Source organism: Mauremys reevesii, linkage group 21 (assembly GCF_016161935.1).
Source record: "Mauremys reevesii isolate NIE-2019 linkage group 21, ASM1616193v1, whole genome shotgun sequence".
NCBI classification, from domain to species: Eukaryota; Metazoa; Chordata; order Testudines; family Geoemydidae; genus Mauremys; species Mauremys reevesii.
Window position 1 is genome coordinate 21,549,551 of NC_052643.1, and position 71,823 is coordinate 21,621,373.

The following is a 71,823-nucleotide window of genomic DNA, read 5'->3' on the forward strand; positions in this document are numbered from 1 at the left end:
TAGGGGTTTGATCTAGAAGTGGATGGGTGAGATTGTGTGGCCTGCATTGTGAAGGAGGTGGGACTAGATGATCATTATGGTCCCTTCTGGCCTTCGAGTCTATGAGTCTATGAGACCATGGGAGGGTGGGGAGGAGCTGTGAGGCCGGCGGGTGTGTGCGGTGCAGGGTATTTGGAGTGTGGGGGCTGCTGGGGGGCCGGTGGGTGCCTGGGCTGCTGCTGCCCCAGCCGGGTCTGTATGGGGGAGAGATCTGCATTAGCCCCCTTTGTGCCCAGCTCTGGGGGGGCAGGGAGGGTTCGGACTCTTTGCGGTGGCTGGAGTCGGCCGCTGAGCCGGAGCCTGCCGGCAAGGGGAGAGACCTGGGGGAAAGAGCGGGGGCTGAGCAGGAAAGTGAGTCTGGAGCTTCAGCTCTCACCGCCCCAGATCTGCCGCTGAGGCCAAAGCAGAGGGTTCTTTTGGTTCAGTTCTTGGGTAACCTGCATTGAGCTGTGCGCTCATTGCTTACAATCCCTTCAAGCCTATCTTTGCGTAGTTAATCAATGTGTGTTCTATTTCCCCCTAAAACTCTGTGTTTTGCTAGATGTGCTTGGGGAACCTGCTCAGGACCAGAGACTGGTGCATGATCCTCTCCACTTGGAGGGAGGAGCAGACTGGGGAATAAACTGATCCCGTCAGGCTTTTGGCCAGGGCAAGACGCTGCAGCACCGGGGACCTAGGCTGGGGAGCTGGGGAGAAGCTTCCTTGTCCCTGCAGCTGGGTGTGTCCCTGCCTATGCAAAGGTTTGTGTGAGTGCAGGGCCAGGAGCGAGCTGCATCTTCTCCCAGCAGCTGTGTGAGAGGGAGCCCAGGCTGGGGAGACAGAGGGCTCAGCGGTACCCCAGCTCCAAGTTGCACCCCTGGGGGCCTTTAAACATTAGGAACCATCAGAGTTAAGGTGACGTGTACAAACTTTGTGCAGTGCTGTTGTGCATGCGTGTTATGATACAGACTCCCAAGCGTGGCCTTGGGGTGAATTCCCTGCCCCCGACAGCATCAATTTCCTACAGACCACCAAGGGAAGTGGTGCTTTCTCCATCCATCCCTTGATGAGGTGCCTTTGTGGAGTCTGCATTGGTCCAAAACTTGCTAGAGTGCCATACAGTAGGCCTGGGCTGTGCAGAGGGGTGAGATGAGATGATCTAAGTGTCTTTTGTGGCCTTAGTCTCCAAATCTCAGCAAAACTGAGTGTGGCACATTGAGAGCCTCTGAGGTTTCCATGTGCTGCCTGCTTGATCCCCAGCACTAACCCTGAGTGCGTGGGGGTGTCAGAGGGAGAGCAGCTGAAACATGAAAGAGGCTGGCCAGGGGCAGGACATTAGCCCTGCAGGGCAGGGGTGGGTGAGGCGGTGACATCACAAGGGCCTTGTGCAGCACCTGAGCTGATTGGTGAAAGGAGGTTGGGAGGCGGTGACCTCACAGAGCGTCCATGACAACAGCCAGGTAGGACAGGCTGCAGGGCTGGGGCCATCTCAGAGACCCCCGGGGCTTTGCTGCGGAGAGTCTCCTTCTTTAGGTCTCCCCAGCCTAGGTCCGTGCTGATTAGGCCTCCACTGGACTCTTGTGTACAGTTCTGGGCATCCCATTTTTGGAAAGATGCAGAGAAATTGGAGAAAGTCCAGAGAAGAGCAACAAGAATGATGAAAGTCTAGAAAACATGACCTAGGAGGGAAGATTGAAAGAATTGGATTTGTTAAGTCTGGAGAAGAGAAGACTGAGAGGGGACATTACAGTTTTCAAGTACCTAAAAGGTTGTTACAAGGAGGCGGGAGAAAAATTATTCTCCTTCACCTCTCATGATAGGACAAGAATCAAGACGCTTAAATTACAGCAAGGGAGGTTTAGGTTAGACATTAGGAAAAACTTGCTAAGAGTCAGGGTGGTTAAGCAGTGGAATAAATTGCCTAGGGAGGTTGTTGAATCTCCATCCTTGGAGATTTTTAAAAGCAGGTTAGACAAAGCCCTGTCAGAGATGATCTATATAATACTTAGTCTTGCCTTGAGTGCAGGCGACTGGACTCGATGACCTCTTGGGGTCCTTCCAGTCCTATGATTCTATGATCCAAAAGTCTCTTCTTGCCTTAACGTTTACAAATCTCTGCAAAACTAACTATGGCCCATTGAGCAGCCTCTGATGTTTTCATGTGTCGCCTGCTTCGTGTCCAGAAGTAACCCTGAGTGAGTGGGGGTGTGGGTGTGACACAGCAGGAGCAGCTCAAAGATGCAAAGGGGCTGTCCAGGGCGGTGACATCACACTAGCCTTTTACAGGAGCTGGGCTGATTGGTCAAAGGAGGTCGGGAAGCGGTGACCTCACAGAGAGTCTATGAGCAGGGGCAGGTAAAGAGGCTGCAGGGTGGGGGAAATGGCTTTGCTGTAGGGAGTCTCCTTCTCAAGGTCTCCCCTTGAGGAGTGAGAGAGAATACAGGGTCACGCCTGTGAGCATGAGGAGGAGCCTCCTTGGGGTTTTCCCCTTTCCCACTGCTAATTGAGTGAGAAGACAGACGTCCCTGTGGAGCAGAGAAGAGCCTCAGAGAGGTTTCATGTTGTTGTTTCATGTTGTCATAGGTTTCCTTCATATGGACTGCATGACCAAGTGGAATTGATGGCAAAACATTGCCATTATGCAGTAAAACATCTTTAAGACTCGTCTTCGATGAATCAACTAACAGTCTCCACTCATGTGGACTGTGAACGATGTTGAGGGCTGCCATCACACCATGGATGTTGTTGCAGGCTACAAGATGGCCTTCCATGAAGAAGAATGGGACAAGATCCTTTTGACGGTCCCGGAGCAGGCTACATGAGGAAATCAGTCCTTTCGTTGGACTTGCTGGTAGAAGAGCCCAGTGATGTTGGAGCTCCCGAGCGTCAGTGACAAGCAGCGCTCCAGCAACTGAGCTCTAGGGCTCGCTGCTGAAAGAAAAGCTTCACGAGTGACAAAGGGAAAAGGGAGGTGCTGGTCTTTAGCCAAGGGCAGGGAGCCCCACCCTCCAACACAGACCATTTCCCTCGTTGTCTGTCTGTGCTGGGGCAGGAGCAATAACACGGCCTCCTGCTTTTGCTATTGCAGAGAGTCGGTGCTGACGGTCTCCTCAAACCCAGGGTGCGAAACAGGCCTCAGAGCTGACTGGGTGTAAACAAGAACTACGCAGCTAGACTGAGTCAGCTGCCTATTCAGATGTGCCCCTTTCCTGGAGAGATGGACTGAGCTGTGAGGGGACTGGAAGCGGAGCTCCCAAGGTTTAACTTGCACTCGTTCAGCATCTTTCCTGCGAGTGCCGTCACTGTAGGTTAAATCCTCCAGCCCAGGACTCCCCACCAGCTGTGGGCCCGACAAGCTTTCCCTGGGATTGGATTCTGTAGAACAGGGGTGCAGGGAACCAGCAGGTGCATCTGACTCCTTGGTGAGGTTTTGCATGCAAGATGTGTGTGTGAGTCTTTGTGTGTCGGAAGCAGTGAGTGTGGCACTCTCAGTGAACCGACAGAGGGCGACGGTGGTCAGAGAGAGACAAAGGAAGAATCAAGAGGCACCGATGGGCATAAGGATGATGATTGTGTTGTTGTAAGGGGACTGTTTCCCCCTTACTAACATTCAGTGCGGGTGTTTTGGCTGCTAGCTCCCAGTACTAAAAGGGGAGGGATCGATTGCAAATCAGGACCCGGAGACTGACAGTCCCCAGGAACAATGGCAAGAGGCCAATGCTCCAGGTCAGCCTGATTGACAGGGCAGGCCGGCTAATCAGGGAGACAGAAGGCCAGTGTGGGTCCCGTCCTACGTGTGTGAGCAGGAATGTGCCGGAGTCAGACAGAGTGGGGCCGAGCTAAGGAGGAAGCAGGGGCCCAAGCTGAGCTGGAGAACAGACCCAGGCCAGATCCAGAGGGGCCAGAGCTGCAGCCAGAGAGCCAGAGGCACAGCGCAGAGAGAGCAGACCCTGTGCTGGGAGCAGAGCTGGAGCCAGAGGCACAGCCCAGAGAGAGCAGACACTGTGCTGGTAGCAGAGCTGCAGCCAGAGGCACAGCGCAGAGAGAGCAGACCCCGTGCTGGGAGCGGAGCTGCAGCCAGAGAGCCAGAGCCACAGCCCAGGGAGAGCAGACCCTGTGCTGGGAGCAGAGCTGGAGCCAGAGGCACATCCCAGGGAGAGCAGACCCTGTGCTGGTAGCAGAGCTGCAGCCAGAGAGCCAGAGGCACAGCCCAGAGAGAGCAGACCCCGTGCTGGGAGCGGAGCTGCAGCCAGAGAGCCAGAGTGTGGTGAGCAACTGGGGCCAGCCAAGGGGGGGAACCTTGGTAAAAGGGCCCAGCGCAGAAAGACGCTCCAGCCAAGGGTCCATGCAGGCCAGGCTGGGAGGGGGATCTTAACCTGACTGGGGGCTGGCACTGGGAAGAAGGATCCCACCACCCAAAGCCCGGAGGTGTGTGGTCACCACCATTTCAAGTGTCCCACCCACAGCATCCCTGCAGCACAGCCAGGGCCTGAGAAGGAGGCCTGGGGCCTACAAGGAACAGACTGCAAAGTGCCTTGATGTCCAGAGACATTGTTTGTAATGTTCCCTGCCACAGAGCAGGGTGATGTGTTTCCCTGTAACCGTTCCCATTTATTCTTATTCTTTTCTTTAAATTGATTGTTAAGTAAACAACTTGTATTTGCTTTAAATTGTATGGAATAATCAGTGGGTCAGGGAGGTGCCCAGTGCAGAGAGGGTACCCCGGAGTGGGGACACCTTAGCCCCTGTCCTAGGTGGCCACAGCAGGGTTGGGGGTTGAGCCCCCCAGGAATCCTGGGCCCAGTCTTGTTGGGGCTACGAGAACTCTGCCAAACAGGAGAGTCCTCAAGGGCAGGGAGGCCTCTGGGTAAAGGAAGTGGGAGCGAGGACTCAGATCCTTTCGCTAGCCCACTTCACCAGGGTAGCACAGAAGCCAGGAAAGTTCCCCACAATAGCGGGACCATTCCCCCGCTTACATAATTGGCGTCACGAACAGGATCCTATCCACAGGGTCCACCCCATTGGTTTACTGGTTGAGTTCTAGTAGCACTGTCCAGGCCTGGTTGAGCACTCTACCATGGCTGGAATTGAAGAACTACGAACCCAGTTTGCTGAACTTCAGCGCAGATTATCAGACCAAGCGGAGGCATTACAACAAGCTAGAACTGAACAGAGAGAAGCCTTATCACTGGCTAAGGCAGTGATAGACCAACAGGCAGCAGAAGCTAAGAAACCCCCTACTATTTATGTCCCACGGGAGCGGAAGGTCACAGAGTTTGGTGGCTTCCCGACAAGACCAGGAGACATTACGGTAGAAGAGTGGGTCAAGTCTGTGAGGGCAGCTCTGCGTGTGCTAAGAGTACCTGTAGAAGACCATGTAGACTTCATAGAGGAACATCTCAAGGGCCAGGCCAAGGCCACAGTAAAGTTCATGGCAGTGGCAGACAAGAAAGATGTGGAAAAGGTATTTGAACTCCTCCTAGAAGTGTATGGAGACAAGGTGCCTATTGGAACCCGACTAAAGGAGTTCTTTGAGAGAAAGCAGGAGCCTGGTGAAACTATCCAGGCATATGCATATGACCTCCAGGAGAGAATGAGCAAAGTGGAGCGGCGAGACCCTCGATGAGTTCCAGACCCAGATACAGTTCTGAAAGAGCAGCTGGTGTTGGGGCTTCGTGATGACTCCCTCCGACGTGAAATGAAAAGGAGGTTTAAGGAAGGGCCCAGTAAGAAGTTCTATGAACTCATGCAGGCTGCCATTATGTGGTCAGAAGAAGAGGAAGTTCCTGTGGCAGAGACAGCCAAGAGTAACCCCTGTACACGAAGTGGGGGCCTAGTGAATGCAGCTGCTGGGGAAAAGCCCTGCCCCAAACACAGCTAACACTGGAAAGCTTAAGTGAAGCTGTCCAAAAACTGGCGGTCCAACAGGGGGAGATGCTGAAAGTAATGACTGAGGTGATGAAAGGGAAAAACCCCACCAATATGCCAAGACATCCGAGGGCCCCAGGACCCCGAAGAAGAGCCCCACTGAAGGATGAGCTGGGAAGATACATTTGTTACACTTGTGAAAGGCCAGGGCATACTAGCAGAGAATGTCCACTGAGAAGGAGAACAGAGTCCCAGGCACTCGAAACCAATGGGGCACCAGGAGCGAGTGGTCCATCTAGAGTAGAAGGCCAAGCAGTGGCAGAAGGATTCCTAGGCCTGTCCTTGGTGGAAAATCCCTCTGCATACAGTGAGAGGAACGTGGTCAGTGCCAGCATATCTAGCGACTTCTGTAAGCGAGCATTTGGAGACTGTCTAACTGCTGAAGTATATATAGCAGGGGTGAAGACCAGATGTTTGTTAGATACTGGCTCCGAAGTCACCACCATTACAGAGTCGCATTTTAAAAAATATTTGAAGGACAAGGACCTGACCATGCACAGCACACGGTTTGTACGTCTAACAGCTGTTAATGGACTGGCAATCCCAGTGGTGGGGTGCCTTGAAGCAGACATAGAGTATATGGGCCAAACGCTGCCAGGAAAATGCATCTTCATCCTGAAAGACAAAGCCTCAAAAGGGAGCCATATGGGAGAAGAAGTTCCAGGGATTCTAGGAATGAACATCATTAGTGAGCTGAAGGAGCTACTCTTACCAGGAGAAGGAACCAGGAGGATGAACTGTCACGAGCACTATACGAAGAATGCTGTGCGGAGTAGAGTACTGGCTCGAGCGGAGAGGCAGAGTCATTCCCTGGGCCCCACAAGGCATATTGGAAATGTTAAAGTGGGCAGAAAACAGAAGACCATTATTCCTCCGTGGAAAGGGAAGATCCTTGATGAACACCGCTGTGTACCAGAAAATGAGCTGCAGATGATGAGGGAGAAGGGAGGACGAGTTACCTTTCTTCAAGAAAGATGTGATGGGAGACTACCAGTTCCTGTTCACGTGGCACGCCAAGGGCTGATTCCTGCACATGTGGCTAACATAAGGGCGTTGCCAGAGAAACATCAAGAAATCTTTTCTAAGGATGAGGTGACCAATTATGATGACCAAGTCAAAGGTCACCATGACAGGCTGAAGATAGCCTGGAAAGTTGCTCTCAGTACAACTAAAGACACTGCCCAAAGTAGGAAAAGGACTTATGATCGCAAGTCCAGTGGGGCTCTCATCAGGCCCGGTGACCGTGTACTAGTTCGTAACCATAGACACCGGGGGCGTAATAAAATATAGGACAAGTGGGAGTCAAAGCCCCACATTGTAGTTGCTCACATTGTAGTTGCCCGAGCTACCAGTTTACACCATTCGGCCTGAACGCGGAGGTCCTGAGAGAGTAGTACACAGGGACCAGTTGAAACATTGCACTCTTAGTCCAGACAGGGACCATAGGAGGCGTAGATCAGTACACTCTGAGGAGGCTGAAACCAGTTGGGAAATGGTTCTAGTCCCACAAACCGAATACAGAGGGGGACAGAGTGGGGCAAACCCAAACCCTAACGAGAATGGCCAGATCCCTCAAACTGACCCAGTATTACCCGAGGATAGGGAAACAGAAAATATGGGTAACGAACCACCAGTCTTAAGGAGGTCCCAGAGGGCTAATAAAGGTGTACTTCCTGTTAGACTTAGAGATACTTATGTTACTGGTTCTATGTAGTGTGTTGATGAATATTGTTATTATAGTATTAAGAAGTAGATGTGGAGTGTTAACTATGTTAAATGTTCTTTTCGTAATTGTTAATGGGTTTTTAATATAATATGATGTGGATATATGTTGTTTTTATGGGGCCCGGATGTACTGGTGTAACTATTGTGGCTGTGGCAGAATTTTAGCAGGGGGGAATGTAAGGGGACTGTTTCCCCCTTACTAACATTCAGTGCGGGTGTTTTGGCTGCTAGCTCCCAGCACTAAAAGGGGAGGGATCGATTGCAAATCAGGACCCTGAGACTGACAGTCCCCAGGAACAATGGCAAGAGGCCAATGCTCCAGGTCAGCCTGATTGACAGGGCAGGCCGGCTAATCAGGGAGACAGAAGGCCAGTGTGGGTCCCATCCTCCGTGTGTGAGCAGGAATGTGCCGGAGTCAGACAGAGTGGGGCCGAGCTAAGGAGGAAGCAGGGGCCCAAGCTGAGCTGGAGAACAGAGCCGGGCCACATCCAGAGGGGCCAGAGCTGCAGCCAGCCAAGAAAGAGCAGACCCTGTGCTGGGAGCAGAGCTGGAGCCAGAGGCAAAGCGCAGAGAGAGCAGACCCTGTGTTGGGAGCAGAGCTGGAGCCAGAGGCACAGACCAGAGAGAGCAGATCCTGTGCTGGGAGCAGAGCTGCAGCCAGAGGCACAGCCCAGAGAGAGCAGATCCTGTGCTGGGAGCGGAGCTGCAGCCAGAGAGCCAGAGGCACAGCCCAGAGAGAGCAGACCCCGTGCTGGGAGCGGAGCTGCAGCCAGAGAGCCAGAGTGTGGTGAGCAACTGGGGCCAGCCAAGGGGGGGAACCTTGGTAAAAGGGCCCAGCGCAGAAAGACGCTCCAGCCAAGGGTCCATGCAGGCCAGGCTGGGAGGGGGATCTTAACCTGACTGGGGGCTGGCACTGGGAAGAAGGATCCCACCACCCAAAGCCCGGAGGTGTGTGGTCACCACCATTTCAAGTGTCCCACCCACAGCATCCCTGCAGCACAGCCAGGGCCTGAGAAGGAGGCCTGGGGCCTACAAGGAACAGACTGCAAAGTGCCTTGATGTCCAGAGACATTGTTTGTAATGTTCCCTGCCACAGAGCAGGGTGATGTGTTTCCCTGTAACCGGTCCCATTTATTCTTATTCTTTTCTTTAAATTGATTGTTAAGTAAACAACTTGTATTTGCTTTAAATTGTATGGAATAATCAGTGGGTCAGGAGGTGCCCAGTGCAGAGAGGGTACCCGGAGTGGGGACACCTTAGCCCCTGTCCTAGGTGGCCACAGCAGGGTTGGGGTTGAGCCCCAGGAATCCTGGGCCCAGTCTTGTTGGGGCTACGAGAACTCTGCCAAACAGGAGAGTCCTCAAGGGCAGGAGGCCTCTGGGTAAAGGAAGTGGGAGCGAGGACTCAGATCCTTCGCTAGCCCACTTCACCGGGTAGCACAGAAGCCAGGAAAGTTCCCACAATAGCGGACCATTCCCGCTTACATTGTGTTTCATTCCTTAGATGTGGTGCCACTGCCCGTCCCTTTAGCCTTGTAGTTTACCAAGAGTAAAACTAAATATCTGTTGAGATACAAGGGAGTGTGTGTATCCATTCCTGCTAGCTGCACAGGGGTTTGATGTGAAAGAGGGAGATGATTTTCTGACAGGGAGGGACGGCTCCTCTTAAAGGTGTTTGGCAGGCAGCCTCCTTCCCAGGTCTGTCCCAACAACACCCAGTTGAAAAGGGACCCTCCCCAGCCCTCCTCAGCCCGATGAAAAGGAGTGAGTGAGTGAGTGTGGGGGAGAGCGAGCGACGGAGGGAGATGGATTGAGCGGGCCGGGACCTCTGAAAGGGGCGGGATGAGGGTGTTCAGTTTTGTTGGGTCAGAAAGTTGGCAACCCAGATCCAGGGGAAACAACTCAAAGACCCAACGAGTCTGGCCAGGGGCAGGACATCAGCTTTGAGGGGAGGGGTGGGTGTGGAGGTGACATCACAAAGGCCTTTTGCAGGACCGCGGCCTATTGGGCAAAGGTGGTGGGGAGGGGGTGACCTCAGAGATAGAGAGAGACCCCGACATCAGCCGGGCAGGACAGAGGTGCAGGGCCAGGTCTGTCTCTGAGAGCCCCCGGCTTTGCTGCCGCAAGTCTCCTTCGGGAGGTCTCTCCTCGAGGGCTGAGAGAGAATTCAGATTCATGGATGTGAGCATGAGGAGGAAACACTGGAGTTTTCTCCTTTCCTACCATGGATTGTGCTGAAAAGAAACTTCCCTTTGAGAAGGTAAGAGGCTCAGAGAGGTTTGGAACCTGTTCAGTCTGATCCACCTGGCGCAGGCAGCATTCTAGGCCCAGGAAACACTGGCTTCAGGTGGCAGAATTTGATTTCCTCCCTAGGTTTTGATGGTTGGAATCCCTGGGGACATTGGGGTTTGTCCTTTTTCGTTTCTCTTTTCCTCTTTCCTCCTCCTTTCCCCTCTTCTCTTGCTTCTTTTTCCCTTTTCCCAGCTTCCTCCTCTACCGAGGAGGGATGTGTGTGGAGTGCGGCAGGGGAGGGGTATTGCTCTCATTGCAGAGGTCCTCACCAAGAGGTGGGGCTGGATCTGAGAGTGATCCCCTGTGATGGTGACCTGGGCCGTCCTTTGGGACATCTGGTGAGACCCCTCAGCCTCCCACCCCTCAGAGTCTCAGTGGTGATTGGCCGAGCAGGGGGCTATCGTGAGCGAGGAGACTCAGGTCCTTTTGGTCTTTTTTCAAATCAGGCAAAGAAGTCACAACCAATCCAATGTACGGGATTCATCTTGCTGCTTCTCTCCATTAATTGTCTCTTAGCAGGTGATGATTTCCTCTAATGTTCTAGGTCTTCTAAAATACTTGCTGAATAATTACTATGAACCACTGTTGGTGTGTAGCTCACTTGAGAGCACTTTCTTCTGATGAGTCAATGTATGAAATTCAAGATCTGAGAGAGAGGTTGAAAGTCAGGAGCAGTGTTTCCTCTAATTTGCTATGTCCGTGTGCGGAATGAATTTTGCTGAGTGCACCAATACGGAGGTGAGGTGTGACACCTCACCTGTCTATTGGTGCTCATTCCAAACTTCATTCTGCAGATGGATGGTGTGTGGCAGGGTGAGGCTGAAGTGTTAGGAGTGTGGAGGGGTCTGAGGTGGGGCAGAGGGTGGGGTGAAAGGGCTCTGTCTGAGGGTGCAGTGTGTGGGGTGGGGTTGGGGATGAGAGGCTGAGAGCTGGAGTAAAGGGTTGGGGTGCAGGGGTGTGAGGGCTCCAGCTAGGAGTGCGGGCTCTGGGTTGGGGCTGGGAATGAGGGGTTTGGGATATTATGCTTCAGTTTTTCCCTTATAAACTTAAGTCCTGTCTAACCTACAGGACGCTATGGGAATAAGACACCATGTTTTGTGGTGACATGACAAGAGGAGAGGGTGTGAGAACTACAGCAACAGAGATGACAGTGGGGTTAGAGTCAGATTGTTTCAAATGCTGCATTCGTCTACTGACATTTAACAGCAACGCTTAGCTAACACAAAGGAGAAAGGAATTCTTTGCTAAAGATTCAACCTTCCCCTTTGGCCAACTCCACCCTTCCCTGACTGGAGTGTGCTCACAACACCCCATCCAACACACACACACACACACACACAAGCCCACAGCTGGGCACCCAGCACAAAGCAAGGGAGGGGGTTGCTTGGCTTACACTGGGCTACAATTTTTCAGAAGTCGTCTGCTTCAGAGATCAAATGTGCTATTTAGAATGTATTTTGATTTGCTCAATTCAAAGATGACAATTAAAACAACTGATTGGCTTCTGTTTCTAAGATATTTAAGTTTTTTACATTTTATGTCTATGTATATTGTGTAGATAGCAGAGTTTTAATCATCAATTTTAAACCTAGGTATTTTTGTGTGTTTATGGTTGCTTTACATGATAATATTTCACATCTCCTGTTTATGTAACAATTTTAAAATCAGCAAAAGGGTTATCTAGCTTAAATGTATTATGAAACAAAAGGCAAAAAACTATTCTGTACATAGTTTAGTCCTATTCAGTGTCTACTCGGCGCTTCTTGGCTTGTCTCTTGTATTCATTAAATGGAGCATCTCTTGTCACTGTCCAGCAATAGTCTGCCAGCATTGATGGGCTCCATTTGCCCTGATAGCGGTTCTCCATTGTTGCAATGTCCTGGTGAAATCGCTTGCCGTGCTCGTCGCTCAGTGCTCCGCAGTTGGGTGGAAAAAAAATCTAGATGAGAGTGCAAAAAATGTCTCTTTAGTGACATGTTGCAACCAAGGCTTTTGTAAGCCTTGTGGAGGTGTTCCACCGACAACCTGTAGTTGTCTGCCTTGTTGTTTCCGAGAAAATGTATTGCCACTAAGTGGAAGGCTTTCCATGCCGTCTTTTCCTTGCCACGCAGTGCATGGTCAAATGCATCATCTCAAAGAAGTTCATGAATCTGAGGACCAATAAAGTCACCTTCCTTTATCTTAGCTTCACTTAACCTTGGGAATTTTCCACAGAGCTGCTTGTGTTTTGTCAATGGCCTTGACAAAGTTCTTCATCAGCCCCAGCTTGATGTGTAAGGGTGGTAACAAAATCTTCTTTGATTCAACAAGTGGTGGATGCTGAACACTTTCCCTCCCAGGCTCCAATGACTGTCGGAGTGGCCAACCTTTCTTGATGTAGTGGGAATCTGTTGCACGACTATCCCATTCGCAGAGAAAACAGCAGTACTTTGTGTATCCAGTCTGCAGACCAAGCAAGAGAGCAACAACCTCCAAATCGCCACAAAGCTGCCACTGATGTTAGTCATAGTTTATGCACCGCAAAAGTTGTTTCATGTTGTCCTAGGTTTCCTTCATATGGACTGCATGACCAAGTGGAATTGATGGCAAAACATTGCCATTATGCAGTAAAACAGCTTTAAGGCTCGTCTTCGATGAATCAATGAACAGTCTCCACTCATGTGGATTGTGAACGATGTTGAGGGCTGCCATCACACCATCGATGTTGTTGCACGCTACAAGATGGCCTTCCATGAAGAAGATGGGACAAGATCCTTTTGACGGTCACGGAGCATGGAAACCCTAACGTCACCTGCCAGGAGAGTCCACTGCTGTAGTGCGGAGCCCAACAGCTCTGCCTTACTCTTGGGTAGTTCCGAATCCCTGACAAGGTCATTCAGTTCACCTTGTGTTTTGAGGTGTGGTTCAGAGGAGGAGGATGGGAGAAAATGTGGGTCCTGTGACATTGATGGTTCAGGACCAGAAGTTTCGTCCTCTTCCTCTTCCTCGTCTGACTCAAGTGAGAATGATTGTGGTGCATCAGGAAGCATCAGTCCTTCTCCATGGGGTACTGGACGTATAGCTGATGGAATGTTTGGATAATGCAGTGTCCACTTTTTCTTCTTTGTCACACCTTTCCCAACTGGAGGCACCATGTAGAAGTAACATTTGCTGATATGATCTGTTGGCTCTCTCCACATCATTGGCACTGCAAAAAGCATAGATTTCCTTTGCTGTTCAACCACTGGCGAAGATTTGTTGCACAAGTGTTGCAGCATATGTGTGGGGCCCACCTCTTGTCCTGATCTCCAATTTTGCAGCCAAAAGAAAAGTGACAGGCTTTCTTAACCATAGTGGTTCTACTGCACTTTTGTGATGCAAAAGTCACTTCACCACAAACATAGCAGAAGTTATCTGCACTGTTCACACAAGTATGAGGCATCTCTGCTCACTTTGGCTAAAGAGAAATGGGTCCCTGTTGCATCGCAGAAGAGCAGGAACAGAGTTCAACATTCAATGTGATCCCAAGCAGAAAAAGAGAGCGTGTGTGTGTATGCATATGCATTTATTCATTCCCAGCATGCTCTTATATACAATATGGTAAGCAATCACAATTGCTAATTAATTAATTAAACCCACACAGCCGCGGCTGTAACCCATAGGGTAATTATCATATCATCCTGTTCACAATTAGCTGGCCAATGAGAACGAGCCCAAGGCCAGCCCTTCACACACAATTCCCAGCCCAAAAGCCTAAACAATCTCAGCATCTCACATTCTATTCCCACAGGTCCCTTTGTAAAATCAAACACTGACAAATAAGAGAGCACGACACTGTATGATTTCTAGAGCTGATCTAGGGCAATTGGTTCAGCTTCATTATGATTGCATCATCCATGACTTCTAGGAATAACATGATGCAATTCATATCATGTATGAGGCAATACCAGCTTCAGATTGCATCCTTCATTGTTTTGCCTAAAAAGCAAGTACTGTCCAAACCCATTCATAGATTTATTCATAGATCCAGTCAAAGATGGATTTTAGTCATTACTGGTTAAACTGAGATCCCGTCCCTTTATAACTCACTTCTCCGCCATTCCCAAGTCAAGGGTCATAAATACTGACCCAATAGCATATCTTGAAAACTAGAGCCAATCAAGAATTTTAAGCATCATTTTCATTCTGAGTGACCCAGAATTAGTAAAGTTGGACTCCATTTATTTCAGAAGCATTTTGGCTGTAGAGCAATGTAACAAGCCTCTGCTAGCTGCCTCCTGGTGCGGGGAGGCTGGGGCGCTGTGGGGACCTGTTTGAGAGGGTCACTAGTAGCAGCGTAGCACAGGAGGTGTCCTATCGGGTTGAGTCATTGCAGATGATGATGTAGTGCAGCAGACCCCCGTTTTGCCAACCTTGCATTAGGCAGCTTTCGATATTAACTGAACCACCAGTGCCCACAGGTGCAGCAGCCGGCGATTTGTCCTGTTGCCGCTAGGTGGCGCTGCATCCTGGCACTTTCCCGTTCCCCTGGGTATGGGAAGGTTTGAGAAGGTGACCTGGCCCCACCCGGCCCCGGTTAGTTGCCGTCAGTGGGGTCTGCTGTGTAAGGGCTGAAAGAGTCAATTTGACTGGCATTTTATGATTTTTCAATCATGAAGGGGAGCAACTGCTTAACCTGACTGAAGCATCTTATCTCGTTTCTAAATTAAAGTGTCTCTTCTTTGTGTGCGAAGAGACAGTTTAAGGGGACGCCACAAACGGGAGATGCTTTTGGTTTGGAAAACGAACTATTTTTGCAAAGATTTTTCATCCACATTGATTTAGGATTAATGGGGTCAAATGACATGCTGCGCCCTGTGGCTTTAAGGCATTGGAGAACTGCTGAAGAGGTTAAAAGCCGCAGAGCTGGGTAGCTGGGGGTGGGGCCTCCAAAGTTATTGTGCTCTGGTGAGACTGAGCAGTTGTGGGGATTGTGCAAGCTGTGGTGTTTACATGCACATAGAAAATGTAATGAAACTCCATTTTTAAAACCACTCATGTCTGGGAATGGAAGAGAAGCTCTTTGAAATAAGTGTCCCCTTCATACTCTTCAAGATCCCTGGCTCCAACACTCAGCTGCCTCAGGGAACTCAGTGGTGGTGCATTTTATGGAGGATCAAGAGGTTTCTGGTTCAAGTCCAGCTGCTCTCTTACATGTCCTCTTTTTTAATTGATCTATATTTTCATATCCATCTCCTGTATGTTCAGGAGTTCCGCTGAACGGGGACGTGAAATGAATTTCATCATTCAACATTTTCCTGTTAAAATGTACAAACACTGAGCAAAGCTGTCCATCAGGTGAAATCCGTTCCGGTCCTCTGAGGCGCTAGTTTGTTTTCATTCTTGAAACAAAGATAGAGTACGACTGTAGATTTGCAGGTCCTTGTTCTCCATGAGCGATGCCGTGCAGGAGAAGAAGAACCAGTTGCTATCAAGTGGACACTAGGGAGTTTAGACTTGCCTTCCAAGGGGAGTAGTGGGGACAAAAGACATATGTGGCTTCAAGACTAAACCTAATACATTTATGGAGGGGATGGTATGATGGGATAGGCTAATTTTGGCAATTAATCTGCCAATTGATCTTTGATGATCAGCAGGTAAGTATGCCCAGTGGTCTGGATGGGATGTTAGATGGGTTGGGATGTGAGTTCCTGCAGAGAATTCTCTCGTGGGTGCTGGCTGGTGAGTCTTGCCCACATGCTCAGGGTTTAAGTGATCAGCATCTTTGGGGTCGGGAAGGAATTTTCCTCCAGGGCAGATTGGCAGAGGCCCTGGAGGTTTCTCGCCTTCCTCTGCAGCATGGGGCACTGGTCACTTGCTGAAGGATTCTCTGCAGCTTGAGGTCTTCAAAGCACAATTTGAGGAGTTCAGTAAGTCAGACATAGGTTAGGGGTTTGATCTAGAAGTGGATGGGTGAGATTGTGTGGCCTGCATTGTGAAGGAGGTGGGACTAGATGATCATTATGGTCCCTTCTGGCCTTCGAGTCTATGAGTCTATGAGACCATGGGAGGGTGGGGAGGAGCTGTGAGGCCGGCGGGTGTGTGCGGTGCAGGGTATTTGGAGTGTGGGGGCTGCTGGGGGGCCGGTGGGTGCCTGGGCTGCTGCTGCCCCAGCCGGGTCTGTATGAGGGAGAGATCTGCATTAGCCCCCTTTGTGCCCAGCTCTGGGGGGCAGGGAGGGTTCGGACTGTTTGCGGTGGCTGGAGTCAGCCGCTGAGCCGGAGCCTGCCGGCAAGGGGAGAGACCTGGGGGAAAGAGCGGGGGCTGAGCAGGAAAGTGAGTCTGGAGCTTCAGCTCTCACCGCCCCAGATCTGACGCTGAGGCCAAAGCAGAGGGTTCTTTTGATTCAGTTCTTGGGTAACCTGCATTGAGCTGTGCGCTCATTGCTTACAACCCCTTCAAGCCTATCTTTGCGTAGTTAATCAATGTGTGTTCTATTTCCCCCTAAAACTCTGTGTTTTCCTAGATGTGCTTGGGGAACCTGCTCAGGACCAGAGACTGGTGCATGATCCTCTCCACTTGGAGGGAGGAGCAGACTGGGGAATAAACTGATCCCGTCAGGCTTTTGGCCAGGGCAAGACGCTGCAGCACCGGGGACCTAAGATGGGGAGCTGGGGAGAAGCTTCCTAGTCCCTGCAGCTGGGTGTGTCCCTGCCTATGCAAAGGTTTGTGTGAGTGCAGGGCCGAGAGCGAGCTGCATCTTCTCCCAGCAGCTGTGTGAGAGGGAGCCCAGGCTGGGGAGACAGAGGGCTCAGCGGTACCCCAGCTCCAAGTTGCACCCCTGGGGGCCTTTAAACATTAGGAACCATCAGAGTTAAGTTGACATGTACAAACTTTGTGCAGTGCTGTTGTGCATGCGTGTTATGATACAGACTCCCAAGCGTGGCCTTGGGGTGAATTCCCTGCCTCCGACAGCATCAATTTCCTCCAGACCACCAAGGGAAGTGGTGCTTTCTCCATCATCCCTTGATGAGGTGCCTTTGTGGAGTCTGCTTTCATCCAAAACTTGCTAGAGTGCCATACAGGAGGCCTGGGCTGTGCAGAGGGGTCAGATGAGATGATCTAAGTGTCTTTTGTGGCCTTAGTCTCCAAATCTCAGCAAAACTGAGTGTGGCACATTGAGAGCCTCTGAGGTTTCCATGTGCTGCCTGCTTGATCCCCAGCACTAACCCTGAGTGCGTGGGGGTGTCACAGGGAGAGCAGCTGAAACATGAAAGAGGCTGGCCAGGGACAGGACATTAGCCCTGCAGGGCAGGGGTGGGTGAGGCGGTGACATCACAAGGGCCTTGTGCAGCACCTCAGCTGATTGGTGAAAGGAGGTTGGGAGGCGGTGACCTCACAGAGCGTCCATGACAACAGCCAGGTAGGACAGGCTGCAGGGCTGGGGCCATCTCAGAGACCCCGGGCTTTGCTGCGGAGAGTCTCCTTCTTTAGGTCTCCCCAGCCTAGGTCCGTGCTGATTAGGCCTCCACTGGATTCTTGTGTACAGTTCTGGGCATCCCATTTTTGGAAAGATGCAGAGAAATTGGAGAAAGTCCAGAGAAGAGCAACAAGAATGATGAAAGTCTAGAAAACATGACCTAGGAGGGAAGATTGAAAGAATTGGATTTGTTAAGTCTGGAGAAGAGAAGACTGAGAGGGGACATTACAGTTTTCAAGTACCTAAAAGGTTGTTACAAGGAGGCGGGAGAAAAATTATTCTCCTTAACCTCTCATGATAGGACAAGAATCAAGAGGCTTAAATTACAGCAAGGGAGGTTTAGGTTAGACATTAGGAAAAACTTGCTAAGAGTCAGGGTGGTTAAGCAGTGCAATAAATTGCCTAGGGAGGTTGTTGAATCTCCATCCTTGGAGATTTTTAAGAGCAGGTTAGACAAAGCCCTGTCAGAGATGATCTATATAATACTTAGTCTTGCCTTGAGTGCAGGCGACTGGACTCGATGACCTCTTGGGGTCCTTCCAGTCCTATGATTCTATGATCCAAAAGTCTCTTCTTGCCTTAACGTCTACAAATCTCTGCAAAACTAAGTATGGCCCATTGAGCAGCCTCTGATGTTTTCATGGGAAGCGGTGACCTCACAGAGAGTCTATGAGCAGGGGCAGGTAAAGAGGCTGCAGGGTGGGGGAAATGGCTTTGCTGTAGGGAGTCTCCTTCTCAAGGTCTCCCCTTGAGGAGTGAGAGAGAATACAGGGTCACGCCTGTGAGCGTGAGGAGGAGCCTCCTTGGGGTTTTCCCCTTTCCCACTGCTAATTGAGTGAGAAGACAGACGTCCCTGTGGAGCAGAGAAGAGCCTCAGAGAGGTTTCATGTTGTTGTTTCATGTTGTCATAGGTTTCCTTCATATGGACTGCATGACCAAGTGGAATTGATGGCAAAACATTGCCATTATGCAGTAAAACATCTTTAAGACTCGTCTTCGATGAATCAACTAACAGTCTCCACTCATGTGGACTGTGAACGATGTTGAGGGCTGCCATCACACCATGGATGTTGTTGCAGACTACAAGATGGCCTTCCATGAAGAAGAATGGGACAAGATCCTTTTGACGGTCCCGGAGCAGGCTACATGAGGAAATCAGTCCTTTCGTTGGACTTGCTGGTAGAAGAGCCCAGTGATGTTGGAGCTCCCCGAGCATCAGTGACAAACGCAGCGCTCCAGCAACTGAGCTCTAGGGCTCGCTGCTGAAAGAAAAGCTTCACGAGTGACAAAGGGAAAAGGGAGGTGCTGGTCTTTAGCCAAGGGCAGGGAGCCCCACCCTCCAACACAGACCATTTCCCTCGTTGTCTGTCTGTGCTGGGGCAGGAGCAATAACACGGCCTCCTGCTTTTGCTATTGCAGAGAGTCGGTTCTGACGGTCTCCTCAAACCCAGGGTGCGAAACAGGCCTCAGAGCTGACTGGGTGTAAACAAGAACTACGCAGCTAGACTGAGTCAGCTGCGAATTCAGATGTGCCCCTTTCCTGGAGAGATGGACTGAGCTGTGAGGGGACTGGAAGCGGAGCTCCCAAGGTTTAACTTGCACTCGTTCAGCATCTTTCCTGCGAGTGCCGTCACTGTAGGTTAAATCCTCCAGCCCAGGACTCCCCACCAGCTGTGGGCCCGACAAGCTTTCCCTGGGATTGGATTCTGTAGAACAGGGGTGCAGGGAACCAGCAGGTGCATCTGACTCCTTGGTGAGGTTTTGCATGCAAGATGTGTGTGTGAGTCTTTGTGTGTCGGAAGCAGTGAGTGTGGCACTCTCAGTGAACCGACAGAGGGCGACGGTGGTCAGAGAGAGACAAAGGAAGAATCAAGAGGCACCGATGGGCATAAGGATGATGATTGTGTTGTTGTAAGGGGACTGTTTCCCCCTTACTAACATTCAGTGGGGGTGTTTTGGCTGCTAGCTCCCAGCACTAAAAGGGGAGGGATCGATTGCAAATCAGGACCCTGAGACTGACAGTCCCCAGGAACAATGGCAAGAGGCCAATGCTCCAGGTCAGCCTGATTGACAGGGAAGGCCGGCTAATCAGGGAGACAGAAGGCCAGTGTGGGTCCCGTCCTACATGTGTGAGCAGGAATGTGCCGGAGTCAGACAGAGTGGGGCCGAGGTAAGGAGGAAGCAGCGGCCCAAGCTGAGCTGGAGAACAGAGCCTGGCCAGATCCAGAGGGGCCAGAGCTGCAGCCAGAGAGCCAGAGGCACAGCGCAGAGAGAGCAGACCCTGTGCTGGGAGCGGAGCTGCAGCCAGAGAGCCAGAGGCACAGCCCAGAGAGAGCAGACCCCGTGCTGGGAGCGGAGCTGCAGCCAGAGAGCGAGAGGCACAGCCCAGGGAGAGCAGACCCTGTGCTGGTAGCAGAGCTGCAGCCAGAGGCACAGCCCAGAGAGAGCAGATCCTGTGCTGGGAGCGGAGCTGCAGCCAGAGAGCCAGAGGCACAGCCCAGAGAGAGCAGACCCTGTGCTGGGAGCAGAGCTGGAGCCAGAGGCACAGCCCAGAGAGAGCAGACCCTGTGCTGGGAGCAGAGCTGGAGCCAGAGAGCCAGAGTGTGGTGAGCAACTGGGGCCAGCCAAGGGGGGGAACCTTGGTAAAAGGGCCCAGCGCAGAAAGACGCTCCAGCCAAGGGTCCATGCAGGCCAGGCTGGGAGGGGGATCTTAACCTGACTGGGGGGCTGGCACTGGGAAGAAGGATCCCACCACCCAAAGCCCGGAGGTGTGTGGTCACCACCATTTCAAGTGTCCCACCCACAGCATCCCTGCAGCACAGCCAGGGCCTGAGAAGGAGGCCTGGGGCCTACAAGGAACAGACTGCAAAGTGCCTTGATGTCCAGAGACATTGTTTGTAATGTTCCCTGCCACAGAGCAGGGTGATGTGTTTCCCTGTAACCGTTCCCATTTATTCTTATTCTTTTCTTTAAATTGATTGTTAAGTAAACAACTTGTATTTGCTTTAAATTATATGGAATAATCAGTGGGTCAGGGAGGTGCCCAGTGCAGAGAGGGTACCCCGGAGTGGGGACACCTTAGCCCCTGTCCTAGGTGGCCACAGCAGGGTTGGGGGTTGAGCCCCCCAGGAATCCTGGGCCCAGTCTTGTTGGGGCTACGAGAACTCTGCCAAACAGGAGAGTCCTCAAGGGCAGGAGGCCTCTGGGTAAAGGAAGTGGAGCGAGGACTCAGATCCTTCGCTAGCCCACTTCACCGGGGTAGCACAGAAGCCAGGAAAGTTCCCCACAATAGCGGGACCATTCCCCCGCTTACATTGTGTTTCATTCCTTAGATGTGGTGCCACTGCCCGTCCCTTTAGCCTTGTAGTTTACCAAGAGTAAAACTAAATATCTGTTGAGATACAAGGGAGTGTGTGTATCCATTCCTGCTAGCTGCACAGGGGTTTGATGTTGCTGCTTTCAATCCTCCGGCTCTGCCGGGATAAGGAACAATTGAAGCCATCACTGAAGTGAAAGAGGGAGATGATTTTCTGACAGGGAGGGACGGCTCCTCTTAAAGGTGTTTGGCAGGCAGCCTCCTTCCCAGGTCTGTCCCAACAACACCCAGTTGAAAAGGGACCCTCCCCAGCCCTCCTCAGCCCGATGAAAAGGAGCGAGTGAGTGAGTGTGGGGGAGAGCGAGCGACGGAGGGAGATGGATTGAGCGGGCCGGGACCTCTGAAAGGGGCGGGATGAGGGTGTTCAGTTTTGTTGGGTCAGAAAGTTGGCAACCCAGATCCAGGGGAAACAACTCAAAGACCCAACGAGTCTGGCCAGGGGCAGGACATCAGCTTTGAGGGGAGGGGTGGGTGTGGAGGTGACATCACAAAGGCCTTTTGCAGGACCGCGGCCTATTGGGCAAAGGTGGTGGGGAGGGGGTGACCTCAGAGAGAGAGAGACCCCGACATCAGCCGGGCAGGACAGAGGTGCAGGGCCAGGTCTGTCTCTGAGAGCCCCCGGCTTTGCTGCCGCAAGTCTCCTTCGGGAGGTCTCTCCTCGAGGGCTGAGAGAGAATTCAGATTCATGGATGTGAGCATGAGGAGGAAACACTGGAGTTTTCTCCTTTCCTACCATGGATTGTGCTGAAAAGAAACTTCCCTTTGAGAAGGTAAGAGGCTCAGAGAGGTTTGGAACCTGTTCAGTCTGATCCACCTGGCGCAGGCAGCATTCTAGGCCCAGGAAACACTGGCTTCAGGTGGCAGAATTTGATTTCCTCCCTAGGTTTTGATGGTTGGAATCCCTGGGGACATTGGGGTTTGTCCTTTTTCGTTTCTCTTTTCCTCTTTCCTCCCTCCTTTCCCCTCTTCTCTTGCTTCTTTTTTCCCTTTTCCCAGCTTCCCTCCCTCTACCGAGGAGGGATGTGTGTGGAGTGCGGCAGGGGAGGGGTATTGCTCTCATTGCAGAGGTCCTCACCAAGAGGTGGGGCTGGATCTGAGAGTGATCCCCTGTGATGGTGACCTGGGCCGTCCTTTGGGACATCTGGTGAGACCCCTCAGCCTCCCACCCCTCAGAGTCTCAGTGGTGATTGGCCGAGCAGGGGGCTATCGTGAGCGAGGAGACTCAGGTCCTTTTGGTCTTTTTTCAAATCAGGCAAAGAAGTCACAACCAATCCAATGTACGGGATTCATCTTGCTGCTTCTCTCCATTAATTGTCTCTTAGCAGGTGATGATTTCCTCTAATGTTCTAGGTCTTCAAAAATACTTGCTGAATAATTACTATGAACCACTGTTGGTGTGTAGCTCACTTGAGAGCACTTTCTGCTGAGGAGTCAATGTATGAAATTCAAGATCTGAGAGAGAGGTTGAAAGTCAGGAGCAGTGTTTCCTCTAATTTGCTATGTCCGTGTGCGGAATGAATTTTGCTGAGTGCACCAATACGGAGGTGAGGTGTGACACCTCACCTGTCTATTGGTGCTCATTACAAACTTCATTCTGCAGATGGATGGTGTGTGGCGGGGTGAGGCTGAAGGGTTAGGAGTGTGGAGGGGTCTGAGGTAGGGCAGAGGGTGGGGTGAAAGGGCTCTGTCTGAGGGTGCAGTGTGTGGGGTGGGGTTGGGGATGAGAGGCTGAGAGCTGGAGTAAAGAGTTGGGGTGCAGGGGTGTGAGGGCTCCGGCTAGGAGTGTGGGCTCTGGGTTGGGGCTGGGAATGAGGGGTTTGGGATGTTATGCTTCAGTTTTTCCCTTATAAACTTAAGTCCTGTCTAACCTACAGGACGCTATGGGAATAAGACACCATGTTTTGTGGTGACATGACAAGAGGAGAGGGTGTGAGAACTACAGCAACAGAGATGGGAGGGGGGTTAGAGTCAGATTGTTTCAAATGCTGCATTCGTCGACTGACATTTAACAGCAACGCTTAGCTAACACAAAGGAGAAAGGAATTCTTTGCTAAAGATTCAACCTTCCCCTTTGGCCAACTCCACCCCTTCCCTGACTGCAGTGTGCTCACAACACCCCCCCATCCAACACACACACACACACACACACACACACAAGGCCACAGCTGGGCACCCAGCACAAAGCAAGGGAGGGGGTTGCTTGGCTTACACTGGGCTACAATTTTTCAGAAGTCGTCTGCTTCAGAGATCAAATGTGCTATTTAGAATGTATTTTGATTTGCTCAATTCAAAGATGACAATTAAAACAACTGATTGGCTTCTGTTTCTAAGATATTTAAGTTTTTTACATTTTATGTCTATGTATATTGTGTAGATAGCAGAGTTTTAATCATCAATTTTAAACCTAGGTATTTTTGTGTGTTTATGGTTGCTTTACATGATAATATTTCACCTCTCCTGTTTATGTAACAATTTAAAAATCAGCAAAAGGGTTATCTAGCTTAAATGTATTATGAAACAAAAGGCAAAAAACTATTCTGTACATAGTTTAGTCCTATTCAGTGTCTACTGGCGCTTCTTGGCTTGTCTCTTGTATTCATTAAATGGAGTATCTCTTGTCACTGTCCAGCAATAGTCTGCCAGCATTGATGGGCTCCATTTGCCCTGATAGCGGTTCTCCATTGTTGCAATATCCTGGTGAAATCGCTCGCCGTGCTCGTCGCTCACTGCTCCGCAGTTGGGTGGAAAAAAAATCTAGATGAGAGTGCAAAAAATGTCTCTTTAGTGACATGTTGCAACCAAGGCTTTGTAAGCCTTGTGGAGGTTTTCCACCAACAACCTGTAGTTGTCTGCCTTGTTGTTTCCGAGAAAATGTATTGCCACTAAGTGGAAGGCTTTCCATGCCGTCTTTTCCTTGCCACGCAGTGCATGGTCAAATGCATCATCTCGAAGAAGTTCATGAATCTGAGGACCAATAAAGTCACCTTCCTTTATCTTAGCTTCACTTAACCTTGGGAATTTTCCACGGAGCTGCTTGTGTTTTGTCAATGGCCTTGACAAAGTTCTTCATCAGCCCCAGCTTGATGTGTAAGGGTGGTAACAAAATCTTCTTTGATTCAACAAGTGGTGGATGCTGAACACTTTCCCTCCCAGGCTCCAATGACTGTCGGAGTGGCCAACCTTTCTTGATGTAGTGGGAATCTGTTGCACGACGATCCCATTCGCAGAGAAAACAGCAGTACTTTGTGTATCCAGTCTGCAGACCAAGCAAGAGAGCAACAACCTTCAAATCGCCACAAAGCTGCCACTGATGTTAGTCATAGTTTATGCACCGCAAAAGTTGTTTCATGTTGTCCTAGGTTTCCTTCATATGGACTGCATGACCAAGTGGAATTGATGGCAAAACATTGCCATTATGCAGTAAAACAGCTTTAAGGCTCGTCTTCGATGAATCAATGAACAGTCTCCACTCATGTGGACTGTGAACGATGTTGAGGGCTGCCATCACACCATCGATGTTGTTGCACGCTACAAGATGGCCTTCCATGAAGAAGATGGGACAAGATCCTTTTGACGGTCACGGAGCATGGAAACCCTAACGTCACCTGCCAGGAGATTCCACTGCTGTAGTGCGGAGCCCAACAGCTCTGCCTTACTCTTGGGTAGTTCCGAATCCCTGACAAGGTCATTCAGTTCACCTTGTGTTTTGAGGTGTGGTTCAGAGGAGGAGGATGGGAGAAAATGTGGGTCCTGTGACATTGATGGTTCAGGACCAGAAGTTTCGTCCTCTTCCTCTTCCTCGTCTGACTCAAGTGAGAATGATAGTGGTGCATCAGGAAGCGTCAGTCCTTCTCCATGGGGTACTGGACGTATAGCTGATGGAATGTTTGTATAATGCAGTGTCCACTTTTTCTTCTTTGTCACACCTTTCCCAACTGGAGGCACCATGTAGAAGTAACATTTGCTGATATGATCTGTTGGCTCTCTCCACATCATTGGCACTGCAAAAGGCATAGATTTCCTTTGCTGTTCAACCACTGGCGAAGATTTGTTGCACAAGTGTTGCAGCATATGTGTGGGGCCCACCTCTTGTCCTGATCTCCAATTTTGCAGCCAAAAGAAAAGTGACAGGCTTTCTTAACCATAGTGGTTCTACTGCAATTTTGTGATGCAAAAGTCACTTCACCACAAACATAGCAGAAGTTATCTGCACTGTTCACACAAGTATGAGGCATCTCTGCTCACTTTGGCTAAAGAGAAATGGGTCCCTGTTGCATCGCAGAAGAGCAGGAACAGAGTTCAACATTCAATGTGATCCCAAGCAGAAAAAGAGAGCGTGTGTGTGTATGCATATGCATTTATTCATTCCCAGCATGCTCTTATATACAATATGGTAAGCAATCACAATTGCTAATTAATTAATTAAACCCACACAGCCGCGGCTGTAACCCATAGGGTAATTATCATATCATCCTGTTCACAATTAGCTGGCCAATGAGAACGAGCCCAAGGCCAGCCCTTCACACACAATTCCCAGCCCAAAAGCCTAAACAATCTCAGCATCTCACATTCTATTCCCACAGGTCCCTTTGTAAAATCAAACACTGACAAATAAGAGAGCACGACACTGTATGATTTCTAGAGCTGATCTAGGGCAATTGGTTCAGCTTCATTATGATTGCATCATCCATGACTTCTAGGAATAACATGATGCAATTCATATCATGTATGAGGCAATACCAGCTTCAGATTGCATCCTTCATTGTTTTGCCTAAAAAGCAAGTACTGTCCAAACCCATTCATAGATTTATTCATAGATCCAGTCAAAGATGGATTTTAGTCATTACTGGTTAAACTGAGATCCCGTCCCTTTATAACTCACTTCTCCGCCATTCCCAAGTCAAGGGTCATAAATACTGACCCAATAGCATATCTTGAAAACTAGAGCCAATCAAGAATTTTAAGCATCATTTTCATTCTGAGTGACCCAGAATTAGTAAAGTTGGACTCCATTTATTTCAGAAGCATTTTGGCTGTAGAGCAATGTAACAAGCCTCTCCTAGCTGCCTCCTGGTGGGGGGAGGCTGGGGAGCTGTGGGGACCTGTTTGAGAGGGTCACTAGTAGCAGCGTAGCACAGGAGGTGTCCTATCGGGTTGAGTCATTGCAGATGATGATGTAGTGCAGCAGACCCCCGTTTTGCCAACCTTGCATTAGGCAGCTTTCGATATTAACTGAACCACCAGTGCCCACAGGTGCAGCAGCCGGCGATTTGTCCTGTGGCCGCTAGGTGGCGCTGCATCCTGGCACTTTCCCGTTCCCCTGGGTATGGGAAGGTTTGAGAAGGTGACCTGGCCCCACCCGGCCCCGGTTAGTTGCCGTCAGTGGGGTCTGCTGTGTAAGGGCTGAAAGAGTCAATTTGACTGGCATTTTATGATTTTCAATCATGAAGGAGCAACTGCTTAACCTGACTGAAGCATCTTATCTCGTTTCTAAATTAAAGTGTCTCCTCTTTGTGTGCGAAGAGACAGTTTAAGGGGACGCCACAAACGGGAGATGCTTTTGGTTTGGAAAACGAACTATTTTTGCAAAGATTTTTCATCCACATTGATTTAGGATTAATGGGGTCAAATGACATGCTGCGCCCTGTGGCTTTAAGGCATTGGAGAACTGCTGAAGAGGTTAAAGGCCGCAGAGCTGGGCGTGGGGCCTCCAAAGTTATTGTGCTTTGGTGAGACTGAGCAGTTGTGGGGATTGTGCAAGCTGTGGTGTTTACATGCACATAGAAAATGTAATGAAACTCCATTTTTAAAACCACCCATGTCTGGGAATGGAAGAGAAGCTCTTTGAAATAAGTGTCCCCTTCATACTCTTCAAGATCCCTGGCTCCAACACTCAGCTGCCTCAGGGAACTCAGTGGTGGTGCATTTGATGGAGGATCAAGAGGTTTCTGGTTCAAGTCCAGCTGCTCTCTTACATGTCCTCTTTTTTAATTGATCTATATTTTCATATCCATCTCCTGTATGTTCAGGAGTTCCGCTGAACGGGACATGAAATGAATTTCATCATTCAACATTTTCCTGTTAAAATGTACAAACACTGAGCAAAGCTGTCCATCAGGTGAAATCCGTTCCGGTCCTCTGAGGCACTAGTTTGTTTTCATTCTTGAAACAAAGATATACTACGACTGTAGATTTGCAGGTCCTTGTTCTCCACGAGCGATGCCATGCAGGAGAAGAAGAACCAGTGGCTATCAAGTGGACACTAGGGAGTTTAGACTTGCCTTCCAAGGGGAGTAGTGGGGACAAAAGACATATGTGGCTTCAAGACTAAGCCTAATACGTTTATGGAGGGGGTGGTATGATGGGATAGGCTAATTTTGGCAATTAATCTGGCAATTGATCTTTGATGATCAGCAGGTAAGTATGCCCAGTGGTCTGGCTGGGATGTTAGATGGGTTGGGATGTGAGTTCCTGCAGAGAATTCTCTCGTGGGTGCTGGCTGGTGAGTCTTGCCCACATGCTCAGGGTTTAAGTGATCAGCATCTTTGGGGTCGGGAAGGAATTTTCCTCCAGGGCAGATTGGCAGAGGCCCTGGAGGTTTCTCGCCTTCCTCTGCAGCATGGGGCACTGGTCACTTGCTAGAGGATTCTCTGCAGCTTGAGGTCTTCAAAGCACAATTTGAGGAGTTCAGTAAGTCAGACATAGGTTAGGGGTTTGATCTAGAAGTGGATGGGTGAGATTGTGTGGCCTGCATTGTGAAGGAGGTGGGACTAGATGATCATTATGGTCCCTTCTGGCCTTCGAGTCTATGAGTCTATGAGCCCATGAGACCATGGGAGGGTGGGGAGGAGCTGTGAGGCCGGCGGGTGTGTGCGGTGCAGGGCATTTGGAGTGTGGGGGCTGCTGGGGGGCCGGTGGGTGCCTGGGTTGCTGCTGCTGCTGCCCCAGCCAGGTCTGTATGGGGGAGAGATCTGCATTAGCCCCCTTTGTGCCCACCTCTGGGGGGCAGGGAGGGTTCGGACTGTTTGCGGTGGCTGGAGTCGGCCGCTGAGCCGGAGCCTGCCGGCAAGGGGAGAGACCTGGGGGAAAGAGCTGGGGCTGAGCAGGAAAGTGAGTCTGGAGCTTCAGCTCTCACCGCCCCAGATCTGACGCTGAGGCCAAAGCAGAGGGTTCTTTTGGTTCAGTTCTTGGGTAACCTGCATTGAGCTGTGCGCTCATTGCTTACAATCCCTTCAAGCCTATCTTTGCATAGTTAATCAATGTGTGTTCTATTTCCCCCTAAAGCCCTGTGTTTTGCTAGATGTGCTTGGGGCACCTGCTCAGGACCGGAGACTGGTGCATGATCCTCTCCACTTGGAGGGAGGAGCAGACTGGGGAATAAACTGATCCCGTCAGGCTTTTGGCCAGGGCAAGACACTGCAGCACCGGGGACCTAGGCTGGGGAGCTGGGGAGAAGCTTCCTAGTCCCTGCAGCTGGGTGTGTCCCTGCCTGTGCAAAGGTTTGTGTGAGTGCAGGGCCGGGAGCGGGCTGCATCTTCTCCCAGCAGCTGTGTGAGAGGGAGCCCAGGCTGGGGAGACAGAGGGCTCAGCGGTACCCCAGCTCCAAGTTGCACCCCTGGGGGCCTTTAAACATTAGGAACCATCAGAGTTAAGGTGACATGTACAAACTTTGTGCAGTGCTGTTGTGCATGCGTGTTATGATACAGACTCCCAAGCGTGGCCTTGGGGTGAATTCCCTGCCTCCGACAGCATCAATTTCCTCCAGACCACCAAGGGAAGTGGTGCTTTCTCCATCATCCCTTGATGAGGTGCCTTTGTGGAGTCTGCTTTCATCCAAAACTTGCTAGAGTGCCATACAGGAGGCCTGGGCTGTGCAGAGGGGTCAGATGAGATGATCTAAGTGTCTTTTGTGGCCTTAGTCTCCAAATCTCAGCAAAACTGAGTGTGGCACATTGAGAGCCTCTGAGGTTTCCATGTGCTGCCTGCTTGATCCCCAGCACTAACCCTGAGTGCGTGGGGGTGTCACAGGGAGAGCAGCTGAAACATGAAAGGGGCTGGCCAGGGACAGGACATTAGCCCTGCAGGGCAGGGGTGGGTGAGGCGGTGACATCACAAGGACCTTGTGCAGCACCTCAGCTGATTGGTGAAAGGAGGTTGGGAGGCGGTGACCTCACAGAGCGTCCATGACAACAGCCAGGTAGGACAGGCTGCAGGGCTGGGGCCATCTCAGAGACCCCCGGGGCTTTGCTGCGGAGAGTCTCCTTCTTTAGGTCTCCCCAGCCTAGGTCCGTGCTGATTAGGCCTCCACTGGATTCTTGTGTACAGTTCTGGGCATCCCATTTTTGGAAAGATGCAGAGAAATTGGAGAAAGTCCAGAGAAGAGCAACAAGAATGATGAAAGTCTAGAAAACATGACCTAGGAGGGAAGATTGAAAGAATTGGATTTGTTAAGTCTGGAGAAGAGAAGACTGAGAGGGGACATTACAGTTTTCAAGTACCTAAAAGGTTGTTACAAGGAGGCGGGAGAAAAATTATTCTCCTTCACCTCTCATGATAGGACAAGAATCAAGACGCTTAAATTACAGCAAGGGAGGTTTAGGTTAGACATTAGGAAAAACTTGCTAAGAGTCAGGGTGGTTAAGCAGTGGAATAAATTGCCTAGGGAGGTTGTTGAATCTCCATCCTTGGAGATTTTTAAGAGCAGGTTAGACAAAGCCCTGCCAGAGATGATCTATATAATACTTGGTCTTGCCTTGAGTGCAGGCGACTGGACTCGATGACCTCTTGGGGTCCTTCCAGTCCTATGATTCTATGATCCAAAGGTCTCTTCTTGCCTTAACGTCTACAAATCTCTGCAAAACTAAGTATGGCCCATTGAGCAGCCTCTGATGTTTTCATGTGTCGCCTGCTTCGTGTCCAGAAGTAACACTGAGTGAGTGGGGGTGTGGGTGTGACACAGCAGGAGCAGCTCAAAGATGCAAAGAGGCTGTCCAGGGCGGTGACATCACAATAGTCTTTTACAGGAGCTGGGCTGATTGGTCAAAGGAGGTTGGGAAGCGGTGACCTCACAGAGAGTCTATGAGCAGGGGCAGGTAAAGAGGCTGCAGGGTGGGGGAAATGGCTTTGCTGCAGGGAGTCTCCTTCTCAAGGTCTCCCCTTGAGGAGTGAGAGAGAATACAGGGTCACGCCTGTGAGCGCGAGGAGGAGCCTCCTTGGGGTTTTCCCCTTTCCCACTGCTAATTGAGTGAGAAGACAGACGTCCCTGTGGAGCAGAGAAGAGCCTCAGAGAGGTTTCATGTTGTTGTTTCATGTTGTCATAGGTTTCCTTCATATGGACTGCATGACCAAGTGGAATTGACGGCAAAACATTGCCATTATGCAGTAAAACATCTTTAAGACTCATCTTCGATGAATCAACGAACAGTCTCCACTCATGTGGACTGTGAACGATGTTGAGGGCTGCCATCACACCATGGATGTTGTTGCAGGCTACAAGATGGCCTTCCATGAAGAAGAATGGGACAAGATCCTTTTGACGGTCCCGGAGCAGGCTACATGAGGAAATCAGTCCTTTCGTTGGACTTGCTGGCAGAAGAGCCCAGTGATGTTGGAGCTCCCCGAGCGTCAGTGACAAACGCAGCGCTCCAGCAACTGAGCTCTAGGGCTCGCTGCTGAAAGAAAAGCTTCACGAGTGACAAAGGGAAAAGGGAGGTGCTGGTCTTTAGCCAAGGGCAGGGAGCCCCACCCTCCAACACAGACCATTTCCCTCGTTGTCTGTCTGTGCTGGGGCAGGAGCAATAACACGGCCTCCTGCTTTTGCTATTGCAGAGAGTCGGTTCTGACGGTCTCCTCAAACCCAGGGTGCGAAACAGGCCTCAGAGCTGACTGGGTGTAAACAAGAACTATGCAGCTAGACTGAGTCAGCTGCGAATTCAGATGTGCCCCTTTCCTGGAGAGATGGACTGAGCTGTGAGGGGACTGGAAGCGGAGCTCCCAATGTTTAACTTGCACTCGTTCAGCATCTTTCCTGCGAGTGCCGTCACTGTAGGTTAAATCCTCCAGCCCGGGACTCCCCACCAGCTGTGGGCCCGACAAGCTTTCCCTGGGATTGGATTCTGTAGAACAGGTGTGCAGGGAACCAGCAGGTGCATCTGACTCTTTGGTGAGGTTTTGCCTGCAAGATGTGTGTGTGAGTCTTTGTGTGTCGGAAGCAGTGAGTGTGGCACTCTCAGTGAACCGACAGAGGGCGACGGTGGTCAGAGAGAGACAAAGGAAGAATCAAGAGGCACCGATGGGCATAAGGATGATGATTGTGTTGTGTTTCATTCCTTAGATGTGGTGCCACTGCCCGTCCCTTTAGCCTTGTAGTTTACCAAGAGTAAAACTAAATATCTGTTGAGATACAAGGGAGTGTGTGTGTCCATTCCTGCTAGCTGCACAGGGGTTGGATGTTGCTGCTTTCAATCCTCCGGCTCTGCCGGGATAAGGAACAATTGAAGCCATCACTGAAGTGAAGGAGGGAGATGATTTTCTGACAGGGAGGGACGGCTCCTCTTAAAGGTGTTTGGCAGGCAGCCTCCTTCCCAGGTCTGTCCCGACAACACCCAGTGGAAAAGGGACCCTCCCCAGCCCTCCTCAGCCCGATGAAAAGGAGAGAGTGAGTGAGTGTGGGGGAGAGCGAGCGACGGAGGGAGATGGATTGAGCGGGCCGGAACCTCTGCGAAGGGGCAGGATGAGGGTGTTCAGTTTTGTTGGGTCAGAAAGTTGGCAACCCCAGATCCAGGGGAAACAACTCAAAGACCCAACGAGTCTGGCCAGGGGCAGGACATCAGCTTTGAAGGGAGGGGTGGGTGTGGCAGTGACATCACAAAGGCCTTTTGCAGGACCGCGGCCTATTGGGCAAAGGTGGTGGGGAGGGGGTGACCTCAGAGAGAGAGAGAGACCCCGACATCAGACGGGCAGGACAGAGGTGCAGGGCCAGGTCTGTCTCTGAGAGCCCCTGGCTTTGCTGCCGCAAGTCTCCTTCGGGAGGTGTCTCTGAGAGCCCCTGGCTTTGCTGCCGCAAGTCTCCTTCGGGAGGTCTCTCCTCGAGGGCTGAGAGAGAATTCAGATTCATGGATGTGAGCATGAGGAGGAAACACTGGAGTTTTCTCCTTTCCTACCATGGATTGTGCTGAAAAGAAACTTCCCTTTGAGAAGGTAAGAGGCTCAGAGACGTTTGGAACCTGTTCAGTCTGATCCACCTGGCGCAGGCAGCATTCTAGGCCCAGGAAACACTGGCTTCAGGTGGCAGAATTTGATTTCCTCCCTAAGTTTTGATGGTTGGAATCCCTGGGGACATTGGGGTTTGTCTCTTTTCCTCTTTCCTCCCTCCTTTCCCCTCTTCTCTTGCTTCTTTTTTCCCTTTTCCCTGGTTTCGATGAGGTTTCTCCCTGGGTTCGGCTGTTCTTCCCAACTTTCTTTGGCAATGTCCAGTATGCCGCGGGGGGTGGCGACCATATAACAGTTCGAATGGAGAAAACTCAGTTGAAGTCTGAGGCACCTCCCTGATCACAAACATTAGGTACGCGAGGTCTCTCCTCGAGGGCTGAGAGAGAATTCAGATTCATGGATGTGAGCATGAGGAGGAAAGACTGTGGAGTTTTCTCCTTTCCTACCATGGATTGTGCTGAAAAGAAACTTCCCTTTGAGAAGGTAAGAGGCTCAGAGAGGTTTGGAACCTGTTCAGTCTGATCCACCTGGCGCAGGCAGCATTCTAGGCCCAGGAAACACTGGCTTCAGGTGGCAGAATTTGATTTCCTCCCTAGGTTTTGATGGTTGGAATCCCTGGGGACATTGGGGTTTGTCCTTTTTCGTTTCTCTTTTCCTCTTTCCTCCCTCCTTTCCCCTCTTCTCTTGCTTCTTTTTTCCCTTTTCCCAGCTTCCCTCCCTCTACCGAGGAGGGACGTGTCTGGAGTGCGGGCAGGGGAGGGGTATTGCTCTCATTGCAGCGGTCCTCACCAAGAGGTGGGGCTGGATCTGAGAGTGATCCCCTGTGATGGTGACCTGGGCCGTCCTTTGGGACATCTGGTGAGACACCTCAGCCTCCCGCCCCTCAGAGTCTCAGTGGTGATTGGCCGAGCAGGGGGCTATCGTGAGCGAGGAGACTCAGGTTCTTTTGGTCTTTTTTCAAATCAGGCAAAGAAGTCACAACCAATCCAATGTACGGGATTAATCTTGCTGCTTCTCTCCATTAATTGTCTCTTAGCAGGTGATGATTTCCTCTAATGTTCTAGGTCTTCTAAAATACTTGCTGAATAATTACTATGAACCACTGTTGGTGTGTAGCTCACTTGAGAGCACTTTCTTCTGATGAGTCAATGTATGAAATTCAAGATCTGAGAGAGAGGTTGAAAGTCAGGAGCAGTGTTTCCTCTAATTTGCTATGTCCGTGTGCGGAATGAATATTGCTGAGTGCATCAATACGGAGGTGAGGTGTGACACCTCACCTGTCTATTGGTGCTCATTCCAAACTTCATTCTGCAGATGGATGGTGTGTGGCGGGGTGAGGCTGAAGTGTTAGGAGTGTGGAGGGGTCTGAGGTAGGGCAGAGGGTGGGGTGAAAGGGCTCTGTCTGGGGGTGCAGTGTGTGGGGTGGGGTTGGGGATGAGAGGCTGAGAGCTGGAGTAAAGGGTTGGGGTGCAGGGGTGTGAGGGCTCCGGCTAGGGATGCGGGCTCTGGGTTGGGGCTGGGAATGAGGGGTTTGGGATGTTATGCTTCAGTTTTTCCCTTATAAACTTAAGTCCTGTCTAACCTACAGGACGCTATGAGAATAAGACACCATGTTTTGTAGTGACATGACAAGAGGCGAGGGTGTGAGAACTACAGCAACAGAGATGGCAGTGGGGTTAGAGTCAGATTGTTTCAAATGCTGCATTCGTCTACTGACATTTAACAGCAACGCTTAGATAACACAATGGAGAAAGGAATTCTTTGCTAAAGATTCAACCTGCCCCTTTGCCAACTCCACCCTTCCTGATTGGAGTGTGCTCACAACACCCCCCCATCCAACACACACACACACACACACACACACACAAGCCCACAGCTGGGCACCCAGCACAAAGCAAGGGAGGGGGTTGCTTGGCTTACACTGGGCTACAATTTTTCAGAAGTCGTCTGCTTCAGAGATCAAATGTGCTATTTAGAATATATTTTGATTTGCTCAATTCAAATATGACAATTAAAACAACTGATTGGCTTCTGTTTCTAAGATATTTAAGTTTTTTACATTTTATGTCTATGTATATTGTGTAGATAGCAGAGTTTTAATCATCAATTTTAAACCTAGGTATTTTGTGTGTTTATGGTTGCTTTACATGATAATATTTCACCTCTCCTGTTTATGTAACAATTTAAAAATCAGCAAAAGGGTTATCTAGCTTAAATGTATTATGAAACAAAAGGCAGAAAACTATTCTGTACATAGTTTAGTCCTATTCAGTGTCTACTCGGCGCTTCTTGGCTTGTCTCTTGTATTCATTAAATGGAGCATCTCTTGTCACTGTCCAGCAATAGTCTGCCAGCATTGATGGGCTCCATTTGCCCTGATAGCGGTTCTCCATTGTTGCAATATCCTGGTGAAATCGCTCGCCGTGCTCGTCGCTCAGTGCTCCGCAGTTGGGTGGAAAAAAAATCTATATGAGAGTGCAAAAAATGTCTCTTTAGTGACATGTTGCAACCAAGGCTTTTGTAAGCCTTGTGGAGCTTTTCCACCAACAACCTGTAGTTTTCTGCCTTGTTGTTTCCGAGAAAATGTATTGCCACTAAGTGGAAGGCTTTCCATGCCGTCTTTTCCTTGCCACGCAGTGCATGGTCAAATGCATCATCTCGAAGAAGTTCATGAATCTGAGGACCAATAAAGACACCTTCCTTTATCTTAGCTTCACTTAACCTTGGGAATTTTCCACGGAGCTGCTTGTGTTTTGTCAATGGCCTTGACAAAGTTCTTCATCAGCCCCAGCTTGATGTGTAAGGGTGGTAACAAAATCTTCTTTGATTCAACAAGTGGTGGATGCTGAACACTTTCCTCCCAGGCTCCAATGACTGTCGGAGTGGCCAACCTTTCTTGACGTAGTGGGAATCTGTTGCACGACTATCCCATTCGCAGAGAAAACAGCAGTACTTTGTGTATCCAGTCTGCAGACCAAGCAAGAGAGCAACAACCTTCAAATCGCCACAAAGCTGCCACTGATGTTGGTCATAGTTTATGCACCTCAAAATTTGTTTCATGTTGTCCTAGGTTTCCTTCATATGGACTGCATGACCAAGTGGAATTGATGGCAAAACATTGCCATTATGCAGTAAAACAGCTTTAAGACTCGTCTTCGAGGAATCAACGAACAGTCTCCACTCATGTGGACTGTGAACGATGTTGAGGGCTGCCATCACACCATGGATGTTGTTGCAGGCTACAAGATGGCCTTCCATGAAGAAGAATGGGACAAGATCCTTTTGACGGTCCCGGAGCAGGCTACATGAGGAAATCAGTCCTTTCGTTGGACTTGCTGGTAGAAGAGCCCAGTGATGTTGGAGCTCCCCGAGCGTCAGTGACAAACGCAGCGCCCAGCAACTGAGCTCTAGGGCTCGCTGCTGAAAGAAAAGCTTCACGAGTGACAAAGGGAAAAGGGAGGTGCTGGTCTTTAGCCAAGGGCAGGAGCCCACCCTCCAACACAGACCATTTCCTCGTTGTCTGTCTGTGCTGGGGCAGGAGCAATAACACGGCCTCCTGCTTTTGCTATTGCAGAGAGTCGGTTCTGACGGTCTCCTCAAACCCAGGGTGCGAAACAGGCCTCAGAGCTGACTGGGTGTAAACAAGAACTACGCAGCTAGACTGAGTCAGCTGCGAATTCAGATGTGCCCCTTTCCTGGATGGACTGAGCTGTGAGGGGACTGGAAGGAGCTCCCAATGTTTAACTTGCACTCGTTCAGCATCTTTCCTGCAGCGCCACACAGGCTCATAATACTCAGACAGAAGTTTCGTAGGGCTCCCTCTCACACTGCTGCTGGGAGAAGATGCAGCTCGCTCCCGGCCCTGCACTCACACAAACGTTTGCACAGGCAGGGACACACCCAGCTGCAGGGACTAGGAAGCTTCTCCCAGCTCCCAGCCTAGGTCCCCAGTGCTGCAGCGTCTTGCCCTGGCCAAAAGCCTGACAGGATCAGTTTATTCCCAGTCTGCTCCTCCTCCAAGTGGAGAGGATCATGCACCAGTCTCTGGTCCTGAGCAGGTGCCCCAAGCACATCTAGCAAAAGACAGGAAATAGAACTGTGACGTTATTGATATAAATGGGAACCATATAGAACATGGGTTGCAACCAAGGTCCTGTGGTGGCACCAAATCCTAAGTAAAGGGGGTCATATAAGGTGTCTAAGACCAGGTTCTGGGTTGCTGGTTATGATTATGCTGTCTGTATGTCTGTGTATCATTTTGTAGTTTAAGTATAAGTATTGGCTCTATACTGTCTATATTTTATATTATGCTCTGCCTCTGGGAAGTGTCCCAGACAAAGCTGATGTTAGCCCGGCATAGCTGGCTTGATGGCCCATTAAAGGGCCATCAGCTACACAATTGACCCATGGAGAGAAGGCAGACACGCCTTGTGACTCAGCAAAGTATGCAGGACTTGCCCATGTGACTCCAGACTCCATATTTTTGCTGTAAGTTTCCACCGTGAGGACAAAGGGATTCTTACACCTGGAAAAGTCTATATAAGGCTGATGCATCATCTCCATCTTGTCTTCAATCCTGCTTCTGACCTCTGGAGGAACTTTGCTACAAACTGAAGCTCTACACCAGGGACTGAGGACCCATCCCAGCGGGGGATGCATTCCAGAGACTTAAATTGAACCTGCAGTTTACTCCATCACTGCTGCAAGCCTGAACTAAGAACTTTGCCATTACTGTATGTAATTGATTCCATTTAACCAATTCTACCTCTCTTCTCTACCTTTTTCCCTTTGTAAATAAACCTTTAGATTTTAGATTCTAAAGGATTGGCAACAGCGTGATTTGTGGGTAAGATCTGATGTGTATATTGACCTGGGTCTGGGGCTTGGTCCTTTGGGATCGAGGGAACCTTTTTCTTTTATTGGGGTGTTGGTTTTCATAACCATTTATCCCCAGGACGAGTGCACTGGTGGTGATACTGGGAGACTGGAGTGTCTAAGGAAATTGCTTGTGTGACTTGTGGTTAGCCAGTGGGGTGAGACCAAAGTCCCTTTTGTCTGGCTGGTTTGGTTTGCCTTAGAGGTGGAAAAACCCCAGCCTAGGGCTGTGACTGCCCTGTTTAAGCAATTGGTCCTGATTTGGCACTCTCAGTTGGGTCCCGCCAGAATCGCTCCGTCACAAGAACACACATTGATTAACTACGCAAAGATAGGCTTGAAGGGATTGTAAGCAATGAGCGCACAGCTCAATGCAGGTTACCCAAGAACTGAACCAAAAGAACCCTCTGCTTTGGCCTCAGCGGCAGATCTGGGGTGGTGAGAGCTGAAGCTCCAGACTCACTTTCCTGCTCAGCCCCAGCTCTTTCCCCCAGGTCTCTCCCCTCGCCGGCAGGCTCCGGCTCAGCGGCTGGCTCCAGCCACCGCAAACAGTCCGAACCCTCCCTGCCCCCCAGAGCTGGGCACAAAGGGGGCTAATGCAGATCTCTCCCCCATACAGACCCGGCTGGGGCAGCAGCAGCAGCAGCCCAGGCACCCACTGGCCCCCCAGCAGCCCCCACACTGCAAATGCCCTGCACCGCACACACCCGCCGGCCTCACAGCTCCTCCCCACCCTCCCATGCTGTGATGGGCTAATAGACTCTAAGGTCAGAAGGGACCATAATGATAATCTAGTCCCACCTCCTTCACCATGCAGGCCACAGAATCTCACCCATCCACTTCTAGATCAAACCCCTAACCTATGTCTGACTTACTGAACTCCTCAAATTGTGCTTTGAAGACCTCAAGCTGCAGAGAATCCTCCAGCAAGTGACCAGTGCCCCATGCTGCAGAGGAAGGCGAGAAACCTCCAGGGCCTCTGCCAATCTGCCCTGGAGGAAAATTCCTTCCCGACCCCAAAGATGCTGATCACTTAAACCCTGAGCATGTGGGCAAGACTCACCAGCCAGCACCCACGAGATAATTCTCTGCAGGAACTCACATCCCAACCCATCTAACATCCCAGCCAGACCACTGGGCATACTTACCTGCTGATCATCAAAGATCAATTGCCAAATTAATTGCCAAAATTAGCCTATCCCATCATACCATCACCTCAATAAACATATTAAGCTTAGTCTTGAAGCCAGATATGTCTTTTTCCCCCACTACTCTCCTTGGAAGGCAAGTCTAAACTCCTAGTGTCCACTTTATAGCCACTGGTTCTTCTTCTTCTTCACGGCATCGCTCGTGGAGAACAAGGACCTGCAAATCTACAGTCCTACTCTATCTTTGTTTCAAGAATGAAAACAAACTAGCGCCTCAGAGGACCGGAACGGATTTCAGCTGATGGACAGCTTTGCTCAGTGTTTGTACATTTTAACAGGAAAATGTTGAATGATGAAATTCATTTCATGTCCCCGTTCAGCGGAACTCCTGAACATACAGGAGATGGATATGAAAATATAGATCAATTAAAAAAGAGTACATGTAAGAGAGCAGCTGGATTTGAAACATTCCTTCTCTACTACGGCATATTTACGTTCCCTGGGCAGGAGTTTCCTACTGAGGAACAGGACTGGGTGTTCTTCCGCTCCAACCAGTTGTGAAAGCACTGCTCCCAACCCAACCTTAGAGGCATCCGTCTGCAAGATAAACTCTTTCTCCCAGTCTGGAGCTACCAGCACTGGGTCGGTGCACAGCGCGTCCACAGATCTGCAAAAGCCTCCTCAGCCACGCTAGACCATCTCACTATGTCCAGGCCACGGGCTTTCGTTAGGTCCGTTAGCGGGCATGCCCTGGTGGCGAAGTGGGGGATGAACCGCCTATAGTACCCCACCAGCCCCAGGAATGCTCTGACCTGTTTCTTCCAGACAGGTCAGGGCCAATTCTGTATTGCCTCTAACTTGTTGAGTTGGGGCTTCACCACACCTCTCCCCACTATATACCCAAGGTATTTGGCTTCTGCTAGCCCAATGGCGCATTTGGAGGGATTTGCAGTCAGCCCCGCCTTCCTTAAGGTGTCCAGGACTGCTTCCACCTTCCCCAAGTGCATCTCCCAATCTGGACTATGTATAATGACGTCATCAAGATAGGCGGCGTGATACCTGCCATGCGGGCGCAACAGTTTGTCCATGAGCCTTTGGAAGGTTGCAGGAGCCCCATGTAAACCAAAAGGGAGTACAGTATATTGGTATAGTCCCTCTGGTGTTGAAAAGGCCGTCTTCTCTTTGTCGGCCTTGGCCAAGGGAATTTGCCAATAACCCTTAGTCAGTTCAAGGGTGGACAAAAATCGTGCTTTCCCCAGTCGGTCAATTAACTCATCTATCCAGGGTATAGGATACGCATCAAATTGGGACACCTCATTCAGTTTCCAGAAGTCATTGCAGAACCTCATACCGCCATCCAGTTTAGGTACTAGGACCACTGGGCTTGACCATTGGCTATGAGACTCTTCAATGACCCCTAACTTCAACATTTTCCTGACTTCTGTCTTGATTTCTTCTCTTTTCGCCTCCCGGATCCGGTATGGCTTGACATTCACCTTCACTCCAGGCTCTGTGACGATGTGATGGTGAACCTCAGTAGTCCTGCCTGGCTTTTATGAGAATACGTCCTGGTTGCGTTCGATCATGTTGATCACCTCCGCTTGTTGGTCAGGGGTCAATTCTGGGGATATTCCCACTTGGCCAGGCAGGTTGCTCTCGGGAGGAGGTGACCCTATAGTGACCACATGAGCTTCTCTGTCTTGCCAAGGTTTCAACAGGTTTACATGATAGATTTGTTCCAGCTTCCGGCGTCCGGGCTGTCGGACTTTGTAATTGACCTCTCCAATGGCTTCTATTATCTCGTATGGCCCCTGCCATCTGGCTAGAGCTTGCACTCTGCTGTGGGTACGAGTACTATCACCCGATCTCCCACCTGGAATTTTCGGATCGTCACTTGGCGATTGTAGTATGTTTGTTGGGCTCCTTGTGCCCTCTCCATGTGTTCCCGCACGATGGGCGTGACTTGGGCTATCCTGTCTTTCATCTGCAACACATGCTCGATGAGGTTTCTCCCTGGGTTCGGCTGTTCTTCCCAACTTTCTTTGGCAATGTCCAGTATGCCGTGGGGGTGGCGACCATATAACAGTTAGAATGGAGAAAACTCAGTTGAAGTCTGAGGCACCTCCCTGATCGCAAACATTAGGTACGGTAGCAGGGTGTCCCAGTTCCTCCCATCCCAGCTCACCACCTTTCGTATCATGCTCTTCAATGTTCTATTAAAACGCTCGACGAGGCCATCGGTCTGCGGATGATAGACTGATGTCCTTAGGGTCCGTATGTGGAGCATTGCACATAGATCCTTCATTAATTTAGACACAAAGGGAGTTCCTTGATCCGTCAGAATCTCTTTGGGGATTCTCACTCTTGCAAAAATTTGGATTAATTCTTTAGCTATGGTCTTAGACATAGTGTTCCATAGGGGAATGGCCTCAGGGTAGCAGGTGGCATAATCTAGCACCACCAGTATGTGCTGATGGCCTCGGGCTGATTTTTCTAACGGCCCCACTAGGTCCATAGCTATTTGCTCAAAGGGGACTTCAATAATCGGGAGAGGTACCAAAGGTGCCCTTAAGCGTGGTCGGGGCCCATATAACTGGCATTCCGGACAGGAGGCACAATATCGTCGGACTGCCGCATATTCCAGGCCAAAAAACCTCTGCAGAATTTGATCCAGGGTTTTATCTACCCTAGATGTCCCCGAACAGATGGCTGTGGGCTAGCTCCATCACACCCTCTGATGTTTCTGTGGTACTAGGAGCTGTTCCACGACTTGCTCTGGGATACGGACTACTCTGTACAGCAGATCCCTCGTGATCATATAATACGGCCCAGGGCCCTTGGCTCTCCCTTCCACAGGGACCCCATTCACCTCAACTACTTCCTTGCGAATATTATGGTATACTGGATCATTGGCCTGATCCTGTCCAAAATTCTCTAGTGAAGGTCCAATTTTCCCAAACTCAGGGTGTTCTATTTCCCCGACCTCCTGCCTAGCCCCCTTCTCAGTCGGGCCAACTCTCTCCCCTACGAGTATAGGCTTCTGGTTCTGGGTCAAGATTCTCGTTCCTCCTCTTATCTGCCCTCCTTTCTCGCCGAGTCTTCCTGGTTTTCCCAGGGGGCGAGAATAAATCCTGGGCAAATTCTTGGAAGGCTGGGGGGTTGCTAACTATCGAGGCCATCCCATTGCTCTCTGGGGTGTTGTTTTCTTCTGGCTCCTCCAGGAAGTAGACTGCCAAACCTGGGAAGTCTTGTCCTATGAGGACTGGGTAGGGGAGTTTTGGGACCACCCCTACCATCACCTTAGTGGGTTTCCCAGGACCTCTATTTTCACTGGGATGGTCAGGTAGTAATTGACAACCCCATGGACACAAGATATTCCTGTGTGCTTCGCCCGGGATAGTTGATCATACCCGACCAGCTTTCCCGAGAGCAGCATGACTGCACTTCCTGAGTCTACTAACGCAGTGGTCTTTATACCATTCCTTTTAACTTGCCTAGTATATCTATGAGGGACCATCGCTACCCCTACTAGACTTATCAGGTCACATGGCTCTTCTAGATTTCCCAGGTCGCATTGCATGGGCTCCTCTAGGTTTGGGCATTGGGCAGCTATATGCCCTATCTCTCCACATGCATAGCATTGGTACCCTCCTCGGGGCAGCCCTTATTTTTTGGGCTGTGAGGCCTTACCCCCCGAGTCTTTCTCTCCCAGTCCCCAAGTCCCTCTGAGTACTCTGGCCGCTCTTCGTCCTCCTTCTTCCCTGCCATAGTTCGGCCCGGAGCAACTTGGACCCTTGGCACATAGACTTGCCTCCTATTCTGGTGCCTCTCTTCCGCCGTGGTCCGAGAGAGTTCCTGTGCTGCTAGCTGTCTCTCTACGAGGGCAACTAGCTCATCATAGGAGGAGGGATCATTTTGACTGACTCATCCTCGTATGTCCGGCGGTAGCCCTCTCATGTACATGTCCACAACTATGGTTTCCACGACTTCTTCCAGCCGGCGGGTCTCGGGCCACAGCCACTTCCTAGACAGATGGATCAGGTCAAACAGCTGGGACCTCGGGGCTTTGTTGACTCGGTATTTCCACTCATGGAACCTCTGCGCCCTTATAGCTGTCGTCACGCCAGACCTCGCCAGGATCTCCGCTTTTAGCTGGGAGTAATCTGAAGGTGCCTCTGTTGTCATATCACAATATGCTTTCCGTGTCTCCCCACACAGAAAAGGTGCCAGGATACTGGCCCACTGGTCTTGGGACCAGGCCTCCCGCCGGGCCGTCCTCTCAAATGAAAGGAGATACGCCTCCACATCATCCTCCATCGTCATCATCTGTAAGTAGCGGCTTGCATGCAGGGCTGAGTCCCATGGGGGATGTGCGTTAGGGTGGTCAGGGCCTTTAGCTGGTTCACAGCCTCATGCAAGGTGATTTGATCCTGAGCCGCCTGGCTCATCAGGAGTTGATTTGTCTCGTGCTGTATTCGCACCACCTCCTGCTGGGCAGCCATCTGCACCCTGGTAAGGAGGAGGACCTTTTAACCCTCTGGGACTGACTCCTACCCCGCCCCTTGCATCTGTCTGTCCTGAGTTTATCACAATAGACATAAAATGTAAAAACTTAAATATCTTAGAAACAGAAGCCAATCAGTTGTTTTAATTGTCATAATGGAATTGAGCACATCAAAATACATTATAAATAGCACATTTGATCTCTGAAGCGACGACTTCTGAAAAATTGTAGCCCAGTGTAAGCCAAGCAACCCCCTCCCTTGCTTTGTTCTGGGTGCCCAGCTGTGGGCTTGTGTGTGTGTGTGTGTGTGTGTTGGAGGGGGGTGTTGTGAGCACACTCCAGTCAGGGAAGGGGTGGAGTAGTCCAAAGGGGCAGGTTGAATCTTTAGCAAAGAATTCCTTTCTCCTTTGTGTTAGCTAAGTGTTGCTGTTAAATGTCAGTTGACGAATGCAGCATTTGAAACAATCTGACTCTAACCCCCCTGCCATCTCTGTTGATGTAGTTTTCACACCCTCTGCTCTTGTCATGTCACCAAAAAACATGGTGTCTTATTCCCATAGCGTCCTGTAGGTTAGACAGGATTTAAGTTTATAAGGGAAAAACTGAAGCATAACATCCCAAACCCCTCATTCCTAGCCCCAACCCAGAGCCCGCATCCCTAGCCGGAGCCCTCACACCCCTGCACCCCAACCCTTTACTCAAGCTCTCAGCCTCTCATCCCCAACCCCACCCCACACACTGCAGCCCCAGCCGGAGCCCTTTCACCCCACCCTCTGCCCTACCTCAGACCCCTCCACACTCCTAACACTTCAGCCTCACCCTGCCACACACCATCCATCTGCAGAATGAAGTTTGGAATGAGCACCAATAGACAGGTGAGGTGTCACACCTCACCTCCGTATTGGTGCACTCAGCAAAATTCATTCCGCACATGGACATAGCAAATTAGAGGAAACACTGCTCCTGACTTTCAACCTCTCTCTCAGATCTTGAATTTCATACATTGACTCATCAGAAGAAAGTGCTCTCAAGTGAGCTACACACCAACAGTGGTTCAGTGGAATTATTCAGCAAGTATTTTAGAAGACATTAGAAAAAATCATCACCTACTAAGAGACAATTAATGGAGAAAAGCAGCAAGATGAATCCCGTACATTGGATTGGTTGTGACTTCTTTGCCTGATTTGAAAAAAGACCAAAAGGACCTGAGTCTCTCGCTCACAATAGCCCCCTGCTCGGCCAATCACCACTGAGACTCTGAGGGGCGGGAGGCTGAGAGGTCTCGCCAGATGTCCCAAAGGACGGCCCAGGTCACCATCACAGGGGATCACTCTCAGATCCAGCCCCACCTCTTGGTGAGGACCTCTGCAATGAGAGCAATACCCCTCCCCTGCCGCACTCCACACACATCCCTCCTCGGTAGAGGGAGGGAAGCTGGGAAAAGGGAAAAAAGAAGCAAGAGAAGAGGGGAAAGGAGGGAGGAAAGAGGAAAAGAGAAACGAAAAAGGACAAACCCCAATGTCCCCAGGGATTCCAACCATCAAAACCTAGGAGGAAATCAAATTCTGCCACCTGAAGCCAGTGTTTCCTGGGCCTAGAATGCTGCCTGCGCCAGGTGGATCAGACTGAACAGGTTCCAAACCTCTCTGAGCCTCTTACCTTCTCAAAGGGAAGTTTCTTTCCACAATCCATGGTAGGAAAGGAGAAAACTCCAGTGTTTCCTCCTCATGCTCACATCCATGAATCTGAATTCTCTCTCAGCCCTTGAGGAGAGACCTCCCGAAGGAGACTTGCGGCAGCAAAGCCAGGGGCTCTCAGAGACAGACCTGGCCCTGCACCTCTGTCCTGCCCGGCTGATGTCGGGGTCTCTCTCTCTCTCTGAGGTCACCCCTCCCCACCACCTTTGCCCAATAGGCCGCGGTCCTGCAAAAGGCCTTTGTGATGTCATTGCCACACCCACCCTCCTCAAAGCTGATGTCCTGCCCCTGGCCAGACTCGTTGGGTCTTTGAGTTGTTTCTGGATCTGGGGTTGCCAACTTTCTGACCCAACAAAACTGAACACCCTCATCCCGCCCCTTCGCAGAGGTCCCGGCCCGCTCAATCCATCTCCTCCGTCGCCGCTCTCCCCACACTCACTCACTCGCTCCTTTTCATCGGGCTGAGGAGGGCTGGGAGGGTCCTTTCAACTGGGTGTTGTCGGGACAGACCTGGGAAGGAGGCTGCCTGCCAAACACCTTTAAGAGGAGCCGTCCTCCTGTCAGAAAATCATCTCCTCCTTCACTTCAGTGATGGCTTCAATTGTTCCTTATCCCGGCAGAGCTGGAGGATTGAAAGCAGCAACATCAAACCCTGTGCAGCTAGCAGGAATGGACACACACACTCCTTGTATCTCAACAGATATTTAGTTTTACTCTTGGTAAACTACAAGGCTAAAGGGACGGGCGGTGGCACCACATCTAAGGAATGAAACACAACACAATCATCATCCTTATGCCCATCGGTGCCTCTTGATTCTTCCTTTGTCTCTCTCTGACCACTGTCGCCCTCTGCCGGTTCACTGAGAGTGCCACACTCACTGCTTCCGACACACAAAGACTCACACACACATCTTGCATGCAAAACCTCACCAAGGAGTCAGATGCACCTGCTGGTTCCCTGCACCCCTGTTCTACAGAATCCAATCCCAGGGAAAGCTTGTCGGGCCCACAGCTGGTGGGGAGTCCCGGGCTGGAGGATTTAGCCTACAGTGACGGCACTCGCAGGAAAGATGCTGAACGAGTGCAAGTTAAACATTGGGAGCTCCGCTTCCAGTCCCCTCACAGCTCAGTCCATCTCTCCAGGAAAGGGGCACATCTGAATTCGCAGCTGACTCAGTCTAGCTGCATAGTTCTTGTTTACACCCAGTCAGCTCTGAGGCCTGTTTCGCACCCTGGGTTTGAGGAGACCGTCAGAACCGACTCTCTGCAATAGCAAAAGCAGGAGGCCGTGTTATTGCTCCTGCCCCAGCACAGACAGACAACGAGGGAAATGGTCTGTGTTGGAGGGTGGGGCTCCTGCCCTTGGCTAAAGACCAGCACCTCCCTTTTCCCTTGTCACTCGTGAAGCTTTTCTTTCAGCAGCGAGCCCTAGAGCTCAGTTGCTGGAGCGCTGCGCTTGTCACTGACGCCGGGAGCTCCAACATCACTGGGCTCTTCTACCAGCAAGTCCAACGAAAGGACTGATTTCCTCATGTAGCCTGCCCGGGACCGTCAAAAGGATCTTGTCCCATTCTTCTTCATGGAAGGCCATCTTGTAGCCTGCAACAACATCCATGGTGTGATGGCAGCCTCAACATCGTTCACAGTCCACATGAGTGGAGACTGTTCGTTGATTCCTCGAAGACGAGTCTTAAAGCTGTGTTACTGCATAATGGAAATGTTTAGCCATCAATTCCACTTGGTCATGCAGTCCATATGAAGGAAACCTAAGACAACATGAAACAACAACATGAAACCTCTCTGAGGCTCTTCTCTGCTCCACAGGGACGTCTGTCTTCTCACCAATTAGCAGTGGAAAGGGAAAACCCCAAGGAGGCTCCTCCTCGCGCTCACAGGCGTGACCCTGTATTCTCTCTCACTCCTCAAGGGGAGACCTTGAGAAGGAGACTCCTGCAGCAAAGCCATTTCCCCACCCTGCAGCCTCTTTACCTGCCCCTGCTCATAGACTCTCTGTGAGGTCACCGCTTCCCAACCTCCTTTGACCAATCAGCCCAGCTCCTGTAAAAGGCTAGTGTGATGTCACCGCCCTGGACAGCCCCTTTGCATCTTTGAGCTGCTCCTGCTGTGTCACACCCACACCCCCACTCACTCAGTGTTACTTCTGGACACGAAGCAGGCGACACATGAAAACATCACAGGCTGCTCAATGGCCCATACTTAGTTTTGCAGAGATTTGTAGACGTTAAGGCAAGAAGAGACCTTTGGATCATAGAATCATAGGACTGGAAGGACCCCAAGAGGTCATCGAGTCCAGTCGCCTGCACTCAAGGCAAGACTAAGTATTATATAGATCATCTCTGGCAAGGCTTTGTCTAACCTGCTCTTAAAAATCTCCAAGGATGGAGATTCAACAACCTCCCTAGGCAATTTATTCCACTGCTTAATCACCCTGACTTTTAGCAAGTTTTTCCTAATGTCTAACCTAAACCTCCTTTGATGTAATTTAAGCCTCTTGATTCTTGTCCTATCGTGAGAGGTTAAGGAGAATAATTTTTCTCCCGCCTCCTGGTAACAACCTTTTAGGTACTTGAAAACTGTAATGTCCCCTCTCAGTCTTCTCTTCTCTAGACTTAACAAATCCAATTCTTTCAATCTTCCCTCCTAGGTCATGTTTTCTAGACTTTCATCATTCTTGTTGCTCTTCTCTGGACTTTCTCCAATTTCTCTGCATCTTTCCAAAAATGGGATGCCCAGAACTGTACACAAGAATCCAGTGGAGGCCTAATCAGCACGGACCTAGGCTGGGGAGACCTAAAGAAGGAGACTCTCCACAGCAAAGCCCCGGGGGTCTCTGAGATGGCCCCAGCCCTGCAGCCTGTCCTACCTGGCTGTTGTCATGGACGCTCTGTGAGGTCACCGCCTCCCAACCTCCTTTCACCAATCAGCTGAGGTGCTGCACAAGGCCCTTGTGATGTCACCGCCTCACCCACCCCTGCCCTGCAGGGCTAATGTCCTGTCCCTGGCCAGCCTCTTTCATGTTTCAGCTGCTCTCCCTGTGACACCCCCACGCACTCAGGGTTAGTGCTGGGGATCAAGCAGGCAGCACATGGAAACCTCAGAGGCTCTCAATGTGCCACACTCAGTTTTGCTGAGATTTGGAGACTAAGGCCACAAAAGACACTTAGATCATCTCATCTGACCCCTCTGCACAGCCCAGGCCTCCTGTATGGCACTCTAGCAAGTTATGGACCAAAGCAGACTCCACAAAGGCACCTCATCAAGGGATGGATGGAGAAAGCACCACTTCCCTTGGTGGTCTGGAGGAAATTGATGCTGTCGGGGGCAGGGAATTCACCCCAAGGCCATGCTTGGGAGTCTGTATCATAACACGCATGCACAACAGCACTGCACAAAGTTTGTACACGTCACCTTAACTCTGATGGTTCCTAATGTTTAAAGGCCCCAGGGTGCAACTTGGAGCTGGGGTACCGCTGAGCCCTCTGTCTCCCCAGCCTGGGCTCCCTCTCACACAGTTGCTGGGAGAAGATGCAGCTCGCTCCCGGCCCTGCACAGCCTTTGCACAGGCAGGGACACATCCAGCTGCAGGGACTAGGAAGCTTCTCCCAGCTCCCAGCCTAGGTCCCCGGTGCTGCAGCGTCTTGCCCTGGCCAAAAGCCTGACGGGATCAGTTTATTCCCCAGTCTGCTCCTCCCTCCAAGTGGAGAGGATCATGCACCAGTCTCTGGTCCTGAGCAGGTGCCCCAAGCACATCTAGCAAAACACAGAGTTTTAGGGGGAAATAGAACACACATTGATTAACTACGCAAAGATAGGCTTGAAGGGTGTGATGGTGACCTGGGCCGTCCTTTGGGACATCTGGTGAAACCCCTCAGCCTCCCGCCCCTCAGAGTCTCAGTGGTGATTGGCCGAGCAGGGGGCTATCGTGAGCAAGGAGACTCAGGTCCTTTTGGTCTTTCTTCAAATCAGGCAAAGAAGTCACAACTAATCCAATGTACGGATTCATCTTGCTGCTTCTCTCCATTAATTGTCTCTTAGCAGGTGATGATTTCCTCTAATGTTCTAGGTCTTCTAAAATACTTGCTGAATAATTACTATGAACCACTGTTGGTGTGTAGCTCACTTGAGAGCACTTTATTCTGATGTGTCAATGTATGAAATTCAAGATCTGAGAGAGAGGTTGAAAGTCAGGAGCAGTGTTTCCTCTAATTTGCTATGTCCGTGTGCGGAATGAATTTTGCTGAGTGCACCAATACGGAGGTGAGGTGTGACACCTCACCTGTCTATTGGTGCTCATTCCAAACTTCATTCTGCAGATGGATGGTGTGTGGCAGGATGAGGCTGAAGTGTTAGGAGTGTGGAGGGGTCTGAGATAGGGCAGGGGGTGGGGTGAAAGGGCTCTGTCTGGGGCTGCAGTGTGTGGGGTGGGGTTGGGGATGAGAGGCTGAGAGCTGGAGTAAAGGGTTGGGGTGCAGGGGTGTGAGGGCTCCGGCTAGGGGTGCGGGCTCTGGGTTGGGGCTGGGAATGAGGGGTTTGGGATGTTATGCTTCAGTTTTTCCCTTATAAACTTAAGTCCTGTCTAACCTATAGGACGCTATGGGAATAAGACACCATGTTTTGTGGTGACATGACAAGAGGCGAGGGTGTGAGAACTACAGCAACAGAGATGGCAGTGGGGTTAGAGTCAGATTGTTTCAAATGCTGCATTCGTCTACTGACATTTAACAGCAATGCTTAGCTAACACAAAGGAGAAAGGAATTCTTTGCTAAAGATTCAACCTTCCCCTTTGGCCAACTCCACCCCTTCCCTGACTGGAGTGTGCTCACAACACCCCCCCCCCCCATCCAACACACACACACACACACACACACACACACACACACAAGGCCACAGCTTGGCACCCAGCACAAAGCAAGGGAGGGGGTTGCTTGGCTTACACTGGGCTACAATTTTTCAGAAGTCGTCTGCTTCAGAGATCAAATGTGCTATTTAGAATGTATTTTGATTTGCTCAATTCAAATATGACAATTAAAACAACTGATTGGCTTCTGTTTCTAAGATATTTAAGTTTTTTACATTTTATGTCTATGTATATTGTGTAGATAGCAGAGTTTTAATCATCAATTTTAAACCTAGGTCTTTTTGTGTGTTTATGGTTGCTTTACATGATAATATTTCACCTCTCCTGTTTATGTAACAATTTAAAAATCAGCAAAAGGGTTATCTAGCTTAAATGTATTATGAAACAAAAGGCAAAAAACTATTCTGTACATAGTTTAGTCCTATTCAGTGTCTACTCGGCGCTTCTTGGCTTGTCTCTTGTATTCATTAAATGGAGTATCTCTTGTCACTGTCCAGCAATAGTCTGCCAGCATTGATGGGCTCCATTTGCCCTGATAGCGGTTCTCCATTGTTGCAATGTCCTGGTGAAATCGCTCGCCGTGCTCGTCGCTCAGTGCTCCGCAGTTGGGTGGAAAAAAAATCTAGATGAGAGTGCAAAAAATGTCTCTTTAGTGACATGTTGCAACCAAGGCTTTTGTAAGCCTTGTGGAGGTGTTCCACCAACAACCTGTAGTTGTCTGCCTTGTTGTTTCCGAGAAAATGTATTGCCATTAAGTGGAAGGCTTTCCATGCCGTCTTTTCCTTGCCACGCAGTGCATGGTCAAATGCATCATCTCGAAGAAGATCATGAATCTGAGGACCAATAAAGACACCTTCCTTTATCTTAGCTTCACTTAACCTTGGGAATTTTCCACGGAGCTGCTTGTGTTTTATCAATGGCCTTGACAAAGTTCTTCATCAGCCCCAGCTTGATGTGTAAGGGTGGTAACAAAATCTTCTTTGATTCAACAAGTGGTGGATGCTGAACACTTTCCCTCCCAGGCTCCAATGACTGTCAGAGTGGCCAACCTTTCTTGATGTAGTGGGAATCTGTTGCACGACGATCCCATTCGCAGAGAAAACAGCAGTACTTTGTGTATCCAGTCTGCAGACCAAGCAAGAGAGCAACAACCTCCAAATTGCCACAAAGCTGCCACTGATGTTGGTCATAGTTTATGCACCTCAAAAGTTGTTTCATGTTGTCCTAGGTTTCCTTCATATGGACTGCATGACCAAGTGGAATTGATGGCAAAACATTGCCATTATGCAGTAAAACAGCTTTAAGGCTCGTCTTCGATGAATCAATGAACAGTCTCCACTCATGTGGATTGTGAACGATGTTGAGGGCTGCCATCACACCATCGATGTTGTTGCACGCTACAAGATGGCCTTCCATGAAGAAGATGGGACAAGATCCTTTTGACGGTCACGGAGCATGGAAACCCTAACGTCACCTGCCAGGAAATTCCACTTCTGTAGTGCGGAGCCCAACAGCTCTGCCTTACTCTTGGGTAGTTCCGAATCCCTGACAAGGTCATTCTGTTCACCTTGTGTTTTGAGGTGTGGTTCAGAGGAGGAGGATGGGAGAAAATGTGGGTCCTGTGACATTGATGGTTCAGGAGCAGAAGTTTCGTCCTCTTCCTCTTCCTCGTCTGACTCAAGTGAGAATGATTGTGGTGCATCAGGAAGCGTCAGTCCTTCTCCATGGGGTACTGGACGTATAGCTGATGGAATGTTTGGATAATGCAGTGTCCACTTTTTCTTCTTTGTCACACCTTTCCCAACTGGAGGCACCATGTAGAAGTAAAATTTGCTGGTATGATCTGTTGGCTCTCTCCACATCATTGGCACTGCAAAAGGCATAGATTTCCTTTGCTGTTCAACCACTGGCGAAGATTTGTTGCACAAGTGTTGCAGCATATGTGTGGGGCCCACCTCTTGTCCTGATCTCCAATTTTGCAGCCAAAAGAAAAGTGATAGGCTTTCTTAACCATAGTGATTCTACTACACTTTTGTGATGCAAAAGTCACTTCACCACAAACATAGCAGAAGTTATCTGCACTGTTCACACAAATATGAGGCATCTCTGCTCACTTTGGCTAAAGAGAAATGGGTCCCTTTGCAAAATCAAACACTGACAAATAAGAGAGCACGACACTGTATGATTTCTAGAGCTGATCAAGGCAATTGGTTCAGCTTCATTATGAATGCATCATCCATGACTTCTAGGAATAACATGATGCAATTCATATCATGTATGAGGCAATACCAGCTTCAGATTGCATACTTCATTGTTTTGCCTAAAAAGCAAGTACTGTCCAAACCCATTCATAGATTTATTCATAACAACAAAAGAACATAAGAACATAAGAAAGGCCATACCGGGTCAGACCAAAGGTCCATCTAGCCCAGTATCTGTCTACCGACAGTGGCCAATGCCAGGTGCCCCTGAGGGAGTGAACCTAACAGGCAATGATCAAGTGATCTCTCTCCTGCCATCCATCTCCATCCTCTGACGAACAGAGGCTAGGGACACCATTCTTACCCATCCTGGCTAATAGCCATTTATGGACTTAGCCACCATGAATTTATCCAGTCCCCTTTTAAACATTGTTATAGTCCTAGCCTTCACAACCTCCTCAGGTAAGGAGTTCCACAAGTTGACTGTGCGCTGCATGAAGAAGAACTTCCTTTTATTTGTTTTAAACCTGCTGCCTATTAATTTCATTTGGTGTATTATGGGAATAAGTAAATAACTTTTCCTTATCCACTTTCTCAACATCACTCATGATTTTATATACCTCTATCATGTCCCCCCTTAGTCTCCTCTTTTCCAAGCTGAAGAGTCCTAGCCTCTTTAATCTTTCCTCATATGGGACCCTCTCTAAACCCCTAATCATTTTAGTTGCTCTTTTCTGAACCTTTTCTAGTGCTAGAATATCTTTTTTGAGGTGAGGAGACCACATCTGTACACAGTATTCGAGATGTGGGCGTACTATGGATTTATATAAGGGCAATAATATATTCTCAGTCTTATTCTCTATCCCCTTTTTAATTATTCCTAACATCCTGTTTGCTTTTTTGACCGCCACTACACACTGCGTGGACATCTTCAGAGAACTATCCACGATAACTCCAAGATCTTTTTCCTGACTCGTTGTAGCTAAATTAGCCCCCATCATGTTGTATGTATAGTTGGGGTTATTTTTTCCAATGTGCATTACTTTACATTTATCCACATTAAATTTCATTTGCCATTTTGTTGCCCAATCACTTAGTTTTGTGAGATCTTTTTGAAGTTCTTCACAATCTGGTTTGGTCTTAACTATCTTGAGAAGTTTAGTGTCATCTGCAAACTTTGCCACCTCACTGTTTACCCCTTTCTCCAGATCATTTATGAATAAATTGAATAGGATTGGTCCTAGGACTGACCCTTGGGGAACACCACTAGTTACCCCTCTCCATTCTGAGAATTTACCATTAATTCCTACCCTTTGTTCCCTGTCCTTTAACCAGTTCTCAATCCATGAAAGGACCTTCCCGTTTATCCCAGACAGCTTAATTTACGTAAGCGCCTTTGGTGAGGGACCTTGTCAAAGGCTTTCTGGAAATCTAAGTACACTATGTCCACCGGATCCCCCTTGTCCACATGTTTGTAGACCCCTTCAAAGAACTCTAATAGATTAGTAAGACACGATTTCCCTTTACAGAAACCATGTTGACTATTGCTCAAGAGTTTATGTTTTTCTATGTGTCTGACAATTTTATTCTTTACTATTGTTTCAACTAATTTGCCCGGTACCGACGTTAGACTTACCGGTCTGTAATTGCCAGGATCACCCCTAGAGCCCTTTTTAAATATTGGCGTTACATTAGCTAACTTCCAGTCATTGGGTACTGAAGCCGATTTAAAGGACAGGTTACAAACCTTGGTTAATAGTTCCGCAACTTCACATTTGAGTTCTTTCAGAACTCTTGGGTGAATGCCATCTGGTCCCGGTGACTTGTTAATGTTGAGTTTATCAATTAATTCCAAAACCTCCTCTAGTGACACTTCAATCTGTGACAGTTCCTCAGATTTGTCACCTACAAAAGCCAGCTCAGGTTTGGGAATCTCCCTAACATCCTCAGCCGTGAAGACTGAAGCAAAGAATCCATTTCTCCGCAATGACTTTATCATCTTTAAGCGCTCCTTTTGTATTTTCATTGTCAAGGGGCCCCACTGGTTGTTTAGCAGGCTTCCTGCTTCTGATGTACTTAAAAAACATTTTGTTATTACCTTTGGAGTTTTTGGCTAGCCGTTCTTCAAACTCCTCTTTGGCTTTTCTTATTACACTCTTGCACTTAAATTGGCAGTGTTTGTGCTCCTTTCTATTTGCCTCACTGGGATTTGGCTTCCACTTTTTAAAGGAAGTCTTTTTATCTCTCACTGCTTCTTTTACATGGTTGTTAAGCCACGGTGGCTCTTTTCTAGTTCTTTTACTGTTTTTCTTAATTTGGGGTATACATTGAATTTGGGCCTCTATTATGGTGTCTTTAAAAAGGGCCCACGCAACTTGCAGGGATTTCACTTTAGTCACTGTACCTTTTTACTTCTGTTTAACTAACTCCCTCATTTTTGTATAGTTCCCCCTTTTGAAATTAAAGGCCACAGTGTTGGGCAGTTGAGATGTTCTTCCCACCACAGGGATGTTGAATGCTATTGTATTATGGTCACTATTTCCAAGCGGTCCTGCTATAGTTACCTCTTGGACCAGCTCCTGCGCTCCACTCAGGATTAAATCTAGAGTCGCCTCTCCCCTTGTGGGTTCCCGTACCAGCTGCTCCATGAAGCAGTCATTTAAAGTATCGAGAAATTTTATCTCTGCATTTCGTCCTGAAGTGAAATGTTCCCAGTCAATATGGGGATAATTGAAATCCCCCACTATTATTGGGTTCTTAATTTTGATAGCCTCTCTAATTTCCCTTAGCATTTCATCATCACTACTACTGTCCTGATCAGGTGGTCGATAATAGATCCCTACTGTTATATTTTTACTAGAGCATGAAATTTCTATCCATAGAGACTCTATGGAACCTGTGGATTCGCCTAAGATTTTTACTTCATTTGAAGCTACACTTTCTTTAACATATAGCGCCACTCCTCCCCCTGCATGGCCTGTTCTGTCCTTCCGATATATTTTGTACCCCTGAATGATTGTGTTCCATTGATTGGTCTCAGTCCACCAGGTTTCTGTGATGCCTATTATATCTATATCCTCCTTTATCACAAGGCACTCTAGTTCACCCATCTTATTATTTAGACTTCTGGCATTTGTGTACAAGCACTTTAAAAACTTGTCCCTGTTTATTAGCCTGCCTTTTTCTGATGTGCCAGATTCTTTTTTATGTGACTGTTTATCATCTGATCCGGCCCTTACATTATACTTCTCATTCCTCTGCTCCTGACTATAACCTGGAGATTCTCTATCATCAGACTCTCCCCTAAGAGAAGTCTGTGTCCGATCCACATGCTCCTCTGCAGCAGTCGGCTTTCCCCCATCTCCTAGTTTAAAAACTGCTCTACAACCTTTTAATGTTTAGTGCCAGCAGTCTGGTTCCACTTTGGTTTAGGTGGAGCCCATCTCTCCTGTATAGGCTCCTCCCATCCCAGAAGTTTCCCCAGTTCCTAATGAACGTGAACCCCTCCTCTCTACACCATCGTCTCATCCACGCATTGAGACTCTGAAGCTCTGCCTGCCTACCTGGCCCTGGACGTGGAACTGGGAGCATTTCTGAAAATGCCACCATAGAGGTCCTGGATTTCAGTCTCTTCCCTAGCAGCCTAAATTTGGCTTCCAGGACATCTCTCCTACCCTTCCCTATGTCATTGGTACCTACATGTACCACGACCACCGGCTCCTCCCCAGCACTACACATAAGTCTATCTAGATGCCTCGAGAGATCCGCAACCTTCGCACCAGGCAGGCAAGTCACCATACGGTTCTCCCGGTCATCACAGACCCAGCTATCTACATTTCTAATAATCGAATCTCCCATTACTAACACCTGCCTTTTCCTAGAAACTGGAGTTCCTCCCGGAGAGGCAACCTCAGTGCGAGAGGCAACCCCAGCACCATCTGGAAGGAGGGTCCCAACTACGGGAAGGTTTCCCTCTGCTCCCATTGACTGCTCTACTTCCCTGGGCCCTTCTTCCTCCTCAACAGCACAGGAGCTGTCTAAGCGGAGGTGGGACAATTCTACAGTGTCCCGGAAGGCCTCATCAACATACCTCTCTGCCTCTCTCAGCTCCTCCAGTTCCGCCACCCTGGCCTCCAAAGTCCGTACATGGTCTCTGAGGGTCAGGAGCTCCTTGCACCGACTGCACACATACGCCACCCGCCCACAGGGCAGGTAATCATACATGCGACAGTCAGTGCAATAAACTGGATAGCCCCCACTCTGCTGCTGGGCTTCTGCCTGCATTGTCTCCTAGTTAGTGAAAGGTTTACGGAAAGTGGTTTTGGAATGTGGTTAGGTTTATAGGTTTTAGGGGGGGGCCACGGGGAAGGGGTTAGGGCTGGCGAGGGGCTCCCACTCCCTTCCCACTCCCCTGCCAAACTCCCTTGCGAAACTCCCTGTTAGCAGCCCTGGCCTGGCCTGGCCTGAGTGAATGCCCCGCCCACTGATTAAGGCTCAGCCAATTACCAGAGGCTTCGAGCTTTCAAACCTGCCTCCAACTGCCAGCCAGAGCACACGGTCCCTCAAACAACCAAACAAACAGACTGACAAACACAAGCTCAGCACACAGCAAGTAACCCCCAAACACAAACAAACACACACTACAGACAGTCACTTACCCCACAGATGCTGTATTAGCTCCTCCTTCACCTGGAGAACTCCCTTGCGAAACTCCCTGTTAGCAGCCCCTGGTCGCAAAGCTCCCTGGTCGCTTGTGCGCGGCTTTATAAAGCCCTGGCCTGGCCTGAGTGAATGCCCCGCCCACTGATTAAGGCTCAGCCAATTACCAGAGGCTTCGAGCTTTCAAACCTGCCTCCAACTGCCAGCCAGAGCACACGGTCCCTCAAACAACCAAACAACCAAACAGACTGACAAACACAAGCTCAGCACACAGCAAGTAACCCCCAAACACAAACAAAAACACACTACAGACAGTCACTTACCCCACAGATGCTGTATTAGCTCCTCCTTCACTTATCCCACAGATGAATGCCCCGCCCACCGATTAAGGCTCAGCCAATTACCAGAGGCTATCAAAGATCCAGTCAAAGATGGATTTTAGTCATTACTGGTTAAATTGAGATCCCGTCCCTTTATAACTCACTTCTCCGCCATTCCCAAGTCAAGGGTCATAAATACTGACCCAATAGCATATCTTGAAAACTAGAGCCAATCAAGAATTGTAAGCATCATTTTCATTTTGAGTGACCCAGAATTGGTAAAGTTGGACTCCATTTACCGGTATTTCAGAAGCATTTTGGCTGTAGAGCAATGTAACAAGCCTCTCCTAGCTGCCTCCTGGTGGGGGGAGGCTGGGGAGCTGTGGGGACCTGTTTGAGAGGGTCACTAGTAGCAGCGTAGCACAGGAGGTGTCCTATCGGGTTGAGTCATTGCAGATGATGATGTAGTGCAGCAGACCCCGTTTTGCCAACCTTGCATTAGGCAGCTTTCGATATTAACTGAACCACCAGTGCCCACAGGTGCAGCAGCCGGCGATTTGTCCTGTGGCTGCCAGGTGGCGCTGCAGCCTGGCACTTTCCCGTTCCCCTGGGTATGGGAAGGTTTGAGAAGGTGACCTGGCCCCACCCGGCCCCGGTTAGTTGCCGTCAGTGGGGTCTGCTGTGTAAGGGGTGAAAGAGTCAATTTGACTGGCATTTTATGATCTTTCAATCATGAAGGGGAGCAACTGCTTAACCTGACTGAAGCATCTTATCTCATTTCCAAATTAAAGTGTCTCCTCTTTGTGTGTGAAGAGACAGTTTAAGGGGACGCCACAAACGGGAGATGCTTTTGGTTTGGAAAACGAACTATTTTTGCAAAGATTTTTCATCCACATTGATTTAGGATTAATGGGGTCAAATGACATACTGCGCCCTGTGGCTTTAAGGCATTGGAGAACTGCTGAAGAGGTTAAAGGCCGCAGAGCTGGGCGTGGGGCCTCCAAAGTTATTGTGCTCTGGTGAGACTGAGCAGTTGTGGAGATTGTGCAAGCTGTGGTGTTTACAGGCACATAGAAAATGTAATGAAACTCCATTTTTAAAACCACCCATGTCTGGGAATGGAAGAGAAGCTCTTTGAAATAAGTGTCCCCTTCATACTCTTCAAGATCCCTGGCTCCAACACTCAGCTGCCTCAGCTGTTTTGACTTGCCTTCCAAGGGGAGTAGTGGGGACAAAAGACATATCTGGCTTCAAGACTAAGCCTAATATGTTTATGGAGGGGATGGTATGATGGGATAGGCTAATTTTGGCAATTAATCTGGCAATTGATCTTTGATGATCAGCAGGTAAGTATGCCCAGTGGTCTGGCTGGGATGTTAGATGGGTTGGGATGTGAATTCCTGCAGAGAATTCTCTCGTGGGTGCTGGCTGGTGAGTCTTGCCCACATGCTCAGGGTTTAAGTGATCAGCATCTTTGGGGTCGGGAAGGAATTTTCCTCCAGGGCAGATTGGCAGAGGCCCTGGAGGTTTCTCGCCTTCCTCTGCAGCATGGGGCACTGGTCACTTGCTGGAGGATTCTCTGCAGCTTGAGGTCTTCAAAGCACAATTTGAGGAGTTCAGTAAGTCAGACATAGGTTAGGGGTTTGATCTAGAAGTGGATGGGTGAGATTGTGTGGCCTGCATTGTGAAGGAGGTGGGACTAGATGATCATTATGGTCCCTTCTGGCCTTCGAGTCTATGAGTATATGAGCCCATGAGACCATGGGAGGGTGGGGAGGAGCTGTGAGGCCAGCGGGTGTGCGGTGCAGGGCATTTGGAGTGTGGGGGCTGCTGGGGGCCGGTGGGTGCCTGGGCTGCTGCTGCTGCCCCAGCCAGGTCTGTATGGGGAGAGATCTGCATTAGCTCTTTGTGCCCACCTCTGGGGGCAGGGAGGGTTCGGACTGTTTGCGGTGGCTGGAGTCGGCCGCTGAGCCGAGCCTGCCGGCAAGGGAGAGACCTGGGGAAAGAGCTGGGGCTGAGCAGGAAAGTGAGTCTGAGCTTCAGCTCTCACCGCCCCAGATCTGCCGCTGAGGCCAAAGCAGAGGGTTCTTTTGGTTCAGTTCTTGGGTAACCTGCATTGAGCTGTGCGCTCATTGCTTACAATCCCTTCAAGCCTATCTTTGCGTAGTTAATCAATGTGTGTTCTATTTCCCCCTAAAACTCTTCGTTTTGCTAGATGTGGTTGGGGCACCTGCTCAGGACCAGAGACTGGTGCATGATCCTCTCCACTTGGAGGGAGGAGCAGACTGGGGAATAAACTGATCCCGTCAGGCTTTTGGCCAGGGCAAGACGCTGCAGCACCTTGGCTGGGGAGCTGGAGAGAAGCTTCCTAGTCCCTGCAGCTGGGTGTGTCCCTGCCTGTGCAAAGGTTTGTGTGAGTGCAGGGCCGGGAGCGGGCTGCATCTTCTCCCAGCAGCTGTGTGAGAGGGAGCCCAGACTGGGGAGACAGAGGGCTCAGCGGTACCCCAGCTCCAAGTTGCACCCCTGGGGGCCTTTAAACATTAGGAACCATCAGAGTTAAGGTGACGTGTACAAACTTTGTGCAGTGCTGTTGTGCATGCGTGTTATGATACAGACTCCCAAGCGTGGCCTTGGGGTGAATTCCCTGCCCCCGACAGCATCAATTTCCTCCAGACCACCAAGGGAAGTGGTGCTTTCTCCATCATCCCTTGATGAGGTGCCTTTGTGGAGTCTGCTTTGGTCCAGAACTTGCTAGAGTGCCATACAGGAGGCCTGGGCTGTGCAGAGGGGTCAGATGAGATGATCTAAGTGTCTTTTGTGGCCTTAGTCTCCAAATCTCAGCAAAACTGAGTGTGGCACATTGAGAGCCTCTGAGGTTTCCATGTGCTGCCTGCTTGATCCCCAGCACTAACCCTGAGTGCGTGGGGGTGTCACAGGGAGAGCAGCTGAAACATGAAAGGTGCTGGCCAGGGTCAGGACATTAGCCCTGCAGGGCAGGGGTGGGTGAGGTGGTGACATCACAAGGGCCTTGTGCAGCACCTCAGCTGATTGGTGAAAGGAGGTTGGGAGGCAGTGACCTCACAGAGCGTCCATGACAACAGCCAGGTAGGACAGGCTGCAGGGCTGGGGCCATCTCAGAGATCCCCGGGGCTTTGCTGCGGAGAGTCTCCTTCTTTAGGTCTCCCCAGCCTAGGTCCGTGCTGATTAGGCCTCCACTGGATTTGTTAAGTCTGGAGAAGAGAAGACTGAGAGGGGACATTACAGTTTTCAAGTACCTAAAAGGTTGTTACCAGGAGGCGGGAGAAAAATTATTCTCCTTAACCTCTCATGATAGGACAAGAATCAAGAGGCTTAAATTACAGCAAGGGAGGTTTAGGTTAGACATTAGGAAAAACTTGCTAAGAGTCAGGTGGTTAAGCAATGGAATAAATTGCCTAGGAGGTTGATGAATCTCAATCCTTGGAGATTTTTTAGAGCAGGTTAGACAAAGCCCTGTCAGAGATGATCTATATAATACTTAGTATTGCCTTGTGTGCAGGCGACTGGACTCGATGACCTCTTGGGTTCCTTCCAGTCCTATGATTCTATGATCCAAAGGTCTCTTCTTGCCTTAACGTCTACAAATCTCTGCAAAACTAAGTATGGCCCATTGAGCAGCCTCTGATGTTTTCATGTGTCGCCTGCTTCTGTGTCCAGAAGTAACACTGAGTGAGTGGGGTGTGGGTGTGACACAGCAGGAGCAGCTCAAAGATGCAAAGGGGCTGTCCAGGGCGGTGACATCACACTAGCCTTTTACAGGAGCTGGGCTGATTGGTCAAAGGAGGTTGGGAAGCGGTGACCTCACAGAGAGTCTATGAGCAGGGGCAGGTAAAGAGGCTGCAGGGTGGGGGACATGGCTTTGCTGCAGGAGTCTCCTTCTCAAGGTCTCCTTGAGGAGTGAGAGAGAATACAGGGTCACGCCTGTGAGCGCGAGGAGGAGCCTCCTTGGGGTTTTCCCCTTCCCACTGCTAATTGAGTGAGAAGACAGATGTCCCTGTGGAGCAGAGAAGAGCCTCAGAGAGGTTTCATGTTGTTGTTTCATGTTGTCATAGGTTTCCTTCATATGGACTGCATGACCAAGTGGAATTGATGGCAAAACATTGCCATTATGCAGTAAAACATCTTTAAGACTCGTCTTCGATGAATCAATGAACAGTCTCCACTCATGTGGACTGTGAACGATGTTGAGGGCTGCCATCACACCATGGATGTTGTTGCAGGCTACAAGATGGCCTTCCATGAAGAAGAATGGGACAAGATCCTTTTGACGGTCCCGGAGCAGGCTACATGAGGAAATCAGTCCTTTCGTTGGACTTGCTGGTAGAAGAGCCCAGTGATGTTGGAGCTCCCCGAGCGTCAGTGACAAACGCAGCGCTCCAGCAACTGAGCTCTAGGGCTCGCTGCTGAAAGAAAAGCTTCACGAGTGACAAAGGGAAAAGGGAGGTGCTGGTCTTTAGCCAAGGGCAGGGAGCCCCACCCTCCAACACAGACCATTTCCTCGTTGTCTGTCTGTGCTGGGGCAGGAGCAATAACACGGCCTCCTGCTTTTGCTATTGCAGAGAGTCGGTTCTGACGGTCTCCTCAAACCCAGGGTGCGAAACAGGCCTCAGAGCTGACTGGGTGTAAACAAGAACTACGCAGCTAGACTGAGTCAGCTGCGAATTCAGATGTGCCCCTTTCCTGGAGAGATGGACTGAGCTGTGAGGGGACTGGAAGCGGAGCTCCCAATGTTTAACTTGCACTCGTTCAGCATCTTTCCTGCGAGTGCTGTCACTGTAGGCTAAATCCTCCAGCCCAGGACTCCCCACCAGCTGTGGGCCCGACAAGCTTTCCCTGGGATTGGATTCTGTAGAACAGGGGTGCAGGGAACCAGCAGGTGCATCTGACTCCTTGGTGAGGTTTTGCATGCAAGATGTGTGTGTGAGTCTTTGTGTGTCGGAAGCCGTGCAGGGGGAGGAGTGGCACTATATGTTAAAGAAAGTGTAGCTTCAAATGAAGTAAAAATCTTAGGCGAATCCACAGGTTCCATAGAGTCTCTATGGATAGAAATTTCATGCTCTAGTAAAAATATAACAGTAGGGATCTATTATCGACCACCTGACCAGGACAGTAATAGTGATGATGAAATGCTAAGGGAAATTAGAGAGGCTATCAAAATTAAGAACCCAATAATAGTGGGGGATTTCAATTATCCCCATATTGACTGGGAACATTTCACTTCAGGACGAAATGCAGAGATAAAATTTCTCGATACTTTAAATGACTGCTTCATGGAGCAGCTGGTACGGAACCCACAAGGGGAGGCGACTCTAGATTTAATCCTGAGTGGAGCGCAGGAGCTGGTCCAAGAGGTAACTATAGCAGGACCGCTTGGAAATAGTGACCATAATACAATAGCATTCAACATCCCTGTGGTGGGAAGAACATCTCAACTGCCCAACACTGTGGCCTTTAATTTCAAAAGGGGGAACTATACAAAAATGAGGGGGTTAGTTAGACAAAAGTTAAAAGGTACAGTGACTAAAGTGAAATCCCTGCAAGTTGCGTGGTCCCTTTTTAAAGACACCATAATAGAGGCCCAAATTCAATGTATACCCCAAATTAGGAAAAACAGTAAAAGAACTAGAAAAGAGCCACCGTGGCTTAACAACCATGTAAAAGAAGCAGTGAGAGATAAAAAGACTTCCTTTAAAAAGTGGAAGTCAAATCCCAGTGAGGCAAATAGAAAGGAGCACAAACACTGCCAACTTAAGTGCAATAGTGTAATAAGAAAAGCCAAAGAGGAGTTTGAAGAACGGCTAGCCAAAAACTCCAAAGGTAATAACAAAATGTTTTTTTAAGTACATCAGAAGCAGGAAGCCTGCTAAACAACCAGTGGGGCCCCTTGACGATGAAAATACAAAAGGAGCGCTTAAAGATGATAAAGTCATTGCGGAGAAACTAAATGGATTCTTTGCTTCAGTCTTCATGGCTGAGGATGTTAGGGAGATTCCCAAACCTGAGCTGGCTTTTGTAGATGACAAATCTGAGGAACTGTCACAGATTGAAGTGTCACTAGAGGAGGTTTTGGAATTAATTGATAAACTCAACATTAACAAGTCACCGGGACCAGATGGCATTCACCCAAGAGTTCTGAAAGAACTCAAATGTGAAATTGCGGAACTATCAACCAAGGTTTGTAACCTGTCCTTTAAATCGGCTTCGGTACCCAATGACTGGAAGTTAGCTAATGTAATGCCAATATTTAAAAAGGGCTCTAGGGGTGATCCTGGCAATTACAGACCGGTGAGTCTAACATCGGTACCGGGCAAACTAGTTGAAACAGTAGTAAAGAATAAAATTGTCAGACACATAGAAAAACATAAACTCTTGAGCAATAGTCAACATGGTTTCTGTAAAGGGAAATCGTGTCTTACTAATCTATTAGAGTTCTTTGAAGGGGTCAACAAACATGTGAACAAGGGGGATCCGGTGGACATAGTGTACTTAGATTTCCAGAAAGCCTTTGACAAGGTCCCTCATCAAAGGCTCTTACGTAAATTAAGCTGTCTGGGATAAAAGGAAAGGTCCTTTCATGGATTGAGAACTGGTTAAAAGACAGGGAACAAAGGGTAGGAATTAATGGTAAATTCTCAGAATGGAGAGGGGTAACTAGTGGTGTTCCCCAAGGGTCAGTCCTAGGACCAATCCTATTCAATTTATTCATAAATGATCTGGAGAAAGGGGTAAACAGTGAGGTGGCAAAGTTTGCAGATGACACTAAAATACTCAAGATAGTTAAGACCAAAGCAGATTGTGAAGAACTTCAAAAAGATCTCACAAAACTAAGTGATTGGGCAACAAAATGGCAAATGAAATTTAATGTGGATAAATGTAAAGTAATGCACATTGGAAAAAATAACCCCAACTATACATACAACATGATGGGGGCTAATTTAGCTACAACGAGTCAGGAAAAAGATCTTGGAGTTATCGTGGATAGTTCTCTGAAGATGTCCACGCAGTGTGCAGAGGCGGTCAAAAATTCAAACAGGATGTTAGGAATCATTAAAAGGGGATAGAGAATAAGACTGAGAATATATTATTGCCCTTATATAAATCCATGGTACGCCCACATCTCGAATACTGTGTACAGATGTGGTCTCTCACCTCAAAAAGTTATTCTCGCTCTAGAAAAGGTTCAGAAAAGAGCAACTAAAATGATTAGGGGTTTGAAGAGGGTCCCATATGAGGAAAGATTAAAGAGGCTAGGACTCTTCAGTTTGGAAAAGAGGAGACTAAGGGGGGACATGATAGAGGTATATAAAATCATGAGTGATGTTGAGAAAGTGGATAAGGAAAAGTTATTTACTTATTCCCATAATACAAGAACTAGGGGTCACCAAATGAAATTAATAGGCAGCAGGTTTAAAACAAATAAAAGGAAGTTCTTCTTCATGCAGCGCACAGTCAACTTGTGGAACTCCTTACCTGAGGAGGTTGTGAAGGCTAGGACTATAACAATGTTTAAAAGGGGACTGGATAAATTCATGGTGGCTAAGTCCATAAATGGCTATTAGCCAGGATGGGTAAGAATGGTGTCCCTAGCCTCTGTTCGTCAGAGGATGGAGATGGATGGCAGGAGAGAGATCACTTGATCATTTCCTGTTAGGTTCACTCCCTCAGGGGCACCTGGCATTGGCCACTGTCGGTAGACAGATACTGGGCTAGATGGACCTTTGGTCTGACCCAGTACGGCCTTTCTTATGTTCTTATGTTCTTATGATCCGACCTTTTGGTTAACCAATCTGGCCCTGGTCCCAATTCGATGGGATAAAGGGGGTTCCGCTCTCCTTGTGAGCGATCGTTTGATGCAGGGGATCTTCTGCTGGTGTTATTCCTTGTGGAAAAGTACAAATTGCAAAACTAATGGGAGGGGCCTTCTGAGGTGGTAGGGAGGGGTCACGCTGTTACCTGCAATGTACACAGGCCCCAACAGGGACGCACCTCGGAATGTGCCTAGAAACAGGTTAAAGTGCATCACAACAGTGAAGCCGTTGTCAAGATGCTATTCTGTGCAGAGGACTGTAAGACAGCCCCTGTTCCTGATCTGAGGCCTGAATTGATTTCAATGGGAATTAGGAACTGAAATCCCTTTTAAAAAATCTGGCCCTAAGTGATTTGCTCAAGGTCTCAAAGGAAGTCTGCAGTGAAGGCAGAACTTAAACTCAGACCCCTCAAGTCTTAGTCGAGTGCGATAACCTCTGGACCATCCTTCCTTTCTGTGCTATTGGACTTGCAATTTCATATGCAAGTTCCTTTAATATTCTTGGATGAAGATTATCTGGGCCCCCTGATTTAGTCCCATTAAGCTGCTTGAGTTTGACTTCTACATTGGATGTGGTAATTTCTACTTAGAATCATAGAAGATTAGGGTTGGAAGAGTTCTCAGGAGGTATCTAGTCCAACCCCCTGCTCAGGTAGGACCAACCCCAACTAAATCATCCCAGCCAGGGCTTTGTAAAGCTGGGCCTTAAAAACCTCTAAGGATGGAGATTCCACCACCTCCCTAGGTAACCCATTCCAGTGCTTCACCATCCTCCTAGTGAAATAGTTTTTCCTAATGTCGGAGAAAAATTCAGTTCTTGCTTTTTCTTTTGGGTGCAGCAAAATCAAATACTTTATTATTTCTCCAGTAATTACAATGGAGGGAGAGAGTGCCATAGGACACAGGGTCGCCCCAGTCCCGGACAGGTCTCTCAACTGGTAAACAATTACAGCAAGCCTTTATACTTTTGTTACAGACAATAACTAGCAATAATACAGACAATAAAGAGCAACAACTTCATTTTGTTTATACATAAGCCATTCTGCTATCTTGTTTTCTCACTCCTAGAAGACACCAGGCTGCAAATTTGGTTATCAGTTACAAGGTCGTAATAATTTTTTACACAGTTCTTTCCATCTGCCTCACACTATCCTTGTTTCTAGAAGTCTCACGTCATTAGGGTTACAGCTGGGCTAACTCTTGCTAACTGACTGACATGCATTAAGATCCCCTTCAAATCCTTATTAATTCTTTCCCTGCTTCCACACTAATATCCAACCTAAACCTCCCCCACTGTAACTTGAGACCATTGCTCCTTGTTCTGTCATCTGCTACCACTGAGAACAGTCTAGATCCATCCTCTTTGGAACCCCCTTTCAGGTAGTTGAAAGCAGCTATCAAATCCCCCCTCATTCTTCTCTTCTGCAGACTAAACAATCCCAGTTCCCTCAGCTTCTCCTCATAAGTCATGTGCTCCAGCACCCTAATCATTTTTTTTGCCCTCCGCTGGACTCTTTCCAATTTTTTCATGTCCCTCGATCTGCTGGCAATGCCCCTGCTTATACAGCCCAAAATGCCATTAGCCTTGGCAACAAGGTTCACACTGTTGACTCTGTCATAGGTCTCACCCCCACTTGGAGCTGTTGGGTTCCAATGTGGGGACCTGCACTGGTTTCCCTCTAAACTAAAATCCTAGTTTAGATCTGGTAAAACTGCCACCACCCAATCAGTTACGTCGATTGGGACACAATCCTTCCCCAAAATCCTAGGGGATCCCAAGAGCCCCAAATCCATGGAGTTCTTATACCCAGGAGAAATAAACCATTCCCCCCTGCTTCCTCCCCCCTCCCTTTTCCTAGGAGAGACACCGGGATCTAACTACAGAGGGATACCTCCCCCTCCTCTTTCCCTGAGAATCCACCCAAAGAAAGATCAACCAAGTCCTTAATAGAAAAGAATTTATTAAAGAATAAAAAGATAATCACTGTCTCTGTAACCAAATAGGAACAATATACAGAGTCTAAACTTATCAATCTCTGGAGAGAATTCCCCCTCCTTTCTTTCTCAGTAAAAGTAATATCAGCAAACAGGAATAAAGAATTTCCTTTAGCAAACACACAATTGCAAATATAGAATGCAACTCAAGAGATTAATCCGCCTTTCTAATTAATACTGACTATTAAATAGTAGAAACTACTCCAGGAGAATTTGGAGACATGACTGACCTCTCTTAGATCCAAAGAGAGCTCTAACAAAGAACACAGACAAAGGCTTCCCTCCACAGAGATTTGAAATTATGTTGTCTCTGATTGGTTCTCTGGTCAGGTGGTCATCAGGTACTGCATGTTAAACCTTTACAGGTAAAAGAGACCTTAACCCTTAACTATCTGTTTATGACACGCCCCCCAAATCGCCAACAGTGGGAACTACTGGTGGTGATTTCCTCCTAGAACTGTAAAATAAACAGATTAACAAAACACATGCACTATTACATATACTACTAAGTGTGTAAACAACAAGATATTTGACATTTAAGAACACTTTTTAACCATTTGACCGGACATACTTGGCAACGTCCTTGCCCATCCCCTCCCAGTGGAAGGACTTCGGCAACAGGTCCTTCAGTGCCAGCGAAGACCCGGAGCAAGTGAAGGACCCACCGCCGAAGTGCTGCCGTTGACTCAGAGCGCCGCCCGGTGAGTGCAAGCCCCATGTGGTTTTTTTACGTGTTTTTTTTTTAGTCATCCCTGCCAGGGCCCCGTCGAAACTGTTCGAATAGGGCCCCGCACTTCCTAAAGCCGGCCCTGCCTGTAGCATCACTCCCTGCAGCTCCACTGGTGCTGTGTCTGGCCGTGGCAAGCAGTACAGCTCACTGGACATGTACCCCACGATTCGTAGCGCCACCACTCGCTGCGTTGCTCAGTGCTTGGTAGCAGACATTGTTCTGCTGCTTCAAACCCTACAGGTGGCTGAAGTGGGTGAAACTGCAAACGGGACACTGAGCAGACTCCTTAGTGGGCCATCAAGCAGGCTAGGCAGAATTGACACCAACTTGTCTGGGGTGTTCCCTGGAAGCATAACACAAGTTTGAAATACAGACAGTATAAAGCCAATATTCATAACATCAATGACAAAAATGATACACATAAACAGATAGCATAATTCTAATCAGCCAATCATAACCTCTCCATAGACCCCTTACACGACAACCTTTATGCAATATTGGCTGCAAATCTAGAATAGTGGTCGCAACGGTGATCTATACAGTTACAGTTTATGTCAATAACATCACAGGAGGTAACACGGCATCAGTGAGCCTGATATTGGAATACAGCCTCCAGTTTTGGTGTCCTCGTTTGAAAAGATGTTGTGAAATTGGAGCTGGGGCAGCAAAGAGCCACCAAATGTTCTGAGGGCTGGAGAAAAATGCCTTCTAGTGAGCTATTGAAAGAGCTCAACCTGTTTAACTTATCAAAAGAAGATTGAAAGATAACTTCATTGAAGTGTTGAAGTGCCTTAATGGAGAGAACATATTGGGTATTAAAGGGCTCTTTAATGTAGCAGAGAATTATTCTTATTATGCTTCCCCACTGCAGAACTCCAGTTTTAGGCTGTGCAAGAAGCCAGAGCAGGCATGAGGGTTTCACCCATAGTTTTAATAGAGCTCCCGCTGCTTAACTTTGCTCTTCATTCATATCTCCTCAGTTAATATACAGTGAACCAGTGTGAACATAATCTTACTGATTTCAACAAGAATGCTGGTTCTTGAACGTAATCAGAGTTTATTCCTAGTTTGTGGTTTTAATTGACTTCTTATAAATAGCCTAGCTCCTGGCTTAGTTATGGAAAAGTAGGTAGACAGGTAGACACTAGACAGACGGAATATTTTTCTATGGGGCTAGATAGAGAGAGACATGGTGTTTCTTTGAGGACTAAGAGAGTATTCGGGTTCACGTACGGGAGCGCCAGGAGGAACCTCTTTCGAGTTTTCTCCTTCCTTTTAGTGATTTTACTAGAAAACAGATGTCCCTGTTTAGAAGGTAAGAGCGTCCTCGAGGTTTGAAACTGTTCAGTCTGATCCATCTGGTGACAGTTGAATTCTAGGCAAGGAAAACATGAGCTTAAGGAGGCAGAATTTTATTCCGCACCTGAGATTTTGTCCCTTAGAATCACTGGGGACATTAGGGTTTGTCCTTTTTGTTTCACCTTTTCCTTCGTCCATCCCTCCCTCCCTCCCTCCTCTCTCGTCGTCTCTTGCTTCGTTTGTCCTTTCTCCTGTTCCCCTCCCAACTCCAGAAGAGTGGTGTGTGTGGGTGTGTGGGTGTGTGTGTGGGTGTGTGTTAGTTTGCGGGGACTGGTTGCGGGCAGTGTGCTCTGAGAATAGCCGAGCCTTTGATCACAGCAGAGCCCTGATTATGGGGCCTATAAAGGCAGACGAGGAGTCAGCCAGCAGGACAGGAGTCCAGGAGTCACAAACATAGGTGGGCACAGGGGAGTTTGAGTGGGAGTTTGTCAGGGGAGTATGGGGAAGGGAGTATGTGGTGTTCTGGTTTTGTTTTGTGTGTGTGTTTTCCCTTTTTCTCCTTGACAGGCATTTAGGTGGGAGGCTGTGACAGCTACCGAGGCAGCAGTGGTAGAGACCCCAGGAAGGGAAGCGACAATGAAGCTGATTGGATGTGGAAGCTGTGGAATGTACCTTATCCTGGAACAGGTACCTGAAAAGAGCTTCATTTGTATGAAGTGCCACCTGGTAAGGCTGATGGAAGATCCAAGGTTTGGAGATGCAGGTGGAAACTGTGGTTGAGGTTTGAAGGGGATTTGAGCAGATGGCTGGGGAAGGAGAGAGGAGGCTGAAGGGAAAAGTGAAGACTCGCAGATACAAGCCAGACTGGAGAACTCTGAGGGAGGCTGCTGGGTGAGGAAAGTGGCCCATGGAAGCATGTGACTATGAGAACCAGGTGGAGGACAAGTTCTGTGTATGAGGGGAAAGCAGTGGACATGTTATTCCTTGACTTTAGCAAAGCTTTTGATACAGTCTCCCACAGTATTCTTGCCAGCAAGTTAAAGAAGTATGGGCTGGATGAATGGACTATAAGGTGGCTAGAAAGCTGGCTAGATTGTCGGGCTCAACACGTGGTGATCAATGGCTCCATGTCTAGTTGGCAGCTGGTATCAAGCGGAGTGCCCCAGGGGTCGGTCCTGGGGCCGGTTTTGTTCAATATCTTCTTTAATGATCTGGAGGATGGCGTGGATTGGACCCTCGTCAAGTTTGAAGATGACACTAAACTAGGAGGAGTGGTATATACACTGGAGGGTAGGGGTAGGATACAGAGTGACCTAGACAAATTGGAGGATTGGGCCAAAAGAAATCTGATGAGCTTCAACAAGGACAAGTGCAGAGTCCTGCACTTAGGACAGAATAATGCCATTCGTTGATACAGACTAGGGACCGAATGGCTAGACAACAGTTCTGCAGAAAAGCACCTAGGGGTTACAGTGGACAAGAAGCTGGATATGAGTCAACAGTGTGAACCTTGTTGCCAAAGCTAATGGCATTTTGGGCTGTATAAGCAGGGGCATTGCCAGCAGATCGAGGGACGTGAAAAAATTGGAAAGAGTCCAGCGGAGGGCAACAAAAATGATTAGGGGGCTGGAGCACATGACTTATGAGGAGAGGCTGAGGGAACTGCGATTGTTTAGTCTGCAGAAGAGAAGAATGAGGGGGGATTTTATAGCTGCTTTCAACTACCTGAAAGGGGGTTCCAAAGAGGATGGATCTAGACTGTTCTCAGTGGTAGCAGATGACAGAACAAGGAGCAATGGTCTCAAGTTGCAGTGCGGGAGGTTTAGGTTGGATATTAGAAAAAACTATTTCACTAGGAGGATGGTGAAGTGCTGGAATGGGTTACCTAGGGAGGTGGTGGAATCTCCTTCCTTAGAGGTTTTTAAGGCCTAGCTTGACAAAGCCCTGGCTGGGATGATTTAGTTGGGGTTGGTCCTACCTGAGCAGGGGGTTGGACTAGATACCTCCTGAGGACTCTTCCAACCCTAATCTTCTATGATTCTAAGTAGAAATTACCACAGCCAATGTAGAAGTCAAACTCAAGCAGCTTAATTGGACTAAATCAGGGGGCCCAGATAATCTTCATCCAAGAATTTTAAAGGAACTTGCATATGAAATTGCAAGTCCAATAGCACAGAAAGGTAGGATGGTCCAGAGGTTATCGCACTCGACTAAGACTTGAGGGGTCTGAGTTTAAGTTCTGCCTTCACTGCAGACTTCCTTTGCGACCTTGAGCAAATCACTTAGGGCTAGATTTTTTAAAAGGGATTTCAGTTCCAAATTCCCATTGAAATCAATTCAGGCCTCAGATCAGGAACAGGGGCTGTCTTACAGTCCTCTGCACAGAATAGCATCTTGACAACGGCTTCACTGTTGTGATGCACTTTTAACCTGTTTCTATGCACATTCCGAGGTGCGTCCCTGCTGCGGGGCCTGTGTACATTGCAGGTAACAGCGTGACCCCTCCCTACCACCTCAGAAGGCCCCTCCCATCAGTTTTGCAATTTGTACTTTTCCACAAGGAATAACACCAGCAGAAGATCCCCTGCATCAAACGATCGCTCACAAGGAGAGCGGAACCCCCTTTATCCCATCGAATTGGGACCAGGGCCAGATTGGTTAACCAAAGGTTGGATTCACCGAGTTGGGTGAAAAGAGGGAGAGGAGCCCAACAGGAAAAATTAGGATGTTTGTTCACCAATGCAAGAAGCTTAGGTAACAAAATGGAGGAACTGGAGCTCCTTGTCCGAGAATTGAAACCGGATATCGTAGGAATAACCGAAACATGGTGGAACGGTAGCCATGACTGGAGTACAGGTATGGAAGGGTATGTGCTATTTAGGAAGGACCGATGCAAAGGTAAAGGTGGGGGAGTAGCATTGTATATCAATAATGAGGTGAAATGTAATGAAATAACTAGCAATGCAATGGATAATACAGAGTCTGTCTGGGCAATGGTCACATTGGGGAAGAAAACTACCAGAGCCTCACCCGGGATAGTGCTTGGGGTGTGCTATAGACTGCCGGGATCTAGCTTGGAGACAGATAGAGAGCTCTTTAATGTTTTTAAGGAAGTAAATGCTAATAGGAACTGCTTGATCATGGGGGACTTTAACTTCCCGGATATAGATTGGGAAACAAATGCTAGTAATAATAATAGGGCTCAGCTTTTCCTAGACGTGATAGCTAATGAATTCCTTCATCAAGTGGTTGCTGAACCGACAAGGGGGGGTGCCATTTTAGATTTGATTTTGGTGAGTAACGAGGACCTTGTTGAGGAAATTGTTGTAGGGGACAACCTTGGCTCGAGTGATCATGAGCTAATTTGTTTCAAAATAAATGGGAGGATAATCAATAGTGCATCTGAGACTAGGGTTTATGATTTCAAAAGGGCTAACTTTACTAAATTAAGGCGACTAGTTAGGGAAGTGGACTGGACTAACATACTTAGGGATCTAAAGGCAGATGACGCCTGGGGTTACTTCAGGTTGAAGTTGCAGGAGTTGTCAGAGTCATGTATCCCGAGAAGGGGAAAACGGCTCGTAGGTAGCAGTTTTAGACCGAGCTGGATGAGCAAGCGTCTTAGAGGGGTCATTAAGAACAAACAGAAAGCGTACCAGGAGTGGAAAATGGGAGGATCAGC